The 72,089-nt window shown below is 45.2% G+C and overlaps 1 protein-coding gene across 4 annotated transcripts; it reads right to left on the minus strand.

The window, feature by feature from the left end:
* Positions 1–3,839: 3,839 nt before the first annotated feature.
* Positions 3,840–60,004, minus strand: LOC140479149 (histone deacetylase complex subunit SAP130-like). Of its 4 annotated transcripts, none has more exons than XM_072573109.1 (21): positions 59,842–60,004; positions 52,151–52,280; positions 47,221–47,477; positions 44,015–44,182; positions 43,752–43,884; positions 42,844–42,971; positions 41,589–41,713; positions 39,547–39,694; positions 38,484–38,574; positions 34,985–35,089; positions 33,474–33,615; positions 32,539–32,666; positions 29,626–29,934; positions 25,331–25,505; positions 24,380–24,484; positions 21,861–22,222; positions 20,848–21,105; positions 20,054–20,179; positions 18,378–18,481; positions 8,406–8,519; positions 3,840–5,427 (listed from the first exon to the last, which is right to left on the minus strand). In XM_072573109.1, the coding sequence occupies exons 2-21, from the start codon at positions 52,272–52,274 to the stop codon at positions 5,269–5,271; spliced, it is 3,261 nt and encodes a 1,086-aa protein (XP_072429210.1). In that variant the 5' UTR covers positions 52,275–52,280; positions 59,842–60,004; the 3' UTR covers positions 3,840–5,268. The 4 variants fall into 4 exon arrangements, with proteins under 4 accessions (XP_072429210.1, XP_072429212.1, XP_072429209.1 ...); XM_072573111.1 differs by having other exon boundaries at positions 25,331–25,502; positions 59,727–59,844; XM_072573108.1 differs by having other exon boundaries at positions 59,727–59,844.
* Positions 60,005–72,089: the final 12,085 nt, after the last annotated feature.

Raw genomic sequence — 72,089 nt, forward strand, 5'->3', positions numbered from 1 at the left:
AACCTAGAAGTATAATCCTCTATTCAGTCTCCAGCACGCGTTTTTCTAGCCTTCTCTCAAGTACAGCTGTACGATTTACTTTAATCACTCCATGCTAACAAGTGGGGCAGCTCAGTGGCTAGCACGCTGCCTCACAACACCAGGGACCCAGGTTCATTGCCAGCCTCAGGTGACTATATGGAGTTAGCACAGTCTCCGTGTTTGTGTGGGTTTCCTCCCTCAGCCCAAAAGATTGTCTATGCTAAATTGCCTGTATTGGCCAAGGATATGTAGACTAGCTGGACTAGCCATAGGAAATGCAGGGAAGAGGCTGGGTGGAATGCTATCTGGAATGCACTTATGCCCTCTGCTATTCTCTTCCCAACAAGAGAGAATGTTCTGTCTGTACCCACCTACCCATCAAAACTTTTCAGAATTTTAAAGACCTCTCTTAGGTCAACCCCAGCTTTTCCCTTCTTCCAAAAGCAACTCAGCCAGTCAAAATGTCCCTTATGTCTATACCCACACATTCTTGGTATTTTTCAGAACAAACCTACTCATTCCAGAATGAAGGTGGAAGAGGCTGAAGTTACAAGAAATGTAATTGGGATTAGAATGGCTCAGATATTAGAAGGGGGGCAAGGCTTTGAATAAGTTATTAGTGTGGTTTAATAAAGACCGGGCACAGATTTGATGGGGATGAAATACAGGCAGCAGAGTTTTGACTGATGTGAAGTAAATGTGCCATGGAGATAGGAGACTAGTCAAGAGATTCACAGAGTAAATCACGTCTAAAGAAACCCAAATCGTGGATCGGGCTCAAGGGAGGGACAAAGCATCAGAATTCAATTCAGCTTTGCACATTAACCCCCCCATAAATCAGTCAATTTATTTTGCATTATTCAAGTACTCGGCTTTGGTGCAGTAGCTTATCAGACTTTTCAGTGTCAGCACATATATCTGACAACCTGCTGCACGCAGTATCTCTAGGACAGATACAACAGCCCAATATGCCGTTATGAAAAACAATAATAACTGTGGCTAGTCATTCGCAATTACTATAATGACTTCAGACAACCACTGCTAGAGTTGACAGCATTGAGTTGGCAGCACAGTTTTGGATAATATTACCAGGAAGAACTGCTTTAGTTAATTCTTGTATCTAAAAGTGGTTGCTTGCTGCTAATGACCAGGATCTCAAAACAAAAAATAAAGACAGACTTTAGAAATAGAAGGAGCATACAAAAAGACATCTAGCAATTCTAACATCCTCGGAGGCATTACGACAGGACATGTAGCATAGAAGACAATATTTTTGCAGGAAGGAAATAAACTCATGCAATGGTAGAAATCCTAGGGCTGATATGAAGTAGAACATTTTTCGAAGGTGTAACTATTATAACAAGGAACTATCTAGATTTTCAGAAGGGTTTCAGGTTCCTAAATTAGGACTGTAAGAATTGAAGGCAATCTGTGATAGCCATAGGCAAAAATAAGTCCAGAATAAATGAATGATTTTAGAATGGCACACTAAGTTACAGTCCAAGTACAGAACTCAAGACCAAGCTACTTAGAAATCTAGATTAGTGAATTAAATTAGGGAAACAACTATAATAAAGTTGGCTAACCATACAAAGCTAGGGGAGAAAATGAACTGATGACAAAGAGGCTGCAAAATGTGGATTGGTTATGTCACTGGGCGCAGCACTGGCCAAGAGAGTATACTGGGCAAGTGTTGCATTATTCACTTTAACTGAAAGAATGTAAAAACAATGGTTTCGAAAACAGAGGCTCAGTAAATGTTCATATGCAAGGTGAATCATGGAAGTAGCTCTTATGCAGATGCAACAAGAAATTAGGAAGGCAAATGGTATTTACCCCAACTCTCTGACAGTAACAGTTTACAGTAAAGTAGTATTTGATTACACAGCACTTTAAAGAGATCACACCTGGAATGCTGTACACTGTTTTGGTGACCATACCCAAGGAAGGGTATTGGTCTTAAAAGGGGGTACAAGTGTTTCACTAAATTAACTCCTGTGAGAAGGAAAAATATAGTAGTATCAATCCATATTCTCTGGAATTTAGAATCTCATTGAAATATGAAATTCTTAGAGGGTTTGACAAGATAGATGATATTTCCTCTGGCTGGAGGGCCACGCTCTCAGGATCAGGGACCAACTGTTTGGAACTGAGTTGAAGAGAAATTTATTCACTTGGGATTGTGAATCTTTGGAATTCTCAACTGCAGAGAGTTGCAGGTGCCCAGGTGGCGTAGATTCAAAACTGAAATCAGTCAACCTTCAGGCATCAACAAATCTCAGGTCTGTGGATCAGGCAGGAATGTGGAGTTAAAGGAGCAGTTGTGTTATGTAGATTGAATGGCAGAGCCACATTGTCTTCCCCTGCAGCTTTTTTTAAAAAAAGAGGGGTGCAAGACAAAGTGGAGAACTGATAGTTACATGGCTTTTGATATCATGTACTAATATTGTGTCACGACCAGATCAAAGGCAGCCTTATTCCTACAGCACATGGATACTGCTCTAAGACAATTATTTATAGCACAGGAAGATTTTCTATCCTTTTGCAGTTGTACTTCAAGCATCCTAGGTAAGGGTAAATCAGAAGTGGAAATTTGCAAAGTATTCCCACCACCGTACACATTTCTCACTAGCGAATTGGGTGACAGTCAAATGCATATTGGATTCAGATAGCGAGACGTTAGTCACTGCTTTGATCAAATGCTGGAGCTTGTGGAGTGTTTGAAAGTCAAAGGGGGCTGTGCTAACATGCTAAGTATAATCAGCACCCTGATCCCTTGGCAACATTGAGAATTTCACCCCTCACTAAGCCTCCCAACAGACTAGCGGTGTCTCCTTTCTCTCTGTGACAAATTACCATCCTCACACTTGCTAAATTTGGTGGCTGCAAGAAGTTTCCAGCTTCAGTCTTACATCTTACATGCAGTATCCCTGAAGGATGGAAATATCATTGGGGTTAGGGGTCATCTCCCAGTAAGGCAAAAATCTCAATGTACTGACAATGTAGCCCACTGGGAAAAATGAAGTCAAATTGTAAAAGTAGCACTGAAAGAGACAAAATACACCCTTTAGGAGCTGAAGTGATACAAAAGGAAATAAATATTTAAACTGTGAAGTTCAAAGTCATAGCTTTGACCTTTATTGCTATAAAGTAAAAATGATATTAAAAATACACCTTGAAGGAGAGAGATATTGGAAAAGATACAACACTTGCTTTTGAGGAGTGTTTTTGGGATGGAAAAAAATTGCAAGGGGGCAGTAATGAAACTGGACATCAAGGAAGTTATTGGTTTTTCTGAAATATAGTTAGTCAGCCCTAACAGTACTCCACCCAAAGACTCTCCGTGTGCATAGGCAATTATGTCTCAGAGACCTGCCTCAGTATAGTACAATTAACCACATTTTCGGGGAGCAAGCCAAGTGCAGTGATCAAAAGCACTTGAGCACTGATCACAGCTCCAAGAATCTAAATGCAAACCTTGGGAAAACTGCACAGATTGCAGGCAAAGAATTGAGGAACCAGCTGACACTGATCATCTCACAAAATCATTAGCATCAAAATGGTCATGGGCCTCAGACAGAGAAAAACTGACTTTAGCCCAAACTTACTTTTCAGTTAGTTACCAGGCCAAATACCTTCCCCAAATTCAATAACTGTGACCAAATCAGTAAGCTAGGGAGATTCAAAAACCCAACAAGACAGGTAACATGGCCGCTATTCTGACATGGTACGAGCTTTGGAAAATACAAATAGACAGATACACATTGAAAAACTATACAATTCACAGAGCATCAGATTTTTCAGACAGATTTGCATGATTGGTATAAAAGCTTGTACTGTTTATTAATGATCTCCAAGTGTATATGTACAAGAAACTGCAACACAAACTACAAACATTTCACACAAAATCACCTCACAATAGCAGTAGTCCAGGCTTTACCTACTGAACCTTCTGAGTTACAAACACTACTGGTCAAACACCAAACACATCGAGTCTGCGCTAAGAGGCAAGCGGTGTGTGGGGAAGGAAGAAATGTTGCCAAGTCTAATGAGAAATGTGCGAGCTTTCATTTTTGTTTTAAAAAAATCTCAGTTATTCTACTTTTTTTTAAAAGTTCTGTTAGAAAGACCATCACATGGTAAGACTCTGTACTTCACCAGCATAGGAATCTGGTGAGAAACTGAGAACACAGCTGAAACAATGCAGCACTCAGTTCCAACCAGCCTGGTGAGATAGCAAGAGAACTGACTTCCTCTGCAGACCAAAAGCATAAAGCTATTCTTTGTAACAGATTTACAATTCTGTTGTATATCCTGTCAAGAGTCACACCAAACTCTCAATACAGTGAGGGGCCCACCAGCAGATGGGTTTGATTCGCAAACACCCTTTTCTCCCCTAAATTAAAGCAATGGAAATTATAGGGGATTTTCTTTTTCTCATTGAGAAAACAGTAGTTTGAGTCACTCCCAGTCGTCACAGAAGACCACTGAACTTTCAGGACTGAGAGTCCCATTCAACAAGCACAAAGGACAACCATGAAAGCAACCCTAAGATACAAACCTCTTCTACCTGTAGAAGAGAACACAAACTCTGACTGGGGGACTTCTTCCTCTGGCACCTACATTGCACTTGCATGCTCACTAACTGCAGGTGTTGGAACGAATCATTCTTCACATCTGCTCCACAGCCAGCCCTCTTAACTCCAGCAACTGACCAAGGTCACCAATCGAGATGAGTGAATTAGCATCCTCTCTTGCTCTGTAAACCAACAGAAGTAATGAACTGTTGCTAATTCGGAGGAATGGATAATCCATTAGTACAAAATTCACACCCCAGAGATACAAAGTTAACAGGAAAAAACTGTAGGTTAATGTGAATTTATTGTTTCGAAACAGTTAGCAAAGGCTAAAAAAAAGCACAGGAGGAAGAAGCCCTGGTCTTTTAGCTCAGAGGATATTTCCTTGGTATCAAAGGTTTCAAACTGGGTCAAAATCAAAACCTTTTTGTAGGTATTCATGATTTTAAAAGGGGAATGGGGGCTTACAAATCAATCTATCACTGTCTGACCAACAATGGAAGCGCTTTTGGGAAGGTGAGTGCTTCTTCTGCTATGACCCCTGGACACACTGCAGCATTGTTCATGTTCTGTAGAACCTATGCATCACCTGCAAATCTCGGCTTTATTTAGATACCAAACTAAACATCTATACAGTGGCTTTAAAACAGATACTATCCAACTTGATGTTTTAGGACTTTTCTTTCCTCTTCAATTTAGACACTTTTTTGACTGTGCCATTTTTGTTGAGGAGCTTCAGAACTCTATCCTTATGATCCAGAACCTTCATCATGGTATCTTTGGCCTCGGTGATCTGGTCAATAACCAGTTTGCAGCGTTGCATGTTTCCCTGTGAATACAAAAGTAGTTTGACAGATGTTAAGAAATAAATACCCACATCAAGAACAGCAGAGTAACATCATAAATAAAACCCATTACGTACAAAATTTAACAGCACAAGTAAATATCCGATGCAACACTGGTGAAAATTATCGAATACCTTGTGCTAATGATGTGTGTTAGGAAAGAAGGGTGAAAACAGATAAATACATTCCATTGACCTTTGTTTAAGAAAGGGATTAAGATCCGCTATATTTCACGTTGTCCAGTTTGAGGCCTCTCAGTTTACTCAGTCCAGATGCAAGGCCACGACATTTATCATTTACCTTGAACCCATTGGAAATAATGCATACTTTCTCCATCAACCAAGCTAATTTCTTATCCTGGGCCATTCTATATAGCCAGCTACATGGCACAGCCTATCCATTTCATTCTTCATTCGGAGGACTTCTTGATTTAGCTACCCAACATTTATTTCCCATTCTGAACAACCCCTTTAAAGGTGCTGCCTCAAGTGGTGGCTTAATTCATCCAAGTGGTTCACTAGGTCATAGAGTCATAAAGCATGGAAACAGACCCTTCGGTCCAACTGGTCCACAGTGATCAGAATCCCAAACTAAACTAGTCCCACCTGCCTACGCTTGGCCCTTATCCCTCCAAACCTTTCCTATTCGTGTACTTATCCAAATGTCTTTTAAACATTGTTACTGTACCTGCATCCACCACTTTCGCTGGCAGTTCATTCCACACACAAATAACTGTACTAAAAAAAAGTTGGCCCCTCATGTCCTTTCTTAAAACTTTTTCCTCACATTAAAAAATATGCCCCCTAATTTTGAATTTGCCCATCCTTGGGAAAAGATCCTTGCCATTCACATATCTGTGATCCTCATGATTTTATAAACCTCAATAGCATCAGCCCTCAACCTCCAACACTCCAGTGAAAACAAAAATCCCTCAAACCCTTCATTCCAAACAACATCCTGGTAATTGTTTCTGACCTCTCTCCAGTTTAATGATAACCTTCCTATAACAAGGTGACCAGAACAGCAGACAGCACTCCAGAAGAGGCCTCACCAACCTCCACCTGACATTCCCAGAGATCAGGCAAGAATCAACCAAATCCAGAGACTGATCAGAATGTGCAAAACAACAGGCTTCCTTTCCTAAAGGACATTCGTGAATCTGTTGGGGTCACTTTCAGCCTCCATAGCAGACCAGCAGCTTCCTGACTACCTTTATTGACATCAACTATTTATTGCCAGTTTTATTGTAAACCTGAACTGACACCCCTTACAGCATTCCTCAGTTACTTACAATATTCCACGTATTCTGAAGTTCATAAATAATGCTGGAACACAGATATAGATAGTTCTGGTGTTAAAAGATCCCATCCAGGTTCTTGTATATCCTATTCATGCCTGGACAGCAAGCTACCATTGCAGAATCCTATTCCAACTCATTTCCAACAAGCTCCAAAACTTATGGACTTGCTGATTTCCTTGCTTCATCTCATTCGGCACTGCTGTGTAATGTATTTGTTAACAGCACACACAGACTGATGAGGATCAATCATTTGTTTGTACCTCCTCCATCCCACACTTGTTTCAATTCATTTGTGTAATGTGGGTGTCGTTGCCTGGGACAGCATTTGTTCCCCAACCCTATCTGCCTGGAGGTGGTGACAGTAAGCTGCCGTTTTGAACCACTGCAATCCATGTGGTTTGGGTACAGCCACACTGCTGCTGGAGAAGGGAGTTCCTTTTGTTTGTCATTTATATAGGAGCATATAGGAGGCATAGTTAGTAAGTTTGCAGATGACACCAAAATTGGTGGTTTTGTGGACAGTGAAGAAGTGCCTAAGATTATGAAGAGATCTTGATCAATTGGGACAATGGGCTGAGGAGTGGCAGATGAAGTTTACTTTGGATAAATGAGAGGCATTGCACTTTGATAATACAAACAAGGTCCGGACTTATACAATTAATGTAAGGGTCCTGGGATAGTCTTGCAGAACAGAGACTTAGGGGCTCAGGAAGGTAATTCTTTGAAATTTGCATCGCATGTAGACTGGGTGGTTAAGGCGGCATTTGGCACACTTTCCTTCATTGCTCAGACCTTTGGGGTATAGCAGTTGGGACGTTGTGTTGAAGTTGTACAGAATGTTGTTGAGGCCTTTCCTGGAGTACTGAGTGCAGTTCTGGTCTCCTGTTATAGGAAGGATAGTGTTAACTTGGAGAGGGCTCAGAACAAAATTACCAGCATGTTGCTGAGAATGGAGGGTTTGAGATACGAAAATAGACTGGAAAGACTGGGACCTTTTTCACTGGAGCATAGCAGGTTGAAGGGTAGCCTTATTAAGATTTATAAAATCATGAGGGGTATGGATAAGGTGAATGACAAGGGCCTTTTCCCTCAGGTAGGGAAGTTCAAAACTAGAAGAAATATTTTTAAGATGACAGGAGAAAGATTTAAAAAGAACATGAAGAGCAACTCTTTTCACACAGTGGTTTGAGAGTGGAATAAACTGCCAGAGAAAGTGGTGGATGTAGGTATGATTACAATTTTAATTTAAAAGACATTTGGATAAGTACATGAACAGGAAAGGTTTGAAGGGATGTGGGCCAAGTGCAGGCAGGTGGGACTAATTCAGTTTATGAACATTGTCTGGTTGGACCAAAGGGTCTGTTTCCATGCTGTAAAACTATGTCTTTCACCCAGCGAGAGTGAAAGGTTGGTGATACATTTCCATGTCAGGATGGTGAGTGGCTTAGAGAGGACCTTGCAGCTGTGCCCCTTTCTTCAGAGATGGAAATTGATATGGGTTTTGACGCACTCTCAGAACACTTTCTGAAAAGAAACCAAACTTTCTTAAAGAAGTCTAACGTAGGCCTGTATTTAGCCTGCTGATGTTAACAATCCAGAGGTGGTGTCTTTGTGGAGTTTCCAGGCTACTGAACAAGCAGCTGATATGAAACATCCACATACCTGGATCAGCTCATTGATTCGATGCATGTCATCATCTGCAGCCGCCTTCTTCTTTGGAATCAGTCCTTCTTGTAATGAAGCCAAGCGGCTGTACACATCATGTTCCAAACTCGTCTGTGCCAGTCAGTATTTAAGGAAACAAATAAAAAGAGACATAAGGAGAAGTCCAAAATTGAACATTTTTCCAATTAATTAGAGTAAATCCTTGGATAACATGATATTCAGCTAATAAACATTAAGAGTTGGTTTTCCTCTTCAATATTTTCCCCACAAAGCATTGTTAACTTGAAGCTACTTTGGAGTATCTTAACCTAAGAGTCCATTCTTCAAATATGCACCTTGACAGTTATATACCACTCTCAAAGGAACCCTAAGATGTAGGAGCAGAAGCAGGCTGCATGGCCCATTGAGATCACGGCTGATCTGATAATCCTCAACTCCACTTTTCAGCCAAAGAGTGAGAGTCATACAGCATAGCCCTTATTTCCATAACCCCAAACAGGAAGATTCCCTTACTGATCAAGAATCTGTCCATCTCAGCACTTAACGACCCAGCCTCAACAGCCCTCTGCATTAAAGAATTCCACATTTACTACTGTTAAAAAAAAATTCTTCATTCCCCCTAAATGGGTGACTCCTTCTTTGAGTGTATGCCCTCTGGTCCTAGACTCTTCCACAAAGGGAATCAACCCTGTCAAGGACCACAGAAATCTTGCATGTTTCAAAAAAAGGTCACCTCTCATACATCTGAACTCTAATATGTACAGGGTCAGTCTACTCAACCTCACCTCTTAAGAAAATCCTCCCATGCCTGGCATCAACCTCGTGAACCTTCTCTGGACTGCCTCTAATGCCAATATATCTATCCATAGGTAAGAGAGCCAAAACTGTTCAATTTTCCAGCTGTGATCTGGTGCCTTGTCTAATTTTAGTAAGATTCCCATTACCTTTGAAATAAGGTGCAACATTCAATTTGCCCTCACTATTACTCACCGAACATGGATACTTGCATTTTGTTTCCTACATGTGGGCCCTAATATCCTGCAGTGCTACAGCATTTGGTAGTCTTCGGCCACCCCCTCCCCATTTAAGTAATAATCAGCTCCTCTAATCTTCATGAAAAGCAGAACCTCATATTTTCCTTTCTTACATTTACTGTGTTTTTGCCGACTCATTTAGCCTGTCTATAACCATCTACAGCCTGCGTCATCCTCACCTATAGCCTTCCTACCCATTTGTGTGTTATCTACATACTTGCTGATACCACATTATATGTTAATAACTTGGATGAGGAAATTATTGTAAGTAATTGAGACTCTGCCACTGATCCCTGTAGCACTGCACTAAATACAGCTATCAAGTAAGGCCTAACCAGGGTTTTATAGAGGGAGGGAGGGAGGGAGGCCATATTGGATTTGGTGCTAGGCAACGAGCCAGGCCAAAGGTCAGACCTCTCAGTGACAGTGCCACAACTGCCTCACCTTTACCATAGCCATGGAGAGGGATAGGAACAGACACTATGGGATGATGTTTAATTGGGGGAGATGAAATTATATTGCTATTTGACAGAAGCTGAGGAGTATAGATTGGGAATAATTTTTCTGTGGGAAATGCACAAGAGAAATATGGAGTCTATTCAAGTAGCACTTATTGCGAGTGTTGAATAACTTTGTCCACTGAGACAGGCAAGGAATGATAAGGTGAAGGAGACTTGGATGACAAAAGAAGAGGAGCTTCTTGTCAAGAGGAAAAAGGAAGCTTACTTAAGGTTGAGGAAGCAAGGATCTGGCACAGCTTTCGAGGATTACAGGGTAACTAGGAAAGAACTGAAAAATGAAGAGAGCTAGGAGGGGGCACGAGAAAGCCTTGTTGGGATGGATTAGGGAAAACCCAAAAGGTGTTCTACACTTACATGAGGAATAAGAGAATGATCAGAGAGAAGGTAGGGTCGATCAGGGTTATAGGGAGGGAACGTTTGCCTGGAGTCTGAGGAGGTATGGAAGGCCCTAAATGAGTTTTTTGTTTCAGGATTCACTAGAGAGTGTTGATAGTAACTACACTGTCGACCAGGTTAATAGGCTTGAACAGATTGATATTAACAAAGTGGATGTGCTGGAAATTCCAGGAAGCATCAAGATTGATAAATCCCCAGGGCCAGACCAGATATAGCCAAGGTTACTATGGGAAGCGAGGGATGAGATTGCTGCACCTCTGCGATGATCTTTGCATCCTCACTTTCCATAGGAGTAGGACCGGATAATTGGAGGGAGTTGAATGTCGTTCCTCTGTTCAAGAAAGGGAACCGGGAAATCCCTGGGAACTGCAGACCAGTCAGTCTTACACCTGTGGTAAGCAAGGTACTGGAAAGGATTCTGAGAGATAAGATTTATGACTATTTGGGAAAAAAAATAGTTTGATTAAAGATAGTCTGCTGGCTTTGAGAGGGGCAGGTCATGCCTCACAAGGCTTATTATGTTCTTTGAGGATGTGATGAGACATGTTGACGAAGGTCGAGCAGTGGATGTGGGGTATATGGATTTCAGTAAGGTTCCCCATGGTAGGCTCATTCAGAAGGTTAGGAGGTATGGGTTACAGGGACATTTGGCTGCCTGGATACAGAATTGGCTGGCTGAAAGAAGACAGTGAGTGCTAGTGGATGGAAAGTATTCACCTGGAGGTCGGTGACCAATGGTGTCCTGCAGGGATCTGTCCTTGGGCCTCTGCTCTTTGTAGTTTTTATAAATGACTTGGATGAAGAAGTGGAAGGGTAGGTTAGTGAGTTTGCCAATGACTCAAAGGACGGTGGTGTTGTGGATAGTGTCTAGGACTGCTGCAGGCTACAATAAGACAGTGACAGGATGCAGAGCTGGGCTGAGAAGTGGCAGGTGGAGGTCAACCTGGAAAAGTATGAAGTGATTCATTTTCGAAGGTCTAGTTTGAATGCTGAATATAGGGTTAAAGACAAGATTCGTGGCAGTGGGGAGGAACAGCAGGATCTTGGGGTCCACGTACATAGATCCCACAAAGTTGCCAGGGTTGTTAAGAAGGCGTATGGTGTTTTTGCTTTCATTAATAGGGGGACTGAGTTTAAGACCCACAAGGTTTTGCTGCAACTCTATAAAGCCCTGGTTTGCCCACACTTGGAATATTGTGTCCAGTTCTGGTCGCCTCATTATAGGAAGGATGTAGATGCTTTAGAGAGGGTGCAGAGGAGATTTACCAGGATGTAGCCTGGATCAGAGAGCTTGTCTTATGAAGCAAAGTTGAGCGAGCTTGGGCTTTTCACACTGAAGAGGAGGAGGAAGAAGAAAGGTGACTTGATAGAAGTGTACAAGGTAAGGAGAGGTGTAGATAGAGTAGATAGCCAGAGACTTTTCCCCAGGGCAGAAATAGCAGTCATGGGGGGTCATAATTTTAAGGTGATTGGAGGAAGGTATAGGGGAGATGTCAGAGGTAGGTTCTTTACTGTGGAATGCACTGCCAGCGGTGGTAGTAGAGTCAGAGACATTAGGGACATTTAAGTGACTGCTGGACAAACACATGGACAGCAATAAATTGAGAGGTGTGTAGGTTAGGGTGATCTTAGATTAGGAGAAGTGCTCAGCTGAAGGACCTGTACTGTAAAAAAATAATGCCCCCCTGATCCCACCCATCTTCTAATAGTTAGCCAATCCTCTGTCCATGCTCATATACTTCCCCCAAAATCATGGGTTCTTATTAAACATCCTGTCCGGCCCTTTCGGAAATGTAGGAAAACATCCCATGGGACATTAAAGAGTACAATTAGACAAAATACCTTCCTTTGCCTTGGCTGTTCAAAAGGTCAGCTTGCATCAGTCAATTTGAAAGAAGGAGAGGGAGACAGATGTTCAGAGGGATTTAAGAGAGGAATTCTGGAGTGTGGAGACTAGACAGTTGGAAGTAAGAGGCCATAAAAACTCTTACAATTTTTTATAAATGCACCACAGAATTTGGATGGACCACAGAGGGGTGTGGCAACTGCCCTGCCCAAGGATTGAAAGATACTACAGTGTGTAGTGAACACAGCCCGGACCATCAAGGAAACCAACCTCCCATCCACTGACTCCACCTATACATCCTGCTACCTCGGGAAAGCAACCAACATAATCAAGACCTCTCCCACACCAGTTATAAGCTCTTCCACCTTCTTGTGTCAGGCAAAAGATACAAATGTTTGTATAGATGTTCAAACAGGCTCAAGAACAGTTTCTTCCCCGCTGTTACCAGATTTTTGAATGGACCTCTAACATTAATGCTGGTCTCACTCTATCTTATTGGCAGGTGTAACATTGTATCCTGCACTGTTACTCTGATACACTTGTACAATACAATCTGCCTGTAAAACACGTGAGACAACCCTTTTCACTATACCTCAACACATGTGATAGCAATAAATCAAATCAATGGTGGCCCAAAGGAAGGATGGATTCAGATGAGGGAAGACTTAGAGAAATGGAGAATTGATGGGAGCACAGTCAAGTGCTGTCAGACTGGACCAGATAAACTGAAGATTTATGGGCATGGATGGGAGGGGGACTCAAGTCTGGAGGTGACAAAGACAAGGACATAGATTTCAGGGACAGACTGAAATGTGGATGAACAATATTACATTGTGGATGTAGGCAGACGTTAAAGGTGTGAAAATGGATTTGGAAGCTCAACTTGAGATTTAGTAGTTTGGAGAGGTTACAAAAAGGTTACACCGGACAGTGGCTACGAAGGGGGCTAGATATGTTTATGGAAATGGGCTGTAACCAATGACTTGAGTCTTCCCGATTTAAGTGAGAGGCAATGCATTTTGGGAGGTCTAATAAGGGAAGGATTTACATAGGAGTTGTAGGTTGCTAGGGATGTACAAGTCCATAGATCTCTGAAGGTGTCAGCCAAAGCAGATAGGATAGTGAAGAATGTATATGAATACTTGCCTTCATTAGCCAGGATGTACAACAGAGGAGCAAGAAGTCTTGTTACAGCTTTATAAAACATTGGTAAGGCCACAGATGGAATACTGTGCATAATTCTGATTGCCACACTATCAGAAGGACATGAATGCACTGGAGAGGGTGCAGAAGAGATTCATCAAGATGAACCTGGTTGGAAAGTCTTAGTCATAAGGAGAGATTGGATAGGCAGAGTTAGTTTACCTTAGAACTAACAAGGCTGAGGAGGGGGTCGGTGGGGATCTGATTAGATTGGATTAGATTCTCTAGAGTGTGGATACAGGCCCTTCGGCCCAACAAGTCCACACCACCCCACTGAAGAGAAACCCACCCAAACCCTTTCCCCTACCCTATATTTACCCCTGACTAACACACCTAACACTATGGGACAATTTAGCATGGCCAAATCACCTGACCTACACATCTTTGGATTGTGGGAGGATAAAATTATTAAACATAGATACGGTAGGTCATGAGAACCTCTTTCCCATTGCAGATGTTCTTATCACCAGAAGGCAAAAGATTAAGGTGAGGAGTAGGTGGTTCAGAGGGAATCGGAGGAAAGATAGTTACACCCAGAGAATGGTGGAAATATGGAATGTACCGCCTGAGATACTCTTGCAACATTTAAGAATCATCTGGACAAGCACTTAAAATGCCAGGATACAATAGGCTGTGGACCAAGTGCAGTTAAATGGGATAAAGTAGTTTGTTCTTGTTGGTCAACATAGACACGGTGGGCCAAAGGGCCTGCTTCTCGGCTGTTGACCTTATGACCCTATAATGAAAGAAAACCAAGACTCGTGTTAGACTGCAATACACTGAAGAGCTGGTGAATAGGTAAAATTGGCTGTTAAAAGCATACAAGTGGAATCTGACTCCAATAGGAATAGGATGTAGATGGCAAAGAAGAAGTTGATAATATAAAAAAATGAAAAATACCAGGCTGGGAAGAGATGATGCTGCTGGAAATGCCTTGGCCATGACATGAATACATGATAATGCAACTGAACCGGTAACAATTTTGGAGGACAATGCTGTGGTCAACCAGGTCAAAGATTGCAGAGAGATTGAGGAAATTATGTATCACAGTTGCAGTCACAGAGGACACTGTTTGAGCCTAATTAGCATCTTCAACTTGCAGTATGCAAGTGGGCCTGTGGTGCTTTTCAAAAGTGCAGTCGTCATTAGGCCCACATCATTTTCCTTTCTTCCATAAGCCTTCAATTTTAAAAAGTAATGAGCAATCAGAGCTCATCATCTTTCCAAGTACAATCTTTCAAATTTTGACAAGTCATTTTAAAAATAATTCTCTCGTCCCTTCTGGATCTTTCACCAAAGCTCTGACCCCTGCCTAGTATTTAGTGCTCACTTGGCACTTTCTTGGATGTGTACAGGATCTCAGCCTTGTCTTGCCTTTTTCACATTTCTATTGGCACAATGCTTGTCATGTGTTGCCACTACTGAACAGCCAAGTGGGTGAATATTTTACTGTATGGCACTGTGATACATCAATATCACACCTGGAGCATGTGCCTGAAGCTCACCAGGTAAACACAGTGCATTTCTTTCAACTATGCTAATGTGGTGCCACTGTCTAAGAAGGGTGGTAAGGACAAGCCAGGGAACTATAGACTGGTGAGCCTGACGTCGGTAGTGGGCAAGTTGTTGGAGGGAATCCTGAGGGACAGGATGTACATGTATTTGGAAAGGCAAGGACTGATTAGGGATCGTCAACATGGCTTTGTGCATGGGAAATCATGTCTTACAAACTTGACTGAGTTTTTTGAAGAAGTAACAAAGAGGATTGATGAGGGCAGAACAGTAGATGTGATCTATATGGACTTCAATAAAGCATTTGACAAGGCTCCCCATGGGAGACTGATTAGCAAGGTTAGATCTCATGGAATACAGGGAGAACTAGCCATTTGGATACAGAACCGGCTCAAAGGTAGAAAACAGAGGGTGGTAGTGGAGAGTTGTTTTTCAGATTGGAGGTCTGTGACCAGTGGAGTGCCACAAGGATCGGTGCTGGGTCCACTACTTTTTGTCATTTATATAAATGATTTGGATGACAGGTTAAGAGGTATAGTTAGTAAGTGTGCAGATGACACCAAAATTGGAGGTGTAGTAGTGAGCGAAGGTTACCTCAGATTACAACGGGATCTTGATCAGATGGGCCAATGGGCTGAGAAGTGGCAGATGGAGTTTAATTTAGATAAATGCGAGGTGCTGCATTTTGGGAAAAGCAAATCTTAGCAATACTTGTACACCTAATGGCGAGGTCCTGAGGAGTGTTGCTGAACAAAAAGACCTTGGAGTGCAGGTTCATAGCTCCTTGAAAGTAGAGTCGCAGGTCGATAGGATAGTGAAGGTGGTGTTTGGTATGCTTTCCTTTATTGGTCAGAGTATTGAGTACAGGAGTTGGGAGGTCATGTTGCAGCTGTACAGGACATCGGTTAGGCCATTGTTGGAATATTGCGTGCAATTCTGGTCTCCTTCCTATCAGAAAGATGTTGTGGAACTTGAAAGGGTTCAGAAAAGATTTACAAGGACGTTGCCAGGGTTGGAGGATTTGAGCTACAGAGAGAGGCTGAACAGGCTGAGGCTGTTTTCCCTGGAGCATCGGATGCTGAGAGGTGACCTTACAGAGGTTTATAAAATCAGGAGGAGAATGGATAAGGTAAATAGACAAGGTCTTTTCCCTGGGTCCAGAACTAGAGGGCATAGGTTTAGGGTGAAAGATATAAAAGAGATGTAAGGGGCAACATTTTCACACAGACAGTGGTGCGTGTATGGAATGAGCTGCCAGAGGAAGTGGTGGAGGCCAGTACAACTGCAACATTTAAAAGGCATTTGGATGCGTATACGAATAGGAAAGGTTTGGAGGGATATGGGCCAGGTACTATCAGGTGGGACCAGATTGGGTTGGGATATCTGGTCAGCGAGGACAAGTGGGACTGAAAGGTCTGTTTCCGTGCTGTACATCTCTAGGACTCTAATGAATGTTTTTGGGAGAGGACAGCAAGAACTAACTAGCATTGGATGTGTACAGGGCACATTTCAAAATCTAGGAACATGAAGGCATTATAAATAGTACAATTCTAAAGGGGATACAGAACCCAAAGGATTCCGTATGTACATGTGCATAAATCAAACAAGGCAAGTCAAATTGAGGAAGCAATTAATGCATACAGTATCTTAGACTTTATTAATAGGGGTATAGAGTACAAGAGAAAAGTAGCTACATTCAACTGTGTAAGATAGTAATTTAGCTGGGGTCAGTGTGTGTTCAGTTCTAGAGGCAATAGAATTGGAAGAGAAGTCATTGTTGGAAATACCCTGATCATAACATGGTTGTACGCCCAAGGCAGCCAAATGGAAACCAGAGTAATTCCAAGTTTCAGCAGTCAAAAAGAGTCATTCAAAGCTGTGACTAGGCAACACTAGCCCTGGGAAAGGGAGTGAGAGCTTGTTCTCAACTCTGTAGCATTTATGGGAGAGTACTGACAGCACAAGTGCAAGGTCATAGAAGATTAGAGGATGGCATAGCCTGACTTCTGAAGTTTTCAATCACGTGACTATCACACAGGTTTGATGAATTAATAGCTGTTTTTGGACACGAGGAATTTCACTGTTACCAATATATGTATAAGATACTGGAGCAAAACAACCAAAAATGCTTTAGGTAGAGTATGTGCTGACTCTTTATTTATACAGATGAATGTTGCCTACATAAGATAACAGCTTTCATGGCAATGTAATATATTTAGCAGTGGCACCACTTCGGAACCACTGAAATACTAATAGCAGCTTCACATCAGTAGCAGTAACTGAGGAAGCCACATTCATACAACTGACAGAATTTGAAATCAAAGAAGGTGCCTGTTATTCTGAATTGCAAATAGCCATATATAAAGGCTGAAACTGTCAATCAAAAATACCAATGGCCTTTTGAGAGTTACAAGAGTTTTGGAAAGAAAACATCTATCAAACATACCCATAAGTTGGTTTGTGGTCAAACTTGCAACTATCAGTCACTAGCTTTTGTGGTTACTGATTACTTGCAGGATCAGCCTGAACAGAGCATCACAAGAGCTGCACAAAAATAATGGTGCACAATGTATCTTGCAGCATTACAGCTGGTGAACGGTAACAAAAGATCACTGTTGACAATTAAATGTAAAAACAATTCTGTAAAGCATCATTGGAAAGTTTAGATTTAGCTAAGTCACAACACAATGGATCCTTTGTTATAAAAGAGTGATGCAAGAGGCTGATATACTGCAAATGAGAGAGTATCTGGTAACCACATAACCCGAATCCATCTCCTTAAACACCTCAATTGCTAGGTGACCAATCGACACCAGAAGGACCATTATAAAATGCAACTTCTCCCCTTGGAACTGATACACAGCAAGTACTGCTGCAATACATTGGAAGCTAGATTTCCAACTTGAAATGAAAGACCCAGAAATGCCATCCCTTCTAGTCACAGTGATTTCAGGCTGCTCCTACGCACAAGCCAACCCAAACAAAAAGTCCTGAACTGAATAAATATCAAGTTAATTAAACCATAAGTGGTAAAGCTAGCGCAAATTACTTTCAAGTTGGACAGTTATCTATAAAGTTCCATCAAGTTCCAGAACACTTCATTTATTTTTGTTTTGAAAGGACCGAGTTGAAACAGGACATTTTCATTGCTCACCTGGAAATAAACAATTTTCTGCAAACCTGAGGCAGTTTTGAAATATCCATTTTGGCATTTTCTGGTAGGCAAGGGTGACCTGCAGGACATGTTCACACAGTCCCAATTTCTGCTTCATAGGTCAGTGGGTGAACACCACTGCTGGTATTTCTGTGACAAAATGCAGCCAAGGCTTTTGAAGAAAAGAGCTGATATTGCTGATTGTATGTGACTGTCTCACAAAAGACATCATATTGACTACCCACTACCGTGATTTCCACCGCCCTCTCGCAAACTACACCTCCCCTCCCTGGCTTCACTTACCAGCTGCATGAGTTGTGCAGCGCAGAGATGCACTTTCCAACCCTGGGCCTTGCAGACAATTCCTTTCTGATTGGCTATCTCCTGCAATGTGGGCTTCTTCTCCTCTGCCATTAAACAGAGAGGACAGGTGAGAAAAGGCACCAGTCAAGATTACTAGACAGCAAGGTCAAACTGGAAGGAAAGGCAGATTTCCTGAACTTATTTTGGTTTTTGCTATTGGAAGTGAAATCTTCCAGATTATTTAAGGCTAGATTCAAAGCCAAACTCTGCCACAGTGATATGTCTAACAGTCTCCACCCCTCAAATCCTGTAAAATCTAAAGCAGAAGCAGACTTCTGACCTGGTCTTTTCTCCCCCCAATTTAGCTGATCTAAACAAAGTAAACTTGAAAGAAAGTGGGTCATTTCGGCATTATTTTACTTTGCCTGAAAGGATACACACATTACTTGAAAGTAATAGCCAGTCATGCTCCTTGGGTTTAGCTCACTTGGTGCTCTCAAGCAGAAGGCGGAGTGTTTAAATAAGGACTGCTTATCCAAGCTGACAGACCAGTGAAATCCTGAGGGTGCTGCATCACTGCAAGTGTATCATGTGTTATGAAATATTAAGCCAAGTTGGCTTATTTTAGTGGTTCTGACGTATTTTCAAGATACCTTGGTAATACTTATTCTGGCAGACAGCTCTCCCTACAGCTATCAGCATCACTAAAACCCTGAATAACTGGATATTTACCCAAGATTTATGGCTCTTGCCATATGCAGAATACAAAGATTTGTGGAACGGTTACTGTATGATAGATCACATGATGTTTCAGAGCCTGTCAACTAGACATTAAAATTTTGCTACTACCATTCAATGTAAAATGTCAAATGTCAACTGATAAGTATCCTTCAAATAAAAAAATCATCAAAATCAATTAACAACAACTATGGAATGTGAGCTTTGCTGGCTAGACCAGCATTTAGTGCCCAGCCTTCTTTACAGTGAAAAAACTGTGGAGTCAAGTAATAAGTACTAAGTGCAGTAGAAGGTCATCGCAATACAATAATGAAGTTCTAATTGGCATTTAGTAGGGCCCAATAGTTGGAGGAGGCAGTGACATAATGCTAATGGCATTCACAACACCCGGGCTCATGCTTTTGGGATATGGGTCCGAATGCTGGCATGGCAGATGACGGATATGAACACAATAAAAATCTGGAAATAAATGGCCTAATGATCATGTAGTTACTGTTAATAGCCATAAAAATCCATTTAGTTCACTAATGTCCGTCAAGGAAGGAAATCTGCTATTCTTACTTGATTCGCCCTATATGTAACTCCAGACCTACAACAATGTGCCGGACTCTTAACTGCCCTCTGGGCAATTCATGACAACTAATAAATGCTGGTTTAGACAGCAATGCTAACGCCCAATAATCCTTTATTAAAAGAAAGTTTCTATTGCAAACAGTTTTATTTAACAGGCATATTATATGATAAATACAGACTAAACATACAACTGTGTACATGTACATTAAGGAAATGACCTGTTTTAAGATATGTTACTAGAACACAACAATGTTAAACAGCTTGATGAACTCTGTTCCAAACAGGATGTCTTTCCTTTTGGAAACATTCACTATTCGTATGGGTTCCTTCAGTCAGACACAACAGAAATGCAAAATAAAACTGACCTTTGACTTTCACATCACTGTATCTCTGGAAATGATGGTATGCTGCCTTCCAAGGGTTCCTGTAATGACGAAGCAATGTAACTGGGGGTCGAGGGCGAACAGGAACATACCTCACACCCTCTTCATCTGCAACAGAAGATCAAGTTGGAGTGAGGGGGTTACAAAAGGGTGGATAACAATACTGCAACCCGATACCTGGAAAACCTTCCTCACCAACTTCCCAAAGCAGGTGGGTCACAGACTCTACACCTGATATGACAATACAGTGGACACAAAGGTGAAATTAGACACACAGTGGTGTACAGATTAAGCTGCACTAGAACTGAAGGCACCAAAGAATCATAAGGTGTCAAATCACCTTGATCGACTGAACTTTCACACTGCTGATAACCAGGCCCTGATATTTACTACCCTAAGTACTGAACTGTCCTCAAACACACAGGAGTGGAAAACCACCAAGGAGATTTTATAGTTTAGCTGTGAATGGATCACACGCTATGACCAAAAAAAGCTTTTGACGGCTCTGTGTAACTTTAATAAGTGACTTGAATAACCCTTCAAGTAAACCATTTGCCTGTTTATTTTTATGGATGTGAAAACAAACCAAATTAACAAGGACAAACTTCATCGTCAGGAATGCAAACACAAGGGCAGGGCAAAGAGACCAGACCCACTAACACCACCCCCCAACTCCAGGGCACAAAGACCAGCCCCAATCTGCACCTCCCCCATTTCTCTCTGGCTACAGACACCAGCCCTTTCCCATTCCTCTTTCAGGTATAGAACTGTTTTACCTATATATTCTTTGGGAGGCGATTTCCTTTTCTCTGCTTTGAGGAGAATCGGCTTGCTACTGCTGTTCTTTTCTTCATCTGTGCTGTTTGTTTCCATCATTTCACTCTCTTCTGTGGAGATGACGTGCTGCTGTTTGCGGGGTTTCTTCCGAGGGGATGCACCAGGCAGCAGCTCATTACCAGGAAGACCAAGGTTGTTTACCATTGGAGTCAGAGCAGCCGAGCTCACTGACATGGGCTGTGAGGACGAGACTGTAACTGGGATTAGAGATAGAGGAGGAAGATTGGTGAAACAGTGAGGGACAGAGAGGGAAACAAAGGAAAGATGAACAGATATCTCCAAAATAAAAAGACAACAATATGAGCATTTACCACACGCCAAATAAAAGCAAACAAAATACAGAATCCAAGCAGTCTTTCCGAGGGTCCTGGCTACCCCATTCTAAAATGTCAAAAAATTCACTAGTGCGAAACCTTTCGCTTAAATGGGGGAGCTGGCTGCTCACTCCCATGGGAATACACCGGTCCTTTATTCAACAGTTTCACACAATGGCATGGCCCGCAGAAATGGACTATTGGAATTCAACTGCACCACAATACACTCTTCTCCTCTACCACTTCCTTTCTCAAGGTCTAATAATTCACTAATTCTTCCTCAACAGATGCAGAGTATTGCATCTGTGTGTTCAAGAGTCCTTCTGCAAGTCTGAAAAGACAAATCAGTGGCAAGCGTAAACAACTCAAGACTTTCACAAGAAGCATAACCTTTCTTGACACTTTCCTGACCCTTGATGCTTCCTGGCAGACCACAGAATACTGACCTTTCAGCTACTTTAAGGTGTCTCACCCCACCCACCTATACTCCAGATAAAAAGCATTAATGCATGAAATAGTCAGACAGGAAGAGAATTCAACACACTCGTCAACTGTTCAAATGCCTTTTCTAGCAAGTATTTGACTGAACGTGAACCATTACCCACGAGGAGGAGAACTCCTTCCACCAACTTACTTACCAGACACTGGCTGCAGAGAGTCCACAAGCTCAGTCTCTTGTTTGATTTTAGAATCTGGTAATGCTGAGCTCATGGAGACAGGAACAGAAATGGCGACCGGCTGTGACGGAGGAGCTACCACTGTGGCCATGGAGACTGAGCTTGAAGGTGTGGCTGAGACAGCCGCTGTAACAGTTGACAACGCAGTCGGTTGAGCATGAGGGGCTGCTGCTGCAATGAGGGTTGGGATTGGAGGCTGAGGCTGCTGGGAATTTGGCTGTCCCAGCACAGGCATTTGCTCCAAACTCTGGCTGCTGACCGCCTCCATGGCAACAGCCACTGGCGCAGTCATGGAAACGTGGATTTCTGGTTTGGATTTGGAACTGAAAAGGTGCAGAAAAAAACAAGTGAATGAGGTTAAAACATTGCAAAAGGAACATCAACTGCCTCTCATCCAGGAAGGATACAGTGGGTCACTAATGGCACTTACGGTCAGAGAAACACTGAGTCAGAGGAATGTGGATTTAAACCCACATTACAAAAACCTGAGCATATAAATCTAGGCTGACAGACCAGGGCAATACTGAGCAAGTGTTTTGGAGTCATTTGGATAAACCAGGACCCCACATGCCCTTTAAGAGGGACATAAAACATCCCATAGTGTCAAAGACAACCAGAGGAGTTTTGCCCAGTGTCCTAACCAATACTTATTCCTCAATCAACATGACTGAACCAGAACATCTGGCCAAATTGCTAGTTGTGGGAGCTTGCTGTGCACAAATTGGCTGCTGTACTTCTTAGGTGAAAATGTGTTGCTGGAAAAGCGCAGCAGGTCAGGCAGCATCCAAGGACCAGGAGGATCGACGTTTCGGGCATAAGCCCTTCTAGAAGAAGCTCTCTTCCAGAAGGGCTTGTGCCCGAAACGTCGATCCTCCTGCTCCTTGGATGCTGCCTGACCTGCTGCGCTTTTCCAGCAACACATTTTCAGCTCTGATCTGCAGTCCTCATTTTCTCCTGCTGTACTTCTTACATTACCAAGGCATTCCAAGGACTTAAATTATCTGTAAAGTGCTTCAAATGTGCTCTGAGGTTGTAAAATTAATGCTAATTTATTTTCTATTTATCAGGAATGCTGATGATCTAGTCTCTTACTTGCATGTCAAACATTGGTGTGCAAGATCTGCTTGCATTCAGTCAGCACTCTATGGATTGAAATTTATACCCCACATTCATTAACCTCATTTTATGTAGTGAATCCTCTCACTAGAATATGGCAACAAATCCTATTGAAAACACACAGAAATGGTCAAGCCTTATAACCTTACTGAATGGTGGAGCAAGCTCAAGGTGCCTGCAGCCTGTGCCTGCCCCTAATTTGCACATTTGGTAGCCCCTCAGGATCTGGTAATTGAGCAAGATAAAACCAGCTTCTTCAATCAGACTGTTTAACCATGTCTATCACTTAAGTCATTTCTCTACATTGTGCTGAAGTACTTCAATCATAGCTCCAGGTTTTACCTAAACATTGCCTCAAAGTCAAGGCGTTACCAGCAGAAAATCTATAATTAAGTATCGACTCTAATCAAAAACAGAAATTGCTGGAAAATCTCAGTAGGTCTGGCAGTATCTGTGGAGAGAAATCAGAGTTAACATTTCAGGTTCAGTGACCCTTTTTCAGAACAGTTCAGATTTTCAGCATCTGCAATTCTTTCAGTTTTTTGTTCTGTCGATTCAATCTTTCCCTTTCACCAGTTTCTAACCTGATTTTGAAAGCTTTGATCTCCTTGCTGAACTCGGGAGACATTGGTAACTGTCAAAACCACCCAAGTCTTGACCAACTGGACAAACCTAATACGTCGACTGTTACCAGTGTAAAAACAAAATCCCTCCTCCGGGATCATCAAGAAGGTTTTGATACTTGGATTGGGTCATTTATAAGGTTCATGCTCTTTCCTGTTGCCAAGTCTTGACCAGGAATGCTAATGGACTATTCAATCATGGTTACATCACAAATCAGAAGAGCTGCAGATGTACATGCCTTTCAGAAGAGCATGCTGCCTAGCAATCATAGGAACATAAGAATTAATAGCAGTAAGCCATTCAGACTCTCGAGCCTGCTCTGCCATCTGACAATTGGAAACAATGACTTTTTTTCTGAATCCAGGGACTGGGACCAGCTCGGAATTATCTACCAAGAACAAGCAAAACACTAGCAGTAACCAAACCAGGAGATTTTCTTAGGCTAAAGGATTTTGACTATGCAGAGAATCCTCAGGGTACTTATTATGAGGTGACCTGTTATGATATAGGATTCTTCAGATACTTGTCTCTCAAACATTGCAGCGAAGATTTTTAAGTTATGCTACAAATACTCAGCAGCTCTGGCAGAATCTAAGCTGTCAATGACCTAAATAAAACAATAACTGTTTCTCTCTCTCTCCACTGATACTGTCAGACCTGGTGAGTATTTACAACATTTTCTGTACAAGATGCAAGAGCTTGAGGAACAAAAAAAAAATGCACACCCAAAGAGTACTTACCCAACTGGTCGTGGGGATCCCGATGCAGTTCGCATCGTGCCATCTAGTCGAGGGCTTGTAGTCTCTGTTGGCTGTGGAGGAATGAGGCTTTTCCGGACAGCCAAGCTGCAATAAAAAAAGGAACACAAAAAAGTTTCAATATCTTGGTGAGCAAGATCATAGCTCGGTTATTTTAGGCAACACAACGTATACTAGAGGCCCTGATAATAAAGCAGTGATTAGAAATACAGTCGCGATTTAGTGGCATTTCAACTCAGGTCCAGCTGAACAAACATACCGAAGGTCAGAGGTCCTCAGTAGAACATCAGACTCCAGGCAACCAGATCAGGTGTGTAAAAACCTGAACAAAATCATTGGCTCGGACGTATCTGGATCAAGTGTGTGTCTGTGCACTAAGCCAAATTTCATAGGCATCACTTTCAGGACAACTGATCTGCCTAACAAGTCAGATAAAAATCTTTTCAAAACAATTACATCAACCAACCTGCATAAAATTCTAACAATGGTACTTAGTTAAGTTTGTTTTGGCTAGAGGAAGCTTATTTATTGGTTGTGGCTCTGGAAGTCTGCTGCAAGTGAACTGTTTTCAGATGTGTGAGGTATAGACAGCATATGGATGGGATTATTTGAGACTGAACAGCATTTCCAACATTGGGAATGTCAGTTCAGTTGCTGTATTGAGACCAGCAACCATAAAATCCCCACCCCCTGGATCCTCAAGGAGGTTTCTATACTTGGATTGGGTGATTTATCAGATTTATTTTTTCTCTCATCTCCTAAAATGTACTGACATTACAGAAAGATGGTGTTCAATGCATAATAGTCAGAATTCACTACATGTCCCTGAGCAACTGATAGTTAGGCTGTAGAAAAACTTCAAATCACAATTCCCCTGTTATCTCTGTGCCCATTGAGCTGACAAAGTACAACCAGCATTTTAAAAACTCTCACCCGTCACAGGCAGGCTTCTTGCGTAGAATGCTGGGTCGCGGAGACGATCCCTGTGCTGGTGCAGTCGTACTGCTGCTCTGAGTGTGGGTCTGGATCACTGTGGTCACAGCAGGCGTTGCACTGAAAGTGCTGATAGGATTCGCTACTATGGTGGCTCCATCTGCTAGCACCACTGCTGAGAAACAGGCACAGATAAGTAATATCAGACTTGCAAATCCTACACACGCCAAGCTCAGGAACATTTGACATTTTGGGGAAGTGCTCATCATTTGAACCGTAAAGTTTTTGTTACACCATCCATACAACAGTGATTACTGTCTAATTTTCTGTCGGTGTAATAACAGCACCATTCCCTGTCTCCAGCGTGCAGTATTTTGTAAAGTGAGCTGTGGCAGCAGGCCCTTGGCCATTGGTGGAAGCAGAACACGATGTATCTGATCAATTCACAACGGAGTGTGCAAATACTCCCTCTTCAATTACCTGTGGCCCTCTCAGCAACATCATCCAAACACTTCCGTTTCTATGTCTCTATCTACAATGTTCCCAAAAGCAGGTACTACAAATTCTTTCTTTGCAACTGGAGTCACTGATGTAAAGTGGGAATGTGGCTGCCAATAAACATACAGAAGAGTCAGAGATGTACAGCATGGAAACAGACCCTTTGGTCCAACCCGTCCAGATATCCCAACCCAATCTAGTCCCACTTGCCAGCACCTGGCCCATATCCCTCCAAACCCTTCCTATTCATATACCCATCCAAATGCCTCTTAAATGTTGCAATTATACCAGCCTCCACCACTTCCTCTGGCAGCTCATTCCATACACCTATCACCTGCTGTGTGAAAAAGATGCCCCTTAGATCTCTTTTATATCTTTCCCATCTCACCCTAAACCTATGTCCTCTAGTTCTGGACTCCCCCACCCCAGGGAAAAGACTTTGTCTATTTACCCTATCCATGCCCCTCATAATTTTATAGACCTCTAGCAGGTCACCCCACAGCCTCCGACGCTCCAGGGAAAACAGGCCCAGCCTGTTCAGCCTCTCCCTACAGCTCAAATCCTCCAACCCTGGCAAGATCCTTGTAAATCTTTTCTGAACCCTTTCAAGTTTCCAATAGGAAGGAGACCAGAATTGCATGCAATATTCCAACAGTGGCCTAACCAATGTCCTGTACAGCCGCAACATGACCTCCCAACTCCTGTACTCAATACCCTGACCAATAAAGGAAAGCATACCAAACGCCTTCCTCACTACCCTATCTACCTGCGACTCCACTTTCAAGGAGCTATGAACCTGCACTCCAAGGTCTCTTTGTTCAGCAACACTCCCTAGGACCTTACCATTAAGTGTATAAGTCCTGCAAAGATTAGCTTTCTCAAAATGCAGCACCTCGCATTTATCGGAATTAAACTCCATCTGCCACTTCTCAGCCCATTGGCCCATCTGGTCAAGATCCTGTTGCAATCTGAGGTGACCCTCTTCGCTGTAAACTACACCTTCAATTTTGGTGTAAGTAGAATCCGAAAATGTGATAATGACAGGGTTAGCAGCTCTAGACATGTTATTGCAAGCTAAATGCTTCTTACAGGACACTGGTGCTGGAGTGAGAAAGAGAAACCATTGTCCACGGCTTTAAATTAACACAGATTGTTTATGTCCAACATCGCATAGACAAGGCCTTGGTTTTGCATTTAAAAGATAGCACTTCAGATGGTCCAGCATTTTCTTATGAGTGTCGTGAGCATTCTCTAGACTTTGCACTCCTGCTTTGAGTGGGACTGAAACCTACAACCTTCTAACATAACCACAACTGGTCAACATTCAGTCTCTGGATTAGGCAGAATTCCTTGGCTTTCTGACCCTGCCACTAACACTGTTCGCTCACTGTTGTTTCCAACCATTGTTCCAGGCCAACCCATACTGTGACAAATCCTCAGGGTTCTATTAAAGTCTGTGTTGAGCTTCTGATTCGATACTTACCATCACCAACACTTAACTCCACCTCCGTAACATCAGGTGGCCTCAGCACATTTGCCACTAATATTCCTCAACCAAACCTAAATGTCAAATTACCTGGTACCATACCAGAATGTTCCACCAACTGGATTGTCTAATCTCCCCCATTAAAAATGCAAACTTCACTAATACAGACAAGTCAGCGCGTATGATTATATGTTCCAACAGCCAAGCAATGTATATAGTACACTGGTCAAGAAGCTTCTGTAGTCAAGAGGATAATGGGTCTGTTTCTGTGCCGTACGACACTATAGAGAAATAGAGGTATTGCATGCTTTTCATTTGAAAACAAATCTCTACTAACCAACATTTTTGAGTTATCCCAAACCATTCAAGATGTAAGCTGTGTAATACAAATTCCTCTCTTTAAAATGTTCGACTGGCTGGCCGCCCATAACAGAATCCTAAAATTTGTGTTCATTTAAAACTCTACTGCCCGTCTCCCAAGTTGCACTGCGAATCATTCACAACACCCATATCCCAGGTCACAGATGGTTTAATTTCCAAATTCTGATCCTCATTTTCTATCCTTTTATGGTCCCGTATTTCCCGTTTTGTGTAACCTCTCCAGCCCTGGCTGCTTGCCCATCCAGATTATCGTGGCATCACCATTTATTCGCAGGACCTGAGCTGTTATGGGTTGCAAGTTCAACAATTTCCTTCCTTAACCTTTCCACCTTTGTCTCTTTTTCTCCTTCAAGATCTCCTATTACTCATATCTCTGCTCAAGGAAATAGTCACCAGCCCCCAATGCCTCCTTTCCACAGTCAATGTCAATTTTGTCTGACAAGTCTCTCCTGGCAAATGGGACATTTTACAACATTAAAGTCACTGCGTCAATGCAATTTTCACCTCTGGGCTATCAGAGCAGTAACACAGGTTCTGCTAGACAACACAAAATTTATTAATCCTTCCCTATAATTAAAAGTATTAGGAACACACAAATGAGCTACAATATGCCTCCAGACGACTAGGGCTAAGCTCAAATTCCTAGGCCAAATAAGGTACAGAACCTTTAGAACACAGAACATTACAGCGCAGCACAAGCCCTTCGGCTCTCGATGTTGCGCCGACCTGTGAAACCAATCTGAAGCCTATCTAACCTACACCATTCCATTCTCCTCATATGCCTATCCAATGACCATTTAAATGCCCTTAAAGCTGGTGAGTCTACTGCTGTTGCAGGCAGTGTGTTCCAAGCCCCTACTACTCTCTAAGTCAAAAAAACCACCTCTTGCCATCTGTTCTATATCGATCACCCCTCAATTTAAAGTCATCGCAGAGGAAAAATGCTCTCACTGTCCACCCCATCTAACCCTCTGATAAATAATCCACAGGAGTTGGAGTTGCACAGCATAGAAACACCCATTTGCAAACTATGTGTACTTCCTGAAAAGGCCAACAACTCATATCTGTAAGGCATCTTGTAACATAAAACAGCATCCCAGCATAGGAACATTAATAGATACATTTTAACAAGTGAACAACAGTAGGACGGCTACCCAAACATTTGGTCAAAAAGATAGGTCTTAAGGAGCAAAGTCAAAAGCAGCCACACTCCTCTGCCCTTTCCCCACACCGCAACAAACTTTACTTCAATTTTCTTCTGAAAGTAACTCCAACCTCTACTTTCACTGCCCTTTCAAACAGTGAATCCTAAATATCAATTCAATATGTTTAAAAACAAAATTCAAACTACCCTACTAATTGTCTTAGCAATTATGTTCAATCTTTCCCCTCTGGTTACTGATCTTCCCACCAAGAATTCTCCATGCTTACTTTAATCAAATCCTTGACCATTTCCACACACACTTCTCTGCTCCAAGGAGAACAATCTGCTAAGTAAGTGAAGTTTCTTATCCCCGGTACCATTCTAATAAATCTTCTCAGCAGCACCTTCAAGGACTTCACATTCTCCCTGAAGTGTGCTACCAAAATTGAACACAATGATAGTGCTGAGGCCGAACCAGAAACTTATAAAAGTTCACCATGATTTTCTCGCTTTTATACTTTGCCTCCGTTTAGAAGGTAAAGGTGAAACATAACTGTTAATCGCTTTTTCAAACAATTCAAATCATTTACTTATGTGAACATGCAAGTCTATCTTGCTGCCAATGTTAAAATTATCAAGATACAGCAAAAACATCAAAATTTGGCCACAATCGCTTCACTTATTTAAGATACATTCAGGATGTATCGCCTACTAGCAACTGTTTCTATGCACTGTGCAGCGGTATGTTAAATCCATTAATTATTCAAAATGCAGCTTTCCCTTTACCTGGTGGTTTGTTCTCAGTGGTCTGTTGAGGGCCAAGCGATGCAGGTTGCATAGCTTGAGTGCTGATAGATGTTGACTGAATCCCCTGTGTCCCAAGTGGAGCTGGCTGAATCCCTTGGGGACCAATTGAAGTAGGCTGAAGGCCCTGGGCACCAATTGACGCAGGCTGAAGCCCCTGAATGTGACGTGCATGGGTGGTGTCAACTGTCATCAGCTGCATGGGGTTCAGATGGACAGTGGAGGCCACACCCACACCCGCCTGAGCTGCAATGGCTGCTGCAGAAACGGAACTCGGTGTTTGTGCTGAAACTGAGACAAAGAATGGAAATCATTCTTTAAAAATATAAACTTATTCAGGAGGTTCGTGGTTTACAAAGACATTTTAGAACCTTTCAAGACCGAAGGAGACCATTCAGCCCATGTTGCCCATTCTTGGAAACAACTTTCCAATTCAGTCACACACCAAGCCCTTTCTCCATTGCCCTGCAAATTAGTCTTTTAAAAGCAAATATTAAGTCATAGAGTTCCATAGCATAGAGACAGGCCCAAACTGATCCATGCCGACCAAAATGTCCATTAACGCTAACCCCATTTCCCTGCACTTAGCCCAGATCCTTCTAAATCTTTCCTTTCCACGTATTTGCCCAAATGCCTTTTAAATGTTGTTAATGTATCCACCTCAACCACGTCTGCATACTACCCTCTTAAAAAAATGTTGCCCCTCAGGCTTCCTTTTATTCTTTCCCCTCTAACCTGAAACTGATGTAGTTAAGTGGAAATCATAAAATCAAATAGCTCAGTCACTGGCCTTAACTAATCTCAAACTGTTCTAAAGAGACTAAAAACATTAACTATTACTCTCTAAACAGATACGGACTGATCTGAGCTTTTCCAGCAATTTTTATTTTTATTCGGATGCCTCTGAATAACAGCAATATCTAGTGTAGCACAAGTCAAAGACACAGGTAGTCTCAGTTTTAATATCACTACATCTGGTGAAGGATTAATCGCAAGAGTGGACAAATACCTTCAACTGACCTCAGAACCCAATGGAAAGAGGTCTGTAAGCTGGGTGAAAAGAGAAACAAGAAAATAATTTCCTGATCACTCTCCAGATATCCAGCTGGATCAGACAAGCTTGCCCAGTCAGAGAAAATAAAATCTAGGGATAGTCAGCTTGACAAGATTATCAGCCACTTGTAAAAGGTACTGGAGAGTTGTCAGTTCCCGTTGAGTTTCACCAGGATGCAGTCTGCACTTTGGAGCCTGGGTTCATATAACAGCGGTACTTCATTTAAAAAAAATTGATTAAGTTAAAAAAAAAGTGTGGTTTAAAAATCAACAGGAAAGTCTATTTAACATGCTATTTACATACACACACAAAATACACTTTTGGAACTGCAGAAATTAAGTTTTACGCATTTACTGAAGATGCAAGAACATCTGTGATTATGGAGCCCAGCCTAGTCTAAAAATCTCTCTCCAGGAGATGCACTGAATTAAGTAACAGAATTTCCATTAACAATAAGGACAGCACAACTTGTCACTAAGTGTAACATCAAATGTCAAAGCGATCTTATCTAAATTTCAACTTAATATCCACACTGACTCACTGTTGGAATTTTTGACAACAGCATGAAACACATCAAGCAGCTTTTTAACATTAAACTAAAGAGAAAATTACAAGGTTGTTTCATGACATTTAAAATGAGACATTTAATTTAACTTCAATGGGAATAATGCAAAGATCACAGGCACATACCTTCATAACATTTGGTGTTAAATGTTCAAGCTAATTATTGTGCAATTAATAATCACATGAATACTAATTGTTGATTAGTCATTAAACCTGTGGTGAAATTTAGTGCAGGAAATTAGGTCAGCCAAAATGCATGTTTTCAATTAAGCCGGATTCTTTCTGAAAGGCATTGCAAGATTTAAAATCCAGTAAGGTGCTATCATGTTTTTAAGTGCATATATGTATCTTTGGGAGCTCAATACTGTATGATTTCAAGCAGACTGACTTAGAAGCAGAATTCAAGGAAGCTGCTGACAAAATAGGAGTTAAAATCAAATGACAGACCCTCAGAAATTTAAGTTTATTCAGCCAAGAAACTCAACCTTAATGAATTATATAAAAAGCAGGCTAGAAGTCTGAAATGTAGACAGTTAATCCTGGCAATGTTAAGTAGATCAGGGTGTTAGGCTCCCTTCTTGAGATTGATACACACTTGATACTACTGCAATACGCCAACATCTGTGAACAGCCAGGATTTATTTCAGCAAGTACAAACTTCTGGAGGATCACTTAACACTCTTCGCAATGTTTGCACAGTGTGCCAAGCAAGGCTCCCCAAACAAGAGAACCACCCTCCTTTTATACAGGGTTTTACATCACAGTCAGTCATGCATGCACGATACAACCCGCTGACACTCCCCCATTGTCACATGCCACCCAAAATCAATGTAAAGTGATTAGATTATTTCCAGAAACAATGCGTGAATAGGTTATTCCTTAAAACAGAGTGAGATTAGGTTATTGCTTAAATTGCAGCATTTACAGAGTATGATTAGATTGTCACAACCTGCCTGCAAGACAGAAAAAAAATCTCCTGGGACATCCAATTTCTTACATGTCAGCAGAACCAATTAAAACTAACAGCTCAAGGGCACACATTTGGAAAGAGAAAGAGTTTACATTGCACAGCAAAAACATTTCAAAGCCAGTCAGCAATCTGAAACATTAACACTGTTTCATTCTCCCCAGTTGTCTGACCTACTGGGTACTTCCAATATTTATTATTTGAGCTTTCAACACTCCCTAGAACACCTCTGACAGCTCATTGTTCCATATTCATTCCCATCCTGGCTACTGTAAAAATACACAAATAAATTAATGCAATAGATCCATACCTGGGTACTGGCGTATTGTAGACACTGTACTGCTTATAGGAAAGGTATGTGCCAGTGTTGAGTAGCCAGGAATGGCAGCCGATGGTGGGTAAGCTGGCAGATAATACTGGAACTGCATAGATACTTGTCTGGATGGCAAGGAAAACAAATTACAATAGTAAGTTGATCTTAATTAGTAGCAATTCCAAAAGGTTTCACAAACTGATCTGGGACTAGACCATTTCAATTTAGAACGAACCTCTACAGGTTTACTTAGGTTTCAGTACATTCAAATGCTTCAAATTGAATTGGTCACCTTGTCAAACTGGTACAATCCCCTACCTCTGGACTAAGAGACTAAGGTTCAAGTCCATCTGCTCCAGATGGATGTAATAATATCACCGAATAAATGTATTAGAAAAATAGATGTTAAAAGAAACATTCAGGGGCAGCTTATGGCACAATTGTGGTGTCCCTACCCTTGGACCCGAAAGACCTGGGTTCAAGTCCTTCCAGGTCTGAACAGGTTGATTAGAAAATAGAGGTCAAACTGCCAATCTGTGAACACAAATGGATTATGTTCTTTGATCAGGTTCCTTAAATTGTGCAAAGCACTGGAGAGACAATCGCATCCTAATCAATCCTAAATTTGGAGCATGGAGTAGGAAAGAGAGGAGAAACAGAGGTTGCGTGGAGAGAGAGAAAAGGGAGACATCATGACAGACATTACCCCCTTCATGCTACAGTTTAGGGCCACTCAAGTATCACAAGGCATGCCTGTAGCTACGGACAAAAATAAGTCAGCACCCTCAGAAGGATGGGAATGGCAGAGGTACAAGGGGAAAATCTTGACATAAATCAACTACATTATATCTGGACACCTTCAAAAATCTTCCCTTGGGCTTCCAGCCTATCGAATCAAACACTGGAGACCGTAGCTCTGCCTGACAACTTACCTGTTCTCAGTTCGTGTTTCCATGGTAACAGGGTTAGGCGAGGCCCTGTGACCAGGGATGGGGATCAGGTTTCCTCTTTCTGTTGTATAGTCAGGCTGGATCCGTGGGGACGTGTGGGTTATTGGTTGAGGAACAACTTTCGCTGCAACCCAAGACAAAATAGCATATGTCAGTGGTGAAGATTGTAGTCCTTTTTGCCTATGCCAGATTTCCAGGGTTACTGTAACTTTCCCAAAGTTGTTGTGGACGAGCAGATGAATTTACATACACCCTACCGATAAAATCAAACCCTGGTGCAAGATTAGAAAGTAGCAAGATTCCATCTCTAAGCATCTCAAAAATGGATCATTCTTATTTCAGTGCACTATTGCAGTATACAGTGCACAATTCAGGTCACCACATTACAACATGGGCGGCACGGTGGCACAGTGGTTAGCACTGCTGCCTCACAGCGCCGGAGACCCGGGTTCATATCCCGCCTCAGGCGACTGACTGTGTGGAGTTTGCACGTTCTCCCTGTGTCTGTATGGGTTTCCTCCAGGTGCTCCGGTTTCCTCCCACAGTCCAAAGATGTGCAGGTCAGGTGAATTGGCCATGCTAAGTTGTCCGTAGTGTTAGGTAAGGGGTAGATGTAGATGTAGGGGTATGGGTGGGTTATGCTTCGGCGGGGCAGTGTGGACTTGTTGGGCCGAAGGGCCTGTTTCCACACAGTAAGTAATCTAATCTAATCTAATCTAATCTAATCTAATCTAATCTAATCTAAACGTGATTGTACTAGAAAGGAATAAAGGAGATTTTTGTTAATACATTAGTGGGATGTGGGCATCACTGACTGGCCAACATTTATGCCTGTTCCTAGTTGCCATTGAGGTGGTGGTAGTGAGCTGCCTTCTTGAACCGCTGCAATCCACCGGCTGTGGTGTGATCCACATGCCCCTAGGGAAGGAATTTATAGGAGTGTTGCCAGGAATGGAAAATTTCAGCCGTGAAAACAGATTGGCTAGTTTGGAATTGTCTTCCTTGGAAGAAAGGCTGACGAGAGATTTAATTATGGCGTCTAAAATAATAATAAGCCTTCAATTTAAAAGATGTGCCACAATTTACAGAGGTACAGACCAAGAGCTGAAAGGTGGAACATATTGCATTTTTGTTTTCAGTCAGCACAGACAGAGTGGCCAAATGGCATCCTTCTGCATCATAACTTTTCTGTTTCTATACCTTGTAAACTGAGAAGTGAAGCAGTTTTTTTTCTATCCATCTATACTTTTATCGCATTGTCGGGTCACCAGTACACTTATATAGGAAGGGCCGTTCTAATAAAGTCCGCCAAATGCTAAGTTTGACATTGTCATTCAATACATTATCCCACCAGTCTCTGGAGGCTGCTATCAGCCAGAACAGAAACCTGAAGCTTGCATGTGAACACTTCCAATCTCCTAACACCAGCCCAGGCTTGGGTTGAATCAAATTCCTTTCAAATATGAGTTTGGGGTTCAGTGATGTTGACTCACCGACAGGAATAGTAGAAGTGGTGACCACGGGAGCATGTGGTGTGTGAGAGGCCATTGTCATGTTAACAATTGTACTGCTGGTCACTTGAGCATGGGAAACTGCACCTGTAAAAGTAAAAGTGGGATTGTGAACAGTGAAAATATCAGTAAAGTGGACAGACAGCCAATGATATCTCTTTCCTAAGGAAGGCAAGCTCTCAGATGACAACATATAGATTAAGTTGGAGATATAGAAACACAACAAAATGAGGGAAAAAATGTTTTTTATCCAACTTCCTAGTCTTATTGTTTAACTGGAAACAAAACACCATTTAAAAGACCTGTTTTAAAATATACTAATGGTTCAGGTTTTGATTTTCTTCTATTTGTTTCACGATAAATTCTCACAAATTTTGCTTTCTCGGTTACAGAGTAGGAAGCCTAAAACTTTCCACAGTGCAAAGGCAATTGAAGCAACAGATACTGCTAAAAATCAAGCATCATTCTAGTCATTGAACTGTGCTGCACAAAAGACCAAGACCAGAAGTATGAATGTTGGCACTTCCTTTTCACAACCATGTTCAGCCTACTTTCGAAAAAGGATTAATGCTAAAATATCCAACACTGATATGCAGCAAAAATAGACTAAGTGCTGGAAACAATATCACACATCGGCCATTTTTGATACGAGTAAGTCAATTACTATGTAAGTTAGTCCTTTACTGGGATTCCAGTCTTTCCCATCTACTGGTATGCTGGAGCATTATACATGTGTTGTGACTTGACAAGGGCAGGAAGAGCATTTTAGTGACTAGTTTAAATATAGCTTTACCATCTGAAGCTTTGAAATTGCTGCACTAAACATGGAATACAAATAAGAACCACAGCCACACAACTTGAATAACAATTTAATGTTTAGCTTCAGAATAGTAAGATTGCAACCCTAATCATTGGCAACGGACCATGCTGGCCTCAATTTCCTCCTTTACCAAAATGAACCAATTGAACACTCATCACTCAAAAATCTATCAAGCCTGGATTCAAATAATGACCATTACACTGGAGCTATTTTCTAAGTTGGAGTTATCATCACATATTTCTGGAGGTGGGACTTGAACCCAAACCTCTTGGCTCAGAGGTCGGGACATTACCACTATACTGAGAGCGTTACCATTATACTGGAAAACAACACAATCTCAAGGGCGGCACGGTGGCTCACTGGTTAGCCATGCTGCTTCACTGCACCAGAAACCCAGGTTCGATTCCACCCATAGGTGACTTCATGAAGCTTGCACATGCTGTGCCTGTGTGGGTTTCCTCTGGTCACTCCAGTTTCCCCACACAGTCCAAAGATGTGCAGGTTAGGTGGACTGGCTGTGCTAAGTTGCCTATAGTGCCCAAGCTAGGTGGGTCAGTCATGGAAAATGCAGGATTGCAGCGGTAGGTCTGGGTAGGATGCTCTTCAAAGAAGTCGGTATGGACTCGATGAGTCAAATGGCCTGCTTCCACACTGTTAGATTCTCTCTCAGCCACGTCTCAAATGCCAAATCAATCTGTCCAATGATATGGCTACTTGTTTACATTCCTGAAATAAATGCATCAAGGACCAGTATCCCATCACCAAGTCACCTTTTATTTACTTGTGCACAGTACACTGGCTGTGGCCAGCCAGCTCGGAGTCAGTCCCTTGAACTGTGGAGATACCTTTTCTTCCCCAACGGTGTAACCCTTCTAAGGCATACACCCGCCTTGCCAAAACATTTAAACACTATGTCCAAATTCTCCAAGTGCTCTTTATTGGTCTTTCCCATCATTAGAATGTCATCCAGATAAATGGCAGCCTGCGGTAGCTCTTATAAAATGTTCTCCATGGTCTTGTGGAAAAGGGTGCAGGCTGATGATAATCCAAATGACAGTCTTGTATATTGATATAAATACCTCATGAGTATGAAGTTTGGGTATTTCTGGCACTCCTCATCCAGTCACAATTGCAGGTAGGCATGGCTCATGTCCAGCTTTGTAAAGGACAGCCTCTAGGAATTCCCATGCGTGTCTCTGTTTAGCCTGTACTGGGATGGATGTGTTGTCCCAGTCGAAGTGGTGTCCTTCATCGTCTGTGTGTAAGGATACTAGTGATAGCTGGTCATGTCTTTTGGTGGCTAGTTTTCTGCCTGTTGCAACAAACACTACATTGGACAGACAGGCAGAAAACTAGCCACCAAAAGACATAACCAGCTATCACTAATACCCTTACACACAGGTGAAGGAGGACATCACTTCGACTGGGACAACACATCCATCCTAGGACAGGCTAAACAGAAATACACACAGGAATTCCTAGAGGCTGGCATTCAAACCAGAACTCCATCAATAAACACATTGATTTGGACCCCATTTACCAATCGTTGAGAAAAAGAACTGGAAATGAGATCACCCGTCTTAACGAATAGAAAGCAGGACCGAACACCATCTCTTCACCAAAAACTCACTGATAATGTTACCTAGTGTGGTGATGAAATGCCTGAGAACAAATCTACCAGTTCAGCAAGCAAACATACTATTCAAAATTGCTTATCTCAGGGTTAAGAAGGTGGAGACAGATGCCAGAAAGAACAGAATTGGTGGCAAATGGAATAGAGTTTGGACTGGGTCTGAAAACAATGGACGTATTCTTTCCAATATTTTACTGGAAGAAATTCTGTTCATCCAGTAATGAATGCATGACCAGCAAACTGATAATTATGGTAGAGTGGTAATGCAATAGAATACGAAAACAGTCTTTAAGATTCAAATGATGCCACTTAGAGAACATAGCTGGTAAACAGAAAGGAGCTAAAGACAGACCTTGAGATGACACCAGAGGTTAATTGTGCAGGACCAGGAAGGAACACCACAGTGAGAATTTTTGGTAAACAATTAGCTGAATGGGGACAGAGCCAAGGGAGTACAGGCTCACACAGGTGGATGGCAGTGGAAAGGCATTGGAAGAGGATAATGCATCAAAGGCTGACACATCGAGGATGAGAAAGATGGTTTATCTTTATCGCAGTCACATAAGATGTCATTTGTGACTTTGATAGCATGGATTCAGTACTGTGATATGGAGGAAACCTTATTGAGGGTTACTGTACAATTGAGAAAAGGAATTCTATCTCCAGAAAATTTCTATATTGAAGGTATCAGCACGTGGCCGTACTTTTATTGTTTACTTAACTCACCCAAGGAGGTGATGTTTTAAAATGTGCCTAGAGATGCTTTGCTTTTAGGCTTGTGATGATTAAACAATGTGAACCCAAATTTGAATTGAAATGCAGCAACTGTACCCAGAAGTCTCAATACATGATTTTATTTTTAAACAGACCTATACCGTGACTCTCGTTGAGGTCAAGTATGCTTCTCTCTCTCTCTGCTCTTATCAGAGTAATCTTAATTTAAAGAGCAGTCAACAGTCAGTCAGTCTATGATGAAATCTCTAGAGCAAATGTACAATAGCGTTGTTTTTCAGAAACCAGGTACTCACCCTGACTTGTAGTAGAGGGGATTGAATTTGTGGAGAGTATGGGTGCCACAGTGGCAGCAGCAACTGGCGTCCCGGTACTGAACATTGTTTTCTGTTGAAAGAGAACTGGTTTGTTGGTCTTGAGGCTGACAACATTACAAGCTCTGGTTTCAACTCTATTTCCAATAGCCGACGAACAACAGGAACAAAGCTATTTTGATATAAGCACAAAATATAACACGCTACAAAACAAAAATGTCAAGCCAGCTCAACTAGACCTTGCATTACGAATAGCTGACAGCGGTCAGCTTGAGAACACAAGTAGCTCTGCCATGATGGTAAAATAGTATGCTGTTGTTGGCATTATTCACTGGCTACGACCAGTGCTGCTGAAGCACATCAGTTCTGAACACACTCAATGCTTTCCAGTGTTGCTAATCTGTTTAAAAAATGCTTTTTCAATGGAATAAAAGTTATGATAGCTTAAGAACCACCAATGGCTATGTTGCTGCAGAAACTATCCTGCAAATAAACACATACAAGAGTTTCCCTGTGTAAGAATTTGTCAAAAATCACATTCACTGAAGGTGGCTGTTTTGTCCATCAATCCAATGAGTCCTACTTGTTTGTTCATTACAGCCTGACAAATGCCCCCAATTACAAAGACATTGGAGATTTGCTTCAGCAAAGCAGTCAGTACTTTGTGCAGACATTACTAGATGCACAAGGGTCTCAAAAAATTTGTCTGAAATGCATAACATCTTCCACTTCTGAACCAACTTGAAGATACTTAATTTGCAATCACCTGACTTGCAAACAAGAACATAGTGCAAAGTTAGTGACCTAATGGGGCAGGAACAAGAAAGTCAACTGACCCTCACACTCCAGTTAAATTATACGAGTTGATTCTAAAGCAATAATTGACCATGCTACAGAAACATGCCATTTCTGAAATAATACTTAAAACTTGGATCAAAGTGGAAGATTCTCAAAGGGTATTGGATGGGTGTTGGGAATGTCCCTGGTAACTCTTGGTGCAGCAAACCCATATGGGAGGGAAGGGGAGGAGTACTGGATCCTTTACCTGTGTAATGTGGAGCTGTGGTTTCTGGGCAGCCACTGCAGGGTGGGAAGGTAATGTAATTCGAGCTGTTGTATCCCTGGATTGCTGTGTGCGCTGGATGCTAATTGTTGCAGCAGATGGGTGAGGTTGGATGGTCAGTGCTGGCCGACTGCAGAGGAGGAAAGTAACAAAATCAGACAAGAGATCGCAATTTGAATATCGAGTGACAGATAATCATGTTTGGAGCATAATCATAGGAGCAGGAGATTGGTGGACCAGCCTTGAACAGCTGAGCCACTTTCAATTCGCTTGCAATCGATCTGTATCTCAACTTCACTTACAACGTCTTAATTATGTAACTCTTAAGGAAGGAAAATCCAGTTTGTTTTGACATCGTCAATTGACTCCCAACTCCAATCGAAGATTATGTTTCTGCATTTTGTGAAGGTGTGCTTCTTGACAACATCCCTGACCAACCTTGCTCTAATCTTAAGGTTATGCCCCCTTGCTCAAGATTTCCCCTGCAGAGGGAACATTTTCTTTTGTGATGATGCTATCACTGTTACTTTGTCCTGGTTTTGTTTTTGAAGAGGGATTGTAAAGCAGAGTTATCAAACTGACTACTAAAGACTTCTTGAGTAAATAGCTTGGGAGGCCTTTAGTGTTTTTTTTAAAAGAAACAGCCTGATTGGATGTGGCCAGCTCTCTCAGATCCAGATTCCTGGATTTTGTTTATTTCAGTAGTAGAAGCAGCATTTGGGATCTCAAAAGGGTTGGAAGCTTCAGTGACTGTCTCGTGGCTGCTACTTTCTCTTGATTTTTTTTCCCTCCTGGATGGGAGAAGTGCATGTGAGAATCTGCATCTGATTTTTCCTTTTTACCAAGGGGTGTATTTATGGGGTGTTACTATACTAGTTTATAGTTGCTATATCTACAATGCAGTTAAGTTTTCCAATACTTCTTACTCTAAATTCCTCATTCTTTTCCTAAATATTTTAACTATAGTGTGTAAATAAATTGTGTTTTGCTTAACGTCAAGTAGTTTGACTGATTGTATTGCAGCTGGAACATGGCACTTCATGCCTATCTTGCAAATAAGAAAATGTTAGGGTCTAGGCTACCTTCTTAAAATATTTTGAGGGGGTCTGGTCAAATCCATAACACTATCTACCCGAACTCCTTAATTTAATCAAGCACCTCAATTAGGTCATCGCTCCATCTCTTATTTTCAAGGGTATGCAGGGCAGTCCATGTTACAGAAACCTAAAATTAACCTTTTCAGCCTCAGTATCATTGTGGTCAATGTGTTGCAATCCCACCAATGCCAGAATGGAACGCATTCGTTAAATAGGGTCTGCCCAGAGACTTATTAGACTGCAATTCTGGTCTAACAGTAACTGTGTATTAAAGGTTACCCAACGTATTATAATATATCCAGTGATAATCGTTGGTTATAGGTATGACAGTTAATTCCTCAGATATAGACAATTATCTATATCTCCAAATCTCCCTCATTCAGAATCAGCTGAGAATAGCATTTTTCAGAATGGCATTACAAGATGCAATTCTTGTGGGACATTTAGTGTCCCTACTCCTGGAGGCCCAGGTTCACGTCTCACCTGCTAGAGGTGTGAAGTAACATCTGAACAGGTTGATTGGAAATATAAGTACAATACTCAGCATTATAAATAGACAGACCAAATGGCCAATTTTTAAAATCATGACCACTAAGGGAGCAATGCTATTCATCACAACTCTAAACAATTGACAACAACCTGAGAGATGGACCAAGTCTCAGGCAGTGTTCCCTGATTCATTTCTCTTGTGGGACTCAAAGTTTTGGACAGACTCCAACATCAATAGCTGTCACCTTCTGATAGCATCTCAAACAGCTGAATTCCAGTTTCTTTAAAAAAAAAGCACTAAAACATTAATTGCTACATATTACATGGGCAATACGTTGACTGCAAAGAACAGGCACCTTAAAAGATAAGCCCAACTTCAGTCATGCAGGGCTGTTACATAAGAAACTTTTCCTTGGCTCTCTAATTTCCCGAAATTACCTGTGTGCCACATCTGTCCCATGAGCTGCTGCTGTTGTAATGACCGGAGACTGGGCTCGTGTTGCAGATACCGTTGCTACCACTGCTGGAGGAATTGCTGTAGAGGTGGTTGAAGGAGGGCGAGACTGCAAAACAAAACTCAAAATTAACACACTTAAAACAGTGAGGCAATGCCATGCATATCAAATAGCACAAGCTGACACACTGGATGCTAATTCATCAGAGAATCATACAGCAGAGGTCAATTAGACCCATTCACATCCACGTTAGCATTTTGACAGACTGATCCATTTAGTGCCACTTCTCAGCTCTCCCCACACAGCCCTGAAAGTTTTTCCTTTGCAAGTATACAAACAGCTCTCTTTTGAGAGAGACTGTTGAATCTGCTCCACCACCCTTTTAGACATTGCTTTCCAGATCATAACATCTATTGAAGACGAGTATTCTTTCAGTTTGATGGAACAGGAGCTGCTCAGGTGATAGAGTCCTCAACAGCTGCTGTCCAATCTACACAACGTGACATGGCCTTCGACATATTCAATGCTCATCACCCTCTAAAAAGAGTTAGAGCAATGCAGGATGAAGATCATCTTATCTCAGGTTGCACTAGAAAAGGTAGAAAAGGAGGAGTGGTGAGATGCTGCAACACCATGAATAAATAAATCAAGGTAAACACATTTTACTTGGGAGCATCCTAGTGAAGTTCAAGGGCTTGCCAACTCCAACAACTGTACCACAGGATACCAGTCAAATTCAGAACGGACAATGCAAGGAATCATGTGGAACTTGATGCTGGAGGATATGGGTGAGGATGGGTTGAAGGCTGTGCAGAACACAGTTGGGAACCCAAAGAATGAGAACACTACATGAATCTGCCTTGCACCTGATGAAGGCGTAAGATGTAGAGAACGGTTCACAGCAGTGGACATGATGAGGTGGACCTAAACAGGAGGTGAAAAAACATTCTTGACGATCAGCCTACCACAGGGCAGAAATCCCAAGCTCAGGAATGGTCAACCAGAGAGGTTAAGAGAGTTCAGCATGCTAACAGCCTATGGAGGTGTATTTCAGTCTTGCTTAGAGTTGAGAATTGTATCTCATCCAGATCCTTCTTTTGGAAAGTCTGTTGAATGTAAAGCCTTTTATCTTTAACAACACGACACTCACCCTACCCGATCGCAAGAGCTCTGCAATTCCATCACAATAAAAGGCTTTAGTTTAGAAAGGGCTCAATATTTAAAAGTAAAGTACTTACCTGTATAGGTAGGTGCAGAGAATGCTGCACAGCGGTCTGAGGATTTCCAGCTGTTGGTAATGGTGCTGGAGCAGGACGCAAAACTGTAGTCACTTTGGAACTCGATATTGCTGCTGCTACTGCGGCACCTATGTATGAAAACACTTAATTTCAAAATCTGCAAGAAGTATCTGAACAGGGCTCACCAGCAAGGAATTCCTGTACTGACCAGAGTTACTCTAGTGCAGAAAAGTCATGGAAACATGTGAAATGACTGATCAGCTAATCTGAAATGGAGCGTTACCAGTGTATCAAGGCACCAGGAATGCAAAGTGACCATTTACAATAGTTTTTCCAAGTTACCAAAGTGTAGGCAGATGGATCTCAGTTAAACTCATTCAAGGTGGACTCATCTAGTATGCAGTAGTCAACATTTCACTGAAGTGTCAATATAGTTTATGGACCCATGTGTGAAGCAGGGCTTGCATTCACAGACCCCAGACCCTAGGGACAATGTCACCAAGACAGGCAAACTGACACACGTGATTAGCCTTTAAACTGCATTATAGAATGGACAGATTGCTTAACAGGCTGTATCGAGGACAGTTTCAGCTTGTGGGCCTAAAAACAGGAGAAAGTGAATATGTCTACAATTTTATTGGAACAATATGATGGGTGTTACCTCATCTGCACAACTTATAAAGTATCCTGAGCCCAAATATGAGAAACACAAAGAAAGGAGTGTGCATTAATCAATGTCATACACCCAGTTGACCACTGGGCAATGCAACCTTTCATCTTTTCACCTAATTAAAAACCATAAAATTAATCCATGAAGTTAAATGCAACAATCCATTACTTTTACTTTATTTCCACACACAAAACTCTACAGAAATACATACAAAGACAGACTCGACCTAATGCACTACCTCTTGGCACATGCGATGAGAACATCTGTGGCTGGGCTGTGGAAGGTCCAATATGGAGCGAAGCTGGAACAGAGTTTCGGATGATTGACATTTGCACGTTGGTACCCATCAGATGAGGGATGTTAGGATGCCCCTAGTAATGAAATGATCCAGCATCAAGTCAACAATGGAAATGACAACTGCAGGATAGAATAGTTTGCCCTTGTTTAAAGAGCTTGAGGGCGCACTTGTGAATTGCCATGTTAGGAGATTGGTGCTCTTACCTGCTGCCCACTAATTGTTGCCACAGGGATTGCAGAGGCCTGTGCTACACTCGCGTCCATGCTAACAGGCACATGTCCTGAAACCTTCGGAGGAACAGCCAAATGTCCAAGGCCAGATGACGGAGCCGGAGCAATGGGCCGACTGGGCAAGGGGGGCTTCAGGGTGGTCTATGAAGACAAAATTACCTTCTGACTTTGTGCAGGTAAGCAAAAAATGGCAATACCGGGACTGGAAAAGGCAGCAAGAATTTAGCTGGTTTGAAAATTTTCACAAGTACTTTGGAGTAAGACAGATAGTATCATGGGTGCTATACCTACAAACACTTTAACCACCTCAGCGGTGTTACCAGTTATTCTGTGGATCTCAAGGAAAAAATTGAAAGTCAAACAAGAGTGTGGTACAATCATTTACAACATAACAGATAGGCTAACAGAACAGGCAGGCAAAGGGCAAATGGAATTTCACACAAAGCAATCTGCAGTGACACATTTTAGCAGAAGGGATAGGAAGAGGCAATATAAACTTATAATGCTATAGTTTTAATATCTATACAGGAATAGAAGGAGCCGGAGGTTCATGTTAATCAGTCTTTGAAAACGGCAGGACATATTAGGAGAGTGTTTCACAAAGATTTGGGATTTTAGGTTTTTATGAAGAGAGGTACTGAATTCCCACACTAGCTGAGGTTACCACGAAGGACCATCCTTCTCAATCTCTTCCCTCATCAGAGACCCTGAGCTTAAACCACCACTGGTTGTCTCTTGAATGAGAGACCAATCTGACTAGTAAGACTATGGCAACTTTACTGTATTCTTTTGGACTGAATATTACAACAGGGCCTTTATATTGAACCTTTTAAAAAAAAAGCCCTGATTAATGCCAACTAAAGGGAGTACAGAGTCCTGGTTACTACCCTTTAGGATGCAAGAGCTCTTGACAAAATACAAACAGATTTCGTGGAATATCCTGCAATGTTGAGAGATATTAGTTTTCAGGTTAGGGTGGAAAAACTAGACTCTTCTTAGAAGAAAGGATGTTGACAGGAGATCTGATGAAAGTACACCAGATTATGGCAATTCAAGTAAGATAGAAAAGGAAAAATTGTTCCTATTAGCTGATTGCACAAAGACCAAGAGAGACATATTTAAGATTTTGGTCAAGAGCTGTGGGAGTTTGAGGGGCAAAGAAAAAATTTGCTGTGGAATTTTCAAACTCAAGAGAATGGAAGCAGAGACAAAGAATGATTTCAAAAGGATATTGGAAGAAGCCAAACCTGTAGGGCAATGGAATTGATTTGATTTTCTTGCAGGGAGCCTACATAGATTCAATAGCCACCTCCTGTGTAATTTAATAAATGCCACAACTCAATGCTGTTGGCATCCAGTGGGTACTTGACTTGGAAGAATCAGAGCTGGTCAGGCTAGCATAATGTTATAGGAATAAAAACAGCAATTGCTGGAAAATCTCAGCAGGTCTGTCAGCATCTGTGGAGACAAAGCACAATTAATGTTTTGGGTCCAGTTGTCTTTCTTCAGAACCTTTGAGGTTTCCATTTTGCTTTCTCTCCACATTTACTACATGGCAATAAAATTTCACATTTTAGGGAAGGATTCCATATGCTTACTGCTGGAAACAAAAGTAAGGTCACATAAGCTATTGAAACACACAGACAAGCTGCTCTAAATGCAGGCTCCCTGATTATGCTGTCAGGCAGTAAGCAGGTCCATGCCTCAGTGAGGCAATGTGTTAATGAAGTCCTCCACCATAATCGTTTAACTCACAAAGCTGGCAAATTTCAACAAGGACCATGCCCTACTAGACCTTACATTATATTCAAACACGTCCCTGGAAAATAAATGTATTAAAAATCAATGATGGCATAAATCAGACTTCAAAATGTGTCCCTAGAACAAAGGGTCATTGTTTTTCAACTGTTAACTTAATAAAAAAACTCATCAGGAATCATTCCTCAAGAAAAATAAATGTATCAAATAGAACTGCCATATTCTTTGACTCACTACAAGTAATATCCCAGGAGATGCATGAGTCATTGTGAAATAATTGAGCCCATCTGACAGATGCAGCACTGAAAGAATAGCGATGTGACTTCACTCAGGATAACAAGCCAGCTCGATGATCATGTTGAAAATCAAAGGACTGGAAAGAGCCACATGCAGCACACCAACCTCAGTGAGGCACAAGCTCCAAAGGGCTTTGTAATTACTTGCAGCAATGCTGCTCAGCTTCGTGGTGCTGGAATGCAAAAGAACATGATGCCAACTGCCAGTTCTGAGGAAGGGTCACTCGACCTGAAACATTGACTCGGCTTTCTTTCCACAGATGCTGCCAGACCTGCTGAGTTTCTCCAGCAATTTCTGTTTTTGTTTGTGGTGACAACTGCATCGACGTTGGAGCAGTCCTGATTCCATTGCCAGCCTGTAAGGATGAGAAGTGGACACAATGTTTCTCTTGGGTGCTCCACCAATGAGTTTGGTACCTCCACTCCATCTACCTCCAACAGTATCCTTACCAAAAAAGCTACTGATCCAAGTACTGAATACTCCAACTGACCTCAGCATCTTCAGCTTTACCCTGACAGTTACAGATTTCCATTAAGACAAAAAAAAAGAACTGTCGATGCTGGAAATCTGAAACCAAAACAGAAATTGCTGAGAATCTCAGGTCTGGCAGCAACTAGGGAGAGAGAAAGCAGAGTTAAGGTTTCAGGTCTCACTAGACCCAACATTTGGATATCCATTATCCCAAGGCAGAAATTGTTCCCAGGTTTCAATTTTAATGGCCTGGCTCTAATTTTATGATGCCACCTTGTTTTTGACTTGTCCTCAAACCTACTTCTCTACACCTACCACTGTGAACTCATTTTATTGTTTTGAAGCATGTCAATTGGATTATGCCTTACTGGCCCAAATACAAATGAGACAAAGCAGGAATACCTAACTTACAGTTAACTCTATTCCCCAGTCAGAAAGTACAGGTAAAACTACAATAAAAAAAAATCACCTAAGTAAGTAGTGTCCAGGTCGCATAAGCAGAAGAAAACATATGGCCACTTAAACTCTAAATCACCTGGGATGCACCGATATCATAATTAAAACACTGGCAACGAACAGAAACATGGTAAACGCCATCTCAAATTTAAACTTAGAGGGGTTCAGTGAATGGTTTTTAGAAGAAGACAACATACCTTCATTAGTCCTTCAGGGAAGGAGAGTTGGGTGCCTTGTGTGAGGTGTGTGGGAGGAGCACCCAGAGTTACAGGCACCCCAGCCTGCTGTAGATGGTGCTGTGCAGCTGGTAGCGGCTGTGCATGAGTCTGCACCTGTGGGTAAGGCCGAACTACAACAGTCTCCTGTTTCTCATCTCGGAATGGAAGTGAAGGGATCGGATTAGAATGCTCACGGGGCAAGTGCTCCACATCCCGATTCATCTCCTCGTTGGGGGCTGGAAGTAAACAGAAAATAATGATTAATCCACACATCACATGACTGGAAAGAGCCACAGATAAAATACTAAAACTCCAAAACACTTTGTAAATATTTACAGATACAGTTTTCAGCATGCTGGCATTTCAATTTAAAGATAATATAATAACATAAGAACTAGGAGGTGGTCATCTGGCCCTCTGAGCCTGCTCCGCCATTCAATAAGATCATGGCTGACCTTTTCGTGGACTCAGCTCCACTTCCCTGAACTCTCACCGCATCCTTTAATCCCGTTACTGTTCAAAAAAAAATCTAGCTTAGCTTTAAAAAATGTTTACTGAAATAGCATCAATTATTTCCCTGGGCAAAGAATTCCAGAGATTTACAACTCTGGGTGAAATAGTTCCTTCTCAATTCAGTCCTAAATCTACTCCCTCTAATCTTGAGGCTATGTCCTCTTGTCCTAGTTTCACCTGCCAGTGGAAACATCCTGTCGACTTCTGTCTTATCTATTCCCTTCATAATTTTATGTGTTTCTGTAAGATCGCTCCTCATTCTTCTGAACGTCAATGAATATAATCCCAATCTACTCAGTCTCTAATCATAAGCCAACCCCCTCAACTCCAGAATCAACCTAGTGAACCTCCTCTGCACCCCCTCCAGTGCCAGTACACCCTTTCTCAAGCAGGAGACCAAAACTGCACACAGTACTCCAGGTGGGGCCTCACCAGCACCTTATACAGCTGCAATATAACCTCCCTGCTTTTAAACTCAATCCCTTTAGCAATGAAGGGGAAAATTCCATTTGCCTTCCTAACTACTTGTCATACATGCAGACCAACCCTCTGCGATTCATGCTCAAGGTCACCCAGGTCTCTCTGCACAGCAATATGGTGCAACTTTTTAACCTGATGAAGGGCTGTTGCCCGAAACATCGATTCTCCTGCTCCTCGGATGCCACCTGACCTGCTGTGCTTTTCCAGCATCACACTCCCGATGCAACTTTTCACCATTCAAGTAATAATGCTTTTTACTGTTACTCCTACCGAATGTATGACTTCACATTTATTTACATTGTATTCCATCTGCCAGACCTTTACCCATTCGCTCAAAGTACCCCTGTTTCTCTGCAAAGTTTCACAGTACTCTGCACATTTTGCTCTCCCACTCATCTTTGTGTCACCTGCAAACTTTGACACACTGCACGTGTTCCCCAACTCCAAATCATCATCTATATAAATTGTGAATAATTGCAGTCCCAACACCAATCCCTGAGGCATACCACTAGTCACTGATTGCCAGCCAGAATAGCACTCATTTAACCCCACTCTTTGCTTCTGGTCTGGCACAAAGGGCATTGACTTGGGAGCTATCCTGAGCCACAGCATGTCAGCATTTCTTTAAAGTTTCTTTCAGGGAATGTTGATGTTTTTGGCAAGGCCAGCATTTGTTGCCTACCTCTAAATTACCTTTGACTGTCCTCTGCCCTCCTTAGTTCAAGAGTCAACCACACTGTGTGCATCTGGAATCGAAAGGTAGATTTCCCTGCCTAAAGAATATTAGTGAACTGGATGGATTTGCACAATGACTGAAGACAGTTGTCAGTGATGTGATGGCCCAGTGCTATTTTTGTTGGATTCGTAATCCAGGCACCCAGGTAAAGTCTCTGGGAACCATGGCAGATGGTAGAATTCAAACTTAAAATATTTGGATGAGATGCACTTGCCCATTACAGTATCAGTCGGATTGAACACCACACAGTCGTTATGAAGATGAGATTTCATCTTCATATCGATGAAAGCTTCCATCATGAGACCCTGACAAAAACACTTCAGCATTGAAAATTCATGCCCCAGAACTTGCCATGACCCTCTCCAAGTTGTTCCTGCACAGCCCTGGCATGTACCCAACAATCTGGAAAAGTGCCCAGGTTACATCTGGGGTTGTGTTAACTTTCAAGGGTAAAAATGAAAATAACTAAGGAAGCATTGGTTTAGATGAAAAAAAAATCAAACATCTTCCATCAAACCAACCACTGATATTGTCACCTGTTTCAGCTGAATTACCAACAAAAACAAAAAAAGTCATATTTACAGTAACCTTCATAACATGCCACGGTCCGTTTTAGTGAAGTGCAGTTCTTGTTGAAAATGTAGGGAGTGTGACAACTAATACTGCCCCCTTGACCATGACTTCACCTCCCACCACCAAACCATCATCTCCCAGACCATCCATAACCTCATCACCTCAGGAGATCTCCCATCCACCGCCTCCAACCTCATAGAAACAGGTGGTGCGGGGTTGTGGGACTACCTCCTGCCCAACATCTACAAACCTGACTGCCCCGGCCGACCCATCGTCTCAGCCTGCTCCTGCCCCACCGAACACATCTCTGCATACCTCGACATGGTCCTGTTCCCCTTAGTCCAAGAACTCCCCATCTACGTTCGGGACACCACCCATGCCCTCCACCTCCTCCATGATTTTCGCTTCCCCAGTCCCCAATGCCTTATCTTCACCATGGACATCCAGTCCCTGTACACCTCCACCCATTCCTGAAGAAGGGCTCATGCCCAAAACGTTGATTCTCCTGCTCCTTGGATGCTGCCTGACCTGCTGTGCTTTTCCAGCACCACATTTTCAGAACTAATTTGAACACACAAAGTTCCCACAAACCAGCAAAGTGAACATGAACAGATAACCTAGGAGAAAGTGAGGACTGCAGATGCTGGAGATCAGAGCTTAAAAATGTGTTGCTGGAAAAGCACAGCAGGTCAGGCAGCATCCAAGGAACAGGAGAATCGACATTTCAGGCATAAGCCTAAAGAAGGGCTTCTCCTGTTCTTGGATGCTGCCTGACCTACTGCGCTTTTCCAGCAACACATTTTTAGGCTCTGATCTCCAGCATCTGCAGTCCTCACTTTCTCCTATTGCTTAGTTCATGCCAAATAATGCCTGGTGGAGCCAGGAATGAAGCTTCTACTGATGCAAACTCTGTAATTGCAGTCCAATTCCGAGTAATCTCAGTCAAGTTCTCATCAATTCTCTCCCACTGCAGAAAGTCAGATTAGCCAGTAGGATGGTCAATGCATAGAAATACCTCAGCTGAAAGGATGCATTTGAACAAAACTTCTTTTTCTACCCTCAAAACACTTGATAGACAATAAATTATATTATAAAGAGTACCCCCTTACACAGGGAGCTAATTTGCACAGAGCAACATTTGCTTATTTTTATTGTCATTTAGGGGTGAGCTTTGAGCACAAAATAGATCTCCTTGCTCATAGAAGATGCCACACAATTCTTTTGCATTAACCCAAATATACAGTTGTCATGTCTTGTATGCAAAACACCCCTCTGGCAATACAGCAACTGCTCATTACCGCACCAAAGTACCAATCTGAATGATCAAATTCTGAAATGGTCTTAAGCTCACAGCCGGAGGAAAGAATGTCATGTCAAAGCAGAAACCAAAAGCGTAAAACAAAGCTGTAAGGGTTTGAGAATAAATCAGAGTGAACCAGCCTGTACGGGGGTGGCATGTTCCACATCCTGAAATGTATTGGCCTACCATAATGTAAATGTATATACAGCATAGAAACAGGCCCTTCAGCTCACTATGTGTATGCTAACAGAAAATCAGCAAACTACAGTTATCGAAGGGTCTGTTTCTGTGCTGTACATTTCTATGATTATGACTATGACTTGCACTTGATCTGTAGCTACTATGCCCTGGCATTAAGTAGTCATCCAGATGTTTTTGTAAATGTTGGCAGAGTACCATCCTCCACCACCCTCTCAGGCAGTGAATTCCCTCTCTGGGGAGGTAATGGCCTAGTGGTATTATCACCGGACTGTTAGTTCAGAGACCCAGGTAACGTTCTGGGCGCCCATGCTTGAATCCTGCCATAGCAGAAGGTGGAATTTGAATTCAACTAAATAAAAAAAAATCTGGGATTAAGAGTCTAACCATGAACATGAATGCATTGTCAATCATCAGAAAAATTTATCTGATTCACTAATGTCCTTTAGGGAAGGAACCCGCTATCCTTACCTGGTCTGGCCTACGTGCAACTCCAGACCCACAACAATGTGGATGACTCTTCACTGCCCTCTGCTCAATTAGGGATGAGAAATACAGAGGAACCTCGATTATCCAGCATTCGATGATCTGAACTTCGGATTATCCGAACAAGATCGCAACATCCCGATGATTGGCTAAATGACATTATCCGGCATTTGATTAACCGATTGAAATACTCCCCGCCCACGTCCTTCAGATAATCGAGGTTCCTGTCAATGCTAGCTTGGCCATTAATGCCTTCAGCCAGAGAATGAATAAAAAAAACTACATCTGTTCTCAGAGTGAATCAGCTGGAAGGAAATGTCAAGTAACCCTATTTGTTGAACTCATTTTTGCAACCCACTATGGTAACTAGTCCCAGTGTCATAAACAAGTGCTCCAATCTAGCATCCATCATTAGGATCTACATCATGCACCTGTTCATAAACTGCTTATCAAGGTAGGAATAAAAGAATCCTCACTGAACCACTAATGGTAGAATTGATTCCACGATTTCATGGAGTTCAAAAAGTCTAACAATGAGTCCCTGCTTAATGCTCTCCTGTCAAGACCTTCATTGCAAATTCAGTTAATTTACAAAGATACTGATGAGATAGCTTTCCACTTGCCTGTTACAGCGTTGTTGCCCGACACCCCTGGACCACTGCTGTTCTGCATGCTGGTGACGGAAGACTGACCTGCTCCCAGGCCTGATGTGGGTGCACTAGCTCGTGGAAACTGTTGAGTGCTCATTGGAAACTGGAACAAAATAGTAAAGGGGAAATTAGATAAAACCATTGGATGGTGTAAGTAGTACACTGCTGTGGTTTTGTTTCCTCATCGATATAAAGAAGCAGCAAGAGCAGGCCGTTCAGTCCCTCACACCTGCTTTTCATTAATGTGACGGCTCAGCTTATTGCAACCACAAATTCACATTCCTGTTCACTCGATAAACTTTCATCCCATCACTTAAAAATCCATCCATCCCAACCTTAAAAATGTCCAAGGACTCTACTGCAACTGCCTTTTCAGGAAGAGTGTTCCAAAGATGCTCAAGCCTGGATAAACGTTCACCTCATTATTTCAAATGGGCAATTTGGCTTTTTAAATCTTTAAACAAGGTGTTGTCTCAACTGTGTCCTGAATAACTAGCACAGATGGGCATGGTGGCTCAGTGGTTAGCACTTGTAATGAAGGTGTAGCTGTGTACTGTATCTTTAAGAGAGACAGGAAACTGGCAAGGACTGAGAGCACAGAGAGTGCTGAACAATTTAAAAATGTAACATCTGGTTAACACAAATAGCTGGTTTTGTGTTGCCACGGTACAAAATCAAATTCAAACCCCAATCAGTTTAAACAGTGCCAGAGACCAAAATCCAACTAATTAGCATTTTACTGGATATAGGTCTGCTTGGTGAGCTGGAAGGTTCATTTTCAGACGTTTCATCATCATACTAGGTAACATAGTCAGTGAGACTCTGGCTGAAGCACTGGTGGCATGGCCCACTTTCCATTTATCTGTTTAGGTTTCCTTGTGTTGGCGATGTAATTTCATGTGTTGACATCATTTCCTGCCCCCCCCCCTTCCCAAACAGTGGGTGGTAAATAGGATCCAAGTTAATGTGTTTGTTGATACAGTAAGGTTGGACGCCATGCTTCTAGGAATCGTTTGTTTGACTTGTCCGAGGATGGATGTGTTGTCCCAGTCGAAGTGGTGTCCTTCTTCATCTGTGTGTAAGGATACTAGTGAGAATGGATCATGTCGTTTTGTGGCCAGTTGATATTCACGTATCCTAATAGCTAGTTTTCTGTCTGTTTGTTACAGTTCTTGCACAGTAATTTGTAAATGACATTAGTTTTGCTTGTTGTCTCTATAGGGTCCTTCATGTTGATTAGCTGCTGTTTTAGTGTGTAGGTGGGTTGGTGGGCTACCAAGATGTCTGAGGCTTTCCCCTCGTCCCCTCCCCCTCACCTTCACCTCCCCACTTTGGACAGTGACCACAATTCGGTGACTTTTACTCTAATGATGGAGAGGGATAACTGTGCACTGCAGGGCAAGAGTTATAGCTGGGGGCAGGGAAATTATGATGCGGTGAGGCATGACTTCGGATGCGTGGCTTGGAAAAGTAGGCTTCAAGGCAAGGGTTCAATTGATATGTGGAGCTTGTTCAAGGAGCAACTATTGAGTGTCCTTGATAAGTATGTACCTGTCAGGCAGGGAGGAAAGGGTCGTGTGAGGGAGCCGTGGTTTAATAAGGAATTGGAGTCCCTTGTTAAAGGGAAGCGGGCGGCCTATGTAAAGATGAGGTGTGAAGGTTCAATTGGGGCGATTGAGAGTTATAAGGTAGCCAGGAAGGATCTAAAGAGAGAGCTAAGAGCAGCAAGGAGGGGACATGAAAGGTCCTTAGTTGGTAGGATTAGTGAAAACCCAAAGGCGTTCTATAGGTATGTCAGGAATAAAAGAATGACTAGGGTAGGAATAGGTCCAGTCAAGAATAGGAGTGGGAAGTTTCGTGTGGAGGCTGAAGAGATTGGGGAGACACTGAATGAATACTTCTCGTCAGCATTCACTCAGGAACAGAACATTGTTGCCGCCCTCCTCACCTCCACCCCCCGCCCTCCTCTCCTCCGCAGCCCCCTCTCCCCGCCCTCCTCACCTCTGCCCCCCCCCACCCCCGTCCCCCCTCTCCCCGCCCTCCGCCCCCCCCACCTCCGACCCCCCTGACCCCCTCACCTCCGACACCCCCGCCCTCCTCCCCTCCCCTCCCCCGCCCCCCCGCCCTCCTCCCCTCCCCGCCTCCGACCCCCCACCCTCCACTCCCCGCCTCCGACCCCCCACCCTCCCCTCCCCGCCTCCGCGCCCCCCACCCTCCCCTCCCCCGCCCCCCCCCTCCCCGCCTCCGCCCCCCCCCACCCTCCCCCCCTACCCTCCCCGCCTCCGCCCCCCCTACCCTCCCCTCCCCGCCTCCGCCCCCCCCTACCCTCCCCGCCTCTGCCCCCCCTACCCTCCCCGCCTCCGCCCCCCCTACCCGCCCCCCCTACCCTCCCCGCCTCCACCCCCCCTACCCTCCCCGCCTCCGCCCCCCCTACCCTCCCCGCCTCCGCCCCCCCTACCCTCCCCGCCTCCGCCCCCCCTACCCTCCCCGCCTCCGCCCCCCCTACCCTCCCCGCCTCCGCCCCCCCTACCCGCCCCCCCTACCCTCCCCGCCTCCGCCCCCACCTACCCTCCCCGCCTCCGCCCCCACCTACCCTCCCCGCCTCCGCCCCCACCTACCCTCCCCGCCTCCGCCCCCCACCTACCCTCCCCGCCTCCGCCCCCACCTACCCTCCCCGCCTCCGCCCCCACCTACCCTCCCCGCCTCCGCCCCCACCTACCCTCCCCGCCTCCGCCCCCACCTACCCTCCCCGCCTCCGCCCCCACCTACCCTCCCCGCCTCCGCCCCCCCTACCCACCCCCCCTACCCTCCCCGCCTCCGCCCCCCCTACCCTCCCCGCCTCCGCCCCCCCCACCCTCCCCGCCTCCGCCCCCCCCTACCCTCCCCGCCTCCGCCCCCCCCTACCCTCCCCGCCTCCGCCCCCCCTACCCTCCCCGCCTCCGCCCCCCCTACCCTCCCCGCCTCCGCCCCCCCCTACCCTCCCCTCCTCCGCCCCCCCCTACCCTCCCCGCCTCCGCCCCCCCCTACCCTCCCCGCCTCCGCCCCCACCTACCCTCCCCGCCTCCGCCCCCCCTACCCACCCCCCCTACCCTCCCCGCCTCCGCCCCCCCCCTACCCTCCCCGCCTCCGCCCCCCCTACCCTCCCCTCCTCCGCCCCCCCTACCCTCCCCGCCTCCGCCCCCCCTACCCACCCCCCCTACCCTCCCCGCCTCCGCCCCCCCACCCTCCCCGCCTCCGCCCCCACCTACCCTCCCCGCCTCCGCCCCCACCTACCCTCCCCGCCTCCGCCCCCACCTACCCTCCCCGCCTCCGCCCCCCCTACCCACCCCCCCTACCCTCCCCGCCTCCGCCCCCCCCTACCCTCCCCGCCTCCGCCCCCCCCTACCCTCCCCTCCTCCGCCCCCCCACCCTCCCCGCCTCCGCCCCCACCTACCCTCCCCGCCTCCGCCCCCACCTACCCTCCCCGCCTCCGCCCCCACCTACCCTCCCCGCCTCCGCCCCCCCCTACCCTCCCCGCCTCCGCCCCCACCTACCCTCCCCGCCTCCGCCCCCCCCTACCCTCCCCGCCTCCGCCCCCCCCTACCCTCCCCGCCTCCGCCCCCCCTACCCGCCCCCACCTACCCTCCCCGCCTCCGCCCCCACCTACCCTCCCCGCCTCCGCCCCCCCCTACCCTCCCCGCCTCCGCCCCCCCTACCCGCCCCCACCTACCCTCCCCGCCTCCGCCCCCCCTACCCACCCCCCCTACCCTCCCCGCCTCCGCCCCCCCCTACCCTCCCCGCCTCACCCCCCCCCTACCCTCCCCGCCTCCGCCCCCCCTTACCCTCCCCGCCTCCGCCCCCCCCTACCCTCCCCGCCTCCGCCCCCCCCTACCCTCCCCGCCTCCGCCCCCCCCTACCCTCCCCGCCTCCGCCCCCCCCTACCCACCCCCCCTACCCTCCCCACCTCCGCCCCCCCCCCCCGCCTCCGCCCCCCCCTACCCTCCCCGCCTCCGCCCCCGCCTACCCGCCCCGCCTCCGCCCCCCCTACCCACCCCCCTACCCTCCCCCCCTACCCTCCCCACCTCCGCCCCCTCCTCCCCTCCCCGCCTCCGACCCCCCACCCTCCACTCCCCGCCTCCGCCCCCCCCACCCTCCCCACCTCCGCCCCCCCTACCCACCCCCCCTACCCTCCCCACCTCCGCCCCCCCTACCCTCCCCACCTCCGCCCCCCCTACCCACCCCCCCTACCCTCCCCACCTCCGCCCCCCCTACCCTCCCCAACTCCGCCCCCCCTACCCTCCCCGCCTCCGCCCCCCCCACCCTCCCCACCTCCGCCCCCCCCTACCCTCCCCGCCTCCGCCCCCCCCCTACCCACCCCCCCTACCCTCCCCACCTCCGCCCCCACCCCGCCTCCGCCCCCACCTGCCCCCCCCGCCTCCGCCCCCACCTACCCGCCCCGCCTCCGCCCCCCCCACCCCCGCCCCCCCTACCCTCCCCGCCTCCGCCCCCCCCTACCCTCCCCGCCTCCGCCCCCCCCTACCCTCCCCACCTCCGCCCCCCCTACCCACCCCACCTCCGCCCCCCCTACCCTCCCCAACTCCGCCCCCCCTACCCTCCCCACCTCCGCCCCACCTCCGCCCCCCCTACCCTCCCCACCTCCGCCCCCCCTACCCTCCCCACCTCCGCCGCCCCTACCCTCCCCACCTCCGCCCCACCTCCGCCCCCCCTACCCTCCCCACATCCGCCCCCCCTACCCTCCCCACCTCCGCCCCACCTCTGCCCCCCTACCCTCCCCACCTCCGCCCCCCCTACCCTCCCCACCTCCTCCCCACCTCCGCCCCTCCCTACCCACCCCACCTCCGTCCCCGCCACCCGCCCCACCTCCACCCCCCCTACCCGCCCCACCTCCGCCCCCCCCTACCCGCCCCACCTCCGCCCCCCCCTACCCGCCCCACCTCCGCCCCCCCCTACCCGCCCCACCTCCGCCCCCCCTACCCTCCCCACCTCCGCCCCCCCCTACCCTCCCCACCTCCGCCCCACCTCCGCCCCCCCTACCCTCCCCACCTCCGCCCCACCTCCGCCCCCCCTACCCTCCCCGCCTCCGCCCCCCCTACCCTCCCCGCCTCCGCCCCCCCCTACCGTCCCCGCCTCCGCCCCCCCCTACCCTCCCCACCTCCGCCCCCCCCTACCCTCCCCACCTCCGCCCCCCCTACCTCCGCCCCCCCCTGCCCCCCCCTACCTCCGCCCCCCCTACCCTCCCCACCTCCGCCCCCCCCTACCCTCCCCACCTCCGCCCCCCCCCTACCCTCCCCACCTCCGCCCCCCCCTACCCTCCCCACCTCCGCCCCACCCTACCCTCCCCACCTCCGCCCCCCCTACCCTCCCCCACCTCCGCCCCCACTACCCTCCCCACCTCCGCCCCCCCCTACCCTCCCCACCTCCGCCCTCCCCACCTCCGCCCCCCCTACCCTCCCCACCTCCGCCCCACCCTACCCTCCCCACCTCCGCCCCCCCTACCCTCCCCACCTCCGCCCCACCCTACCCTCCCCACCTCCGCCCCCCCCTACCCTCCCCACCTCCGCCCCACCTCCGCCCCCCCTACCCTCCCCACCTCCGCCCCCCCTACCCTCCCCACCTCCGCCCTCCCCACCTCCGCCCCCCCCTACCCTCCCCACCTCCGCCCCCCCTACCCTCCCCACCTCCGCCCTCCCCACCTCCGCCCCCCCCTACCCTCCCCACCTCCGCCCTCCCCACCTCCGCCCCCCCCTACCCTCCCCACCTCCGCCCCCCTACCCTCCCCACCTCCGCCCCCCCCCTACCCTCCCCACATCCGCCCCCCCCACCCTCCCCACATCCGCCCCCCCCTACCCTCCCCACATCCGCCCCCCCCTACCCTCCCCACATCCGCCCCCCCCACCCTCCCCACATCCGCCCCCCCCTACCCTCCCCACATCCGCCCCCCCCACCCTCCCCACCTCCGCCCCCCCTACCCTCCCCACCTCCGCCCCCCCTACCCTCCCCACCTCCGCCCTCCCCACCTCCGCCCCACCTCCGCCCCCCCCTACCCTCCCCACCTCCGCCCTCCCTACCCTCCCCACCTCCGCCCCCCCCCTACCCTCCCCACCTCCGCCCCACCTCCGCCCCCCCCTACCCTCCCCACCTCCGCCCCACCTCCGCCCCCCCCTACCCTCCCCACCTCCGCCCCACCTCCGCCCCCCCCTACCCTCCCCACCTCCGCCCCACCTCCGCCCCCCCCCTACCCCTCCCCACCTCCGCCCCCCCCTACCCTCCCCACCTCCGCCCCCCCTACCCTCCCCACCTCCGCCCCACCTCCGCCCCCCCCTACCCTCCCCACCTCCGCCCCCCCCTACCCTCCCCACCTCCGCCCCACCTCCGCCCCCCCCTACCCTCCCCACCTCCGCCCCCCCCTACCCTCCCCACCTCCGCCCCCCCCTACCCTCCCCACCTCCGCCCCCCCTACCCTCCCCACCTCCGCCCCACCTCCGCCCCCCCCTACCCTCCCCACCTCCGCCCCCCCCTACCCTCCCCACCTCCACCCCACCTCCGCCCCCCCTACCCTCCCCACCTCCGCCCCACCTCCGCCCCCCCCCTACCCTCCCCACCTCCGCCCCACCTCCGCCCCCCCCTACCCTCCCCACCTCCGCCCCACCTCCGCCCCCCCCTACCCTCCCCACCTCCGCCCCCCCCTACCCTCCCCACCTCCGCCCCACCTCCGCCCCCCCCCTACCCTCCCCACCTCCGCCCCACCTCCGCCCCCCCCCTACCCTCCCCACCTCCGCCCCACCTCCGCCCCCCCCCTACCCTCCCCACCTCCGCCCCACCTCCGCCCCCCCCTACCCTCCCCACCTCCGCCCCCCCCCCTACCCTCCCCACCTCCGCCCCCCCCCTACCCTCCCCACCTCCGCCCCACCTCCGCCCCCCCCTACCCTCCCCACCTCCGCCCCACCTCCGCCCCCCCCCTACCCTCCCCACCTCCGCCCCCCCCTACCCTCCCCACCTCCGCCCCACCTCCGCCCCCCCCTACCCTCCCCACCTCCGCCCCACCTCCGCCCCCCCCTACCCGCCCCACCTCCGCCCCCCCTACCCTCCCCACCTCCGCCCCCCCTACCCTCCCCACCCCTCCGCACCACCTCCGCCCCCCCCGCCCCTCACCTCCGGCCGCCGCTCCTCACCCTCCGCCCTCCTCACCTCTGCCCCCCCGCTCTCCTCACCTCCGCCCCCCACTCTCCTCACCTCCGCCCCCCACTCTCCTCCACCCCACCCTCTTCATGTCCACACCCTACCCACCCTCCTCACCGCCACCCCATCCCACCCTCTGCCCCCTCTCTGCCCCCTCCCTGCCCCCCACCCTCTCTGCCCCCTCCCTGCCCCCCACCTACTCGCCCTCCCCACCTCCACCCCTCCCCACCCTCTTCATCACCGCCCCCTCAACTCCACCAAGTCCCCGCCCCCTCCCCACCCCCATACCTCTCACCTCCACTCCACTCCCTCCCCTCCACCCTATTCCCTCTCCCCTCACCCCGCAACCCCTACCCGAGTCGGGCCTCACTTTGTCACTCCTCCTCTGTCATGAACACAGTCCCGTAGCTGACGGTGCGGATGTGAGCACCTCTACCCCCGCCGGGGTGGGGTGTGGTGGGGTGGGGTGCGGGCCAGTTACCGACCTGACCCTCGCCTCTGGTTATCTCGCTGTTGGGGTTGAGATCGCGGGCTCTGTCCGCCTTCACTTCCCGAGGCTCCGCCGCCCCTCGACGGCCTTCCCAACAACTGGACAGCGGATTGGCCAGGCCTCGTTGCCTCCTGTATCGCTATTGGTGCAGGCGAACCCGGCCGCCGAACACCGCCCGCCGCGATTGGGTGGAAGCGCCCGGAGCCGACCCTGGATCCCGGCTGCCATGGCAACCGGCGGCCGCGGGCTGGTCCCACCCCCCGCAGGGTCCTCTGGGAGTTGTAGTCTTTTGCACACTTCCGGTGCCTGGTGTTTGCTGTTGGAGATGAGACACTGTCCTGAGGAGCGAGCATCGATATCAAACACTAACTCTGTTTGTTTACACCGGATGTTCCCTGCAGTTGCAGATTGTTTCCAAACCAGCCTCTGCAGTCTTTATTCTTCTGATTAAAAGGCTGAAAAGAGCGAGCTGTCTCTCTCCAGTGGGGGGGCCTTGGCTGAGTAGGCCCGCCCTGGAGCCTGGACACCGAGTGAAAATGGCCACTGTGGAAGATACCAGCCCCAGGGATGCACCATGGGATGACTATGCATCCCCCCCCGGAGAGTGTCTCCTCCCCCCCCCCCCGGAGAGTGTCTCCTCCCCCAAGCAAAATGTCCCCCAGAAACTGCCTCTCAAGACCCACTGTCAAACAAAGCACATGAAGTGTTGACAAAACAGAAATGGCTGGAAAAACCAAAGAGTAGCTGGACGCCAAAACCAGTCACTTTGCTACTCTTCTCCATGGACGCTGCCAGACCCGCTCCATCAGTTTCTGCTTTTGCTTCTGACCACCAGCATCTGCAGTTCTTTTTTTTGTAATCATTAAGCGTTGCCAGCCACGCTGGGATCCGTGTGATGCCCAGGCTGCTCTGCACTCGCTCAATAAACTGGACAGGGGTGTGCGGTCACTTGGGTACCAAAGGCTCACATTTTCATCACAGGGCTGTGGCTGCATGTCTCATCATTTCAACACCTCAGGCACCCCAGCACATGCTGGGTGGTTCACCAATTGCACGTGGTTTTACGTCTGAAACTTCTTGACCAAAGAGCAAATGACCCCTGAGCCGAGGCATCCAAGTAAAGCGCAGTGGGTCACTGTAAATAGGGCAAATGTGAAAGTGGCCAGAGTTGAACCACATTGGCTGGATCAGGAGAGTGCTCTGCAATCTTGGTTACAAACCTCTCAACAAGAAACAGGAGTAGACCATTCAGCCTGCTCTGCCATTTATAAATATCACAGCTCATCTGGCTGTAACCTCAAATCCACATTTCCCCCATACCACTGATAATCTTTCACCTCCTTCCTTAACAAGAATTTATCTCAGCCTGAAAAATATTCAATGGCCCTGGCTTTGACTGTCTTTAAAGAAAAAGAGGGTCAAAGAGAAATCTCGGGTGATTTCGAAAGCATATGAAATACTTGCCTTTATTAGCCAAGGAATTAAACACAAAAACAAGGTGGTTATGGTGGAGCTGTATATAGCCTTAGTTCAGCTACAGTTGGAGTACTATGAGCAGTTCTGATAACGACAGTATAGGAAGGATGTGATTGAATTAGAGAGGATGCAGAGGAGATTCACCAGGGATGGGTGGAGGAGTGATTGAGGCATGAAGTGAGGTTAGATAGGCTCGAGTTGTTTTTTTTAGAGCAGAGAAGGCTTGAGGGGAGTGTGGGATCTGATTGAGATGTACAAAGTTCAGAGGGGTAAAGATAGGGAAAAGCTTTATCCCATAGTAAAAGGATCCAATAACTAAGAAACTAAGTTTTTAGATAAGAAGCAGGAGATTGTGAGTGGATTTGACAGAAAAAGTTGGATGGTAAAGACAGGAGTCCTGAAAACATTTAAGGAATGTTTAGATGAGAACTTAAAATGCCAAAGTAGACAAGGCTACAATCCAAGTGTTGGGAAATGGGGTTAGGTGGATGATTGATGTATCCCTAATTGGGTAAAAACAATGACTGCAGATGCTGGAAACCAGATTCTGGATTAGAGTGGTGCTCGAAAAGCACAGCAGTTCAGGCAGCATCCGAGGAGCTTTGAAATCGACGTTATTCCTGATGAAGGGCTTTTGCCCGAAACGTCGATTTCGCTGCTCCTTGGACGCTGCCTGAACTGCTGTGCTCTTCCAGCACCACTAATCCAGAAAGTAGGCCTAGTTGGCCAACAGATCTTTAACCATTTAGTAAAAACTCTATAGGGTTACTTGGAACATGTCCAAGTCTAATTGACAATCCTATTCATTTATTGTCACTCCCCCATGCCTCAAAATTCAGACAATAAAGCAACAGCCATTTCATTTGGTCAGTGGTATGTTCCAAAAAGTTCAAGCGAAGTGTTAAATTCCCAGAACTTAATTTATTACGTTCACTGTGCAGGCAACAAGGTACCTGCAGTAAGATGTTTCCCGCCCAAATTGACAAATGTCGTCACCATGTCACATGATCAGGCTCTTAAAGCAGCAGTCCAACATACAGCAAAACAATATTCCTCCACTTTTACATTAGAGATTCCTGGAATGTAAGCATTCACAATATTTCCAAAATAGGTAATTTCAGAGTTCATTGATTCCTGTATGGCTTTTGGTGCAGCCCAGGCTTTCGTTTATTCTTCTTGCTGGCTTTAACCTGTTATTTTAGGTATACTAGGAACACCATCTGTTGTTATCTTTTCCTGAGACAACTGAATGTTCAGAGGCTCACAAAATGCCTCATTAATCTCCACTAAGGTACTGAGTCCCTCAGATATTCCAGTTACTGCTCTGTCCTCAGATATATCTGAGTTTCTGTTGGCACAGTTAATAGTGGATCTTCAATTAATGTTCTCCCTGGCATGTTAATCTCATTGCCAAGTTGATCTGCACATCTCCATACTACATCGTCTCAGTTGTCCAGTGTAGGAGAGTGTAGTCTATGCTATAATAATGGTATAATGCTAGCACTTTTTGATATTTTTTGGAAAACGTGACATTTGGCCTTGTTTTCTCATTGGAAAACCTGATTCTATTGTTTCCTGTCAACAATGTCTATTGTCAGGAGTGGTTTCAGCAAATCAAATGCCATGTGAAATTGACAATTTACCATGAGCAATACCGAAACTATGAAGTGTCGAGTGGGTTATGTTCCGGTATGTTAACAAAGATTAGCTGAATCTTTTGGATAGTGATCTTGTTCTTGAATTACCTTTAACAAACAAACCTTTGCAAAACCATTTGTGGCTGAGTGATAAGGAGCTGATCGGATATGTTAATTTCCATTCAGCTTCAGTCCATAAACACTTGTCATTTAAACTGTTGTCTATTATCACTAACAAGTTGTTCTGGAGATCCAAACCTCACAAAGATCTACCCCATCTTTCTATGGTTTTCTCTAAACTTAGTATCTTCATGATGGCAACTTAAGACTATTTAATATATGGGTCAACCATGATGAAAAATATTCGCCTTTCAAAAAAGGTCCAGCATAATCAACATAGATTCTTTGCTATGGCCTTGCTGGCTATTCCCATGAGAATTCCCATGGTATTAATGGAGGTAGGTTGTTTACTCTTTCACAACTTACACATATTCCCATCTCCTCCTCAGTTTTGGAGTCAAGCCCTGACCCCCAAAAATAGCTTCTGGCTATCATCTTCATTTTGACAATGCCACAACCACCTTCATGTAGTTGATTTAACACGCGTTTCCTTACTGTGGTGGAATGACGACCCTCATTCCCCAAGGGAGACATCCTGCTTGTATAGATAGTTCTAGCTACCATGCAACTGTATCGCTTCAGATCTGGGATTGTTCCTATGATCTTTTCACAAAGTACCATGTCCATCATTTCCGATAATAGTCAACCATTTCTAATGTCCTCCCTAACTTGTCCTGTCATGACCAAAGTGTTCTCTACTTATTTGAAGTAGAAAATGTCTAAATTAGGGCTGTTTATAGTTAACTTGCTTGGCAAAGGTAACATAGACAGCCCATCAACATTCCCACATGCATTGCAATAAAACAAAGAACTGCAGAGGCTGGAGGTCTGAAACAAAATCAGAAATTGCTGGAGGAACTCAGCTAGCCTGGCAGCATCGCTGGGAAGAAAGCAATGTTAACATTTAGAGTCCTGTGAATCTTCATCAAAACCCGTGTAAATTGGGTTACAGTTATTTAATTGTATAAACGAGAGCTGATAGCAACAACAACCAGCTCTGGATATGGCTGGCTGCTAGAGAAGGTATTTGTGTATGAGTTACTGTCGTCTGTGGTCTGTTGGTAGGTAAATTCCCGCCATGCAGCCATTGTTGGAAATGGTCTAATATCAAAACGATTCCAAGAACTTCTTTCTCTATCTGTGCATTTTCCATTTCTGCTTCGTTTAATGATTTTGATGCAAAAGCTATTGGCTTCTCTTCACCATTGGGTAATATGTGTGAAACAACTGCTCCGTCTCCATATAGTCATTCATTACATGCTCGTTGCAACAGTAACTTTGGGTCAAAATGGGTCAGGACTTTGCCTTTAATAAAGCTTATTTGGCTTGTTTAAAGGCCCTTTCACATTGATCTTCCCCTTCCCAATTCCAGTTCTGTCATAATAAATTGTGCAACAGCATGAGAATGGGTGCAAGATTTGGGACAAACTTGCCATAGTCATTTAGCAGATTAGAGAAGGTCTTTTTCGTTTCTTCCTGTGACTAAATATTCTCCAGGTAACACTGGGCTACTTCCAATCCACTTAAAGTCTGATCCATGTCATGTTGGAATAGCGCAGGTGATCCCAAATGGAAGTCTCTTGTATTTGAATAGTCCTTTATGTTTTACAATCAGCAAATATTTCTGTGACTCAGGATTTACATTCATATAGAGATAGTCTTGACTAAGGTCAATTTTACTAAAAAGCTGACCTCCAGCTTGATCATCAAATAATAAGTCATCGGTTAAAGGGAAAGGTATTGCTCAGTACATATAACCAGATTAATAGAGACCTTAAAATCACTGCAGATGTGTACAAATTTATATCAGCCCAGTATGTATGTTATTCATGTTTATTTCCTGTTCAGTGCGCCCTCTTTGGCTGCAGTTTCTGTATCTAGCTTCTTTATACCAGCAATTCACTGCTATGTGACCTGCTTTTCCACACCAGTGGTAATTTTGAGACTGTATTGGTACTTATCTCTCAGCCACCATTTTGCAAACTCTCATACCAGAGCTGCTGAGCTTCCTTGGCTGCTAGTTCCACCAAGATTGCTATTTCTGGTGCTTTCTTTAACTCTAGGTCCCTTTCCATCAGTAATCTTTTCATACGTTAGGCCAGCAGTGTGTATCTGCTTATTGCTTTAAAGTTGCTACAAACTAGGAGTTAGATTCACCATCATGCTTGCAGCATTTGGGGAATCTGAACATTTCACCAATGGTTTTGGTGAAAAATTATTCTGTAGGATTCTGACAACTTCATCACAAGTTTTGGAACCTGACTTCTCTGGTTATACCAGACTCCTCAGAAGGTTAAACATCCCCCCACCCCACCCCATTAATGTGCAGGCACTGTATCTGCTTCAATTTTCTTGGCTTGAACAAATTAAGAGAGTCTCTCTGTGAAGGACTTACACATTAGATTAGATTACTTACAGTGTGGAAACAGGCCCTTCGGCCCAACAAGTCCACACCGACCCACCGAAGCGCAACCCACCCATACCCCTACAGCTACCCCTTACCTAACACTACGGGCAATTTAGCATGGCCAATTCACCTGGCCTGCACATCTTTGGAGTGTGGGAGGAAACCGGAGCACCCGGAGGAAACCCACGCAGACACGGGGAGAATGTGCAGACTCCACACAGAGAGTCGCCTGAGGCGGGAATTGAACCTGGGTCTCTAGCGCTGTGAGGCAGCAGTGCTAACCACTGTGCCACCGTGCCACCCATCTTTTCATTTTCATGATATTGTATTCTGGCACTGAACTTTCCTGCCATTGTCTTTTCAAATGGGAAGGATATGATGTCCCACAAAAAAAAAATCTACACCCCTAGCTCAAAATACTTCCCTCAGGCTAGGGTACTTGTATCTCACAGTGTTCTTTTAGAATGGAGCACCGTGGCAAGTTTCTTCTGCACCTTTCACCTCTTGGATGAAGGATTGTGAATTTCTAGTTGATGATTCAACGGATGGACCAGGTGGATTTCTAAATAGTTTTTATCTTTGTCACCACTTCTTGCATTACATTCCCAAACTGACAGAAGTCTTTAACAGCAGGATCTTTATTCCAAAGTTATTCACTCCACAGATGGGCAAGTTTGCCAAATGGCCACCCCAAAATTGCCAATGACCTCTTATTATGTCACATGATTGGGCCCTTAAAGTGACAGTCCAACATACACAAGTACACAACAGTCAGCTTCTTAAAAATAGACTTAAGCCTGCCCACAAGAATTCAACTCATCTTTGCCCAATTCAGTCACAACATTGAGGCTTTTCTGTGTTGGATTAAGCAACAATACACCACAAAGGAGCAGGAAAGTGAGCCTCCTCATTGCCTAGTGTGGTGACAGGGCGTCGGCGGATGGGCCTTCCAACTCGGCTAGCTTGCCTACATCCATTATCTCGGTCTCTGGATTAACAGTCTAACAATAATATCACTAGGCCATCACCTCCCCTTGCCATAATAAGCAAAATGTATTAAATTTAATTAAATAGATAAGTTAGTCAATTAATTTCATGATATTTTGGGGGATTGTTTTTATTATTCAGAATTAAAATGTTACTGCCAAGATTGAACTATTTGCAGCCAGTATCAGCAGTGCCACTGTCCGAGGTTAGGTATAGTATCTATACCCTTTGTAACACTGTTAAGGCATACAACCAGGTAAGAAGGGGTGAATCATTCCCCTCTTTTTAAGCTTCACAGTTGACCGTAACAAAGATTTTAATTCTTTATGGCATGTAGCTGTATCACACTTCATTAAAGCATAATAGTACTTCAGATTAAGGAGCTAGTTACAAGATTTTCTCATGTGAAAGATAAGAATGATGTTGTTTACAAACTCCATGAAAATAAAGAAAAGCAGTATCGAACACAAACGCAAGTATAAATTTAAAAATAAGAGAGAGCCTGATTCAAAAAAGAAGACCAAGGATAAGAAGTCCTCAAAATCCTTGAAGTGTTAGGTCTTAACACGAGACCACAGTTGTAATTAATTAAGCAACAAGTCATTAATGGCATTAATGGTGGCTCAGTGGTTAGCACTGCTGCCTCATAGCACCAGGGACCATTGTTCGATTCCCGCCTCAGGTGACTGTGTGGAGTTTGCACATTCTCCCCGTGTCTGCATGGGTTTCCTCCGGTTGCTCCGGTTTCCTCCTACAATCCAAAGATGTGCAGATCAGGTGAATTGGCCATGCTAAATTGTCCACAGTGTTAGGTGCATTAGTCAGAGAGAAATGGGTCTGGGTGGGTTACTCTTTGGAGGGTTGGTGTGGACTTGTTGGGCCGAAGGGCCTGTTTCCACACTGTAGGGAGTCTAATCTAAAAAAAAAGTTTTAAGACACACCAATGAAGGGTACTGTCTCATTAAGTACTTTTAAGTATCAATGGTAGCCATGATGAGGTGCAGGTTTTGAACTGGGGTGGACAAAATTAAAAATCACACAATACCAGGTAATAGTCCAACAGGTTTATTTGAAAGTACCATCTTTCGGAGTGCTGCTCCTTCATCGGGTAGCTAGTGGGGGAGGATCATAGGACACAGAATTTATAGTAAAAGATCATAGTGTCATACAACTGATGTGATGTATTGAACAAACCTAGATTGCTGTTAAATCTTTAATCACTTAGAATGGGGATGCAGGTTTTCATTGATTAATATATAAATCTCAGAACTTGTTCCACGTCACAGTCCCGAGATAACTTAAAGTTTTATCAGTACAAACAAAGGTGACATCTCAGCTCGAGGTTAGAGTCTGTTTGTATCCCAATCTTGAGTCAGACTGGTTCTATTTCCAAAGTAGGAATTTATAAAAAGTCACATTGACTGACTTCCTACAGATTGTGTGCTTTTTGAATAAAATAGGATGTATCTGCAAATAAATTTGACTCAGAATTGTATAGAGAGGAGTTGATAGAACACTGAGGGAGTTGAGAGAAGGTCAACATTTGTAACGCTTCATTAATTAAATAAACAAACTATCAAGAAAAAGGTTTTACACTTTCAGATAGAATACTTCAACATTGGTTACTTAAGAACCGTTTGAAAACCGGACGATTTTATAATCTTCCTTATTTGATTAAAATTAAATAAAACATTTCCTTGACAAGTCTTTAGATGGTACTTTGGAGCAGTGAGGGTTCAGTCTAGTTACTGGCTTCACACACCACTCTGTCCTGCACTTCAAGCAACCCTTGACTCCAACTTAGATTCACCTGAACCACCCACAGCCTAAACTCCCCGATCTGAAATTTGGGAATATCTGGGATCCAGCATCAGTCCCGAGGTTGAGGTCTGGCATGGGATTTGTTTAGCAGGCTAGTTCAGCAGGAGAGCCAGTAGCAAAGAAATGTGACAAGAAAAGTATCCATTCAGAGAGAGAGAGAGAGAGAGAGAACTGACAATATGCAGAACATCTAACACTTTGTTACAGAGTAAAAAAGCTTAAAGCATCTGGTATTCCAAGTATTAATGAGGGCTGACACTGTTTGGTTTTCCAGATCAAATTAGATTGGGATCTTTCAGAGTAATGTGGCAGTAGTTTATTGCTTCTTTTCATTTCTCCTTAATGTCTTTTTCAGTACCTCATTAGCTTTGTGTGTTCAGACAAGAGCGAGTATGTTTTTTGATAGGAAAAGCTCAGCAGGTCTGGCAGCATCTGTGGAGAGAAATCAGAGTTAATATTTCGGGTCAAGTGACCCTCAGAACTCCGGGTCACTCGACCCAAAAATTAACACTGATTTCTCTCTCCACAGATGCTGCCAGACCTGCTGAGCTTTTCCAGCAATTTCTATTTTTATCTCTCATTTACAGCATCCGCTGTGCTTTTTGGTTTTTATGATAGCTATATTCAATTTTAAACCGATTACTCAACCAGTTTTAGCTACCGAAGTTAAACTGCGAGCTGTTACCCATGACATGTATTAATCTATTGAATGTGAAAAACTGGCCAGAAGATATTTTCTTATATTCTTTAAGTAGTTGCACAGCTTAGAGAGAACATTCCTTCCAATCATATACCATTGTGCCATCGCATCTACTGGGTTTGTCCAGTCAATGGGACAGGACATATCCAGGGATGGGGATGATAGTATCTTGGCCATTGCAAGATATGATATGATTCTTTAAACGTTATGATTCTTTGTAAGGAATGATTTCTTCTTCAAGTGTCTGTGAACAGGGGCCTCAGGCAGCAGGAGTGCAGGAATCGCAGTCTTTGCAATAGACCAACAGGTTTGAGTTTCTTTCATCTCAGTGGTTAGCACTGCTGCCTCACAGCACCAATTCCACCCTCAGCCAACTGTCTGTGTGGACTTTGCACATTCTCCCTGTGTTTGTGTGGGTTTCCACCTGGGTACTCCAGTTTCCTCCCTCAGTCCAAAGATGTGCAGTTTAGGTGGATTGGCTGTCCTAAATTGCCCATTGTGTCCAGGGATGTACAGACTAGGTGGATAAGCCATGGGAAATGCAGAGTTACAGAGATACGTCAGAAGAGTGGGTTGGGTGGGATGCTCTTCAGAGGGTCGATGAGGACTCGATGGACCAAATCACCTGCTTCAACACTGTAGGGATTCTATTATTCTTGTTTGGATGAAGATGAGGTCTACAGGGTAAATGAGCAAACTGGCCATGGCACCATGGTCCAGGAAGCTATTCAAATGGGGCATAGGGAGGGCAGAGGAGTGAATAGGAATATAATGACAGTGTAGTGAGGAAGATTGACACTGTTCTTTGCAGAAAAGAGGCTGACTCCACCTGACTGTGTTGCCTGCCCAATGCCAGAGTTTGGAGCACCTGTTCAGGGCTGGAGAGGAACTTGCAATGGGATGGTCCATATAAGTACCGGTGGCACAAGCAGGACAAGGAGAAAGGTCTACATAGTTATTAATGAGAAGCAAGCCTTTAAAGTAAACAGAACATCAAAAGTAGTAATCTTTGAATAGTTATCTGAGCCATGTGCAAATTGGCAAAGGGAAAATAAGACTAGAGAAATAAATGTGTCACTTACACACTGAAATACCAGAACTGGGGAATGGGATATGGAGCATTAGAATGATCTACACTTGCACAATAAAAGAACACATGGAACTGCTGATGCTGGAGGTCAGAAACAAATACTGAAAGATCTGGAGAAACTCAGCAGATCTGGCAGTATTTGTGGAGAGAAACGCAGAGTTAATGTTTTGAATTCAATGCCTCTTTGTCAGAATGGAAACCAGCTGGGAAATGGTGGATAATATGCTGATTGGTGGTGGAGTTGGAGCAAATTGATGTTAGGGTCAGGGGTTTGGGATTGGGAAGCTTGAGTCATGCTAGGACCTATACTCTAATAAATCAAATGATGGGAGAAGTGGAGAGGATTGTATGCAAAACATAGAGGCTAGTATTCCACTGTGGGACGGTGTGGAAATCAAAAAGTAGAGTGAAGTAGATATCGGGAATAGTACAGAAAATGATCAAACATGATAGGAAGGAATGGAAAGTATAAATATGAGAGTAAATTATATTGTTGCCTGAGGACGCAATGGCCTAGGTTGTATAATCACTGGAGTGTTAATCCAGAGACCAAGGGTTGTTCTGGGGACCTGGGTTCAAATCCATGGCAAAAGGTAGAATTTGAACTCAATAAATATCTAGAATTAAGAATCTAATGACTACTATAAATCCATTGTCAATTGTTGGAAAAACCCATCTGGTTCACTAAAGTCCTTTAGGGAAGGAAACTGCCATCCATACCTGGTCTGGCCTACATGTGACTCCAGACCCACAACAAAGTGGTTGACGCTGAATTGCCCTCTGGGCCATTAGGGATGGGCAATAAATGTTGTGTTAAATCCTGTTAAAGAGAGAAAAAAAACAACAAAAATAATAATTAGTAGAAAAATAAATAAAAACTAAGGGCTTAGTACCTGAATCACACTGCTTTCAAACCAATAAACTGAGAATGCAAATAGAAATAGGTATGACCTCATAGCCTTTACAGAGAGTTAACTATATGACATGGATTGGGACCCAAATATTGAAGGGTACAGCATATTTAGGCAACACAGAAAGCTAAGAAAAGGTGGAGGGTGGCTCTGTTAGTCAATGATGGTGTTAATACAATAGAGAGGTAAGAATTAGGTTCAGGCAACCGAGATATAGAAACAGTTTGGGTAGCAGTGAGAAATGACAAAGGCAAGAAGCCACTTACGGGAGTATCAATAGACACCCTTAATTGTATCTATATTCCATTCCATCTGTCACAATCTTACCCACTCAGTTAGTTTGATTATATGTTGTTGAAAAGACAGATGAGTTGTCCAAGCCTTTAAATTTACACCCATTAGGACAAGTGCACAAATGCTAACTATCAAACAGTCAACACAATTTGATACTACAGGAGAACTGGATACTGAATGATTAGCAAGTCAACTCTCATTGGCCAAAGGATTGCCTTGGAGAATGCAACTGGAACGATAGACTCCTCAACCTCCTGGGTAATTCAAAAACAGGGCAAGGCTTGAACATGTTCCTTTTTTCTGCAGAGAACAGATTCTTGTGGCTGAAGTCTTGATTAGAGTGGGGTTTGAAAAGCACAGCAGGTCAGGCAGCATCTGAGGAGCAGGAAAATCGACGTTTCGGGCAAAAGCCCTTCATCAGGAATGATGCTTGCCACATTTGGCCACATAATGAGCTTGACTGACTAAATTGGGTTGGGATATCTGGTGGGCATGGATGGGTTGGACCAAAGGGTCTGTTTCCGTGCTGTACGTCTCTATGACTCTATTAGCGCACTTGGGATTGCTCAGCAAGTGTTGCCCAACTGTGGACTCACATCAAACAGTAGATGTTTAGTTTTGAAGTTTGCACGTATAGGCTGTAAGTTGTTAGAAATAGCCAAAGAAACACGTTATTGATCTGATCAGCCAATTGGTCTTTGTATCTGGCATAGCCCTAGCACTGAAATTGATAACAACATTGCTGAATGTGTGGTGGGCAGAAGGTCCTTTTGAACTGACGGCAACATGTTTGAACAACA

The sequence above is a fragment of the Chiloscyllium punctatum genome, chromosome 6, assembly GCF_047496795.1.
Source record: "Chiloscyllium punctatum isolate Juve2018m chromosome 6, sChiPun1.3, whole genome shotgun sequence".
Classification (NCBI taxonomy): domain Eukaryota; kingdom Metazoa; phylum Chordata; class Chondrichthyes; order Orectolobiformes; family Hemiscylliidae; genus Chiloscyllium; species Chiloscyllium punctatum.

Coding starts and splice junctions, on each gene's coding strand:
- LOC140479149 (XM_072573109.1), bottom strand. CDS start 52,274: ATGAGCACTCAACAGTTTCCACGAGCTAGTGCACCCACATCAGGCCTG. Junction 32,667..33,473: donor GAAACACGAACTGAGAACAG/GTAAGTTGTCAG, acceptor CTTGCCATCCAG/ACAAGTATCTATGCAGTTCC. Junction 8,520..18,377: donor CTGCACAACTCATGCAGCTG/GTAAGTGAAGCC, acceptor TGACTGGCACAG/ACGAGTTTGGAACATGATGT.